The following is a 72,089-nucleotide window of genomic DNA, read 5'->3' as shown; positions in this document are numbered from 1 at the left end:
TGGCACTGCTAGATAGATATCATTTTTATATGGAAAGGGGAGGACGACCTACTTCAGATATAGGGGCCTATGCACTAAGTGCCGATAAAAAATATCACCAGGCTTTTTAAATTGCCATTTTTTACAGTGTTGCTATCACGGTATGCAGAAAGCCCAGAATACCAGTGATAGCAACATTTGCAAAAATGGTGAGTAGCCGGCGACGAGATGATTGACCCTCTAAAAAGGGTTCAGACGGCGAGTTCTTTCTGCTGAAGAGAGAGCCACCTCTACCTGTGCAAACCTCGCCCAATAACAATTTTTATTGTAAACAATTTTAAACAATTTTATTGTAGCAGGGGGTCTCCGGAGCAGAACCGCATTGATTTGAGGTCCGGGGACCCCATGCTTTCCAAGATACAGGCCCCCATAACAAGGGTTCGTCTCAGGAGACCCCCTGCTCACGCACACTATTAATAAAAATTGCATTAAAGCAGCTTTATTACTATAACAGGGGTGAGCAAACTTTTTATGCCGAGCCCCCCTTTTCATCCATGAAATTTCTCGGGCCCCCCCTGCCTGATGTAATCAAAATCACATGACGTCAGCACACGTGAGCTGGTTCAGCCAATGAGGGCGAACCAGCTTTGTAACGCCCCCGCCACGCGTCTACATTTCTGCTGTATTATTAATCTCTCTCTTCCCGCCACATTAGAACCTCTCAAGACCTCTCTCCCCTCTTCCAGTCTCTCCCTCTCCCTGTATTTCTCACTCCCCCTCCAGTCCCTCTCTATCCCTCCCCTCAGTGTCTCCCCCTCCCTCCCCCACTCTCTCTTTCCCTCCCCCCAGTGTGTCTCTTTCTCCCTCCACCTCGTGTCTCTCTCGCACTCTCCCTCCAGCCATTGTCTCTCCCTCCCCCTGGTGTCTTTCTCACACTCTCCCTCCAGCCATTGTGTGTCTCTTTCCCTCCTGCCAGTGTCTCCCTCCCCCCGTATCTCCCTCCCACCAGTGTCTCTCTCCTTCCCTCCAGTGTCTCTCTCATCCCCATGTCTCTCTTTAACCCCCTCCATGTAGCTCTTTCACCCCTCCACATGTAGCTCTTTCACACTCCCTCCCCATGTCCCGGTCTCACCCCCCCATGTCCTAGTCTCACTCTCACCCCCCTATGTCCCAGTCTCACACTCTCTCCCCATGTGCCAATCTCACACCCCCATGTCCCAGTCTCACACTCCCTCCCCATGTCCCAGTCTCACACTCACTCCCCCATGTCCCAGTCTCACCCCCCTCCCATGTTCCAGTCTCACCCCCCCCACCCATGTCCCAGTCTCACCCCCCCCCATGTCCCAGTCTCACCCCCCCATGTCCCAGTCTCACCCACCACCCCATGTCCCAGTATCAGTCACCCCCTCTCCCCATGTCACACACGCTGATGCAGAAAGCAAGAAGGAGAAGCTGCTGTGTAGCTGTTTAGCACAGCGCCACCTAATGGCCAAAAGAAAAATTGCAGCTACACACGGCTTTTTTTCTCTGCTCCTGGCAAAATCGCTGCTGTTTCCTGCGCCCCCCCTAAACAATCTTGCGCCCCCCCAGTTTGCACACCGCTGCTATAGCAGATAGCCGCTACGGTAACACAGAACCTCATTGATTTGAGGTCCAGGGACCCCCTGCTTCCTGAGATATAGGCTCCGATATGGGGTGTCTGTATCTCCTATGCATTTAAATGGCCGCGTCATGTGACCGTGGGAATAAAATGCATAGGAGATACCGGCACCCCATAACAGGGCCTGTATCTTTGGAAGCAGGGGGACCCCAGACCTCAAATCAATGAGGTTCTGCTCCGGAGACCCCTTGCTACAATATACTAGTATTACATTTTATATTAAAAATGTTTGATCTCTGGCGCGACTTGGGTAAGGAGAGGCGGCACTCTCTCTGCAGCAGAAATAAATCACCTGGTGAGCCCTTTTCAGAGAGGTGATCATCACGTCACCGGCTACTCGCCAGTTTTGAAAATGTTGCTATCAGAGGTATTCTGGGCTTTCTGCATACCGTGATAGCAACGCTATCAAAACTGGTGATTTTAACAGCAATTTTTCCAGTGCTTAGTGCATAGGCCCCTATATCTGTACATTAATTTTTAGATTATTTAAACCACATTGCTCTTAATCTAAATGTTGTTCCCACATTCAGTAAGAATTGCATCACTTTTTTTTTAGATTTGTGCATTTAAATTGAAAATAATAAGATTAAAAAAAAGCCATTTCAAATATATGGATTGCAGCACTTTTATTTTAAACACAAGCTGCCACCATAAAAGGTGGCTAACCAATATTCTGTATGGTCAGTTCAGGCGGATAAGAAGAAATTGTTCTGATTTAGATGAACACCATCGACAGGCAGAAACCCTGGAAAACAGATTTAAAGAAAAAAATTACGATCAAAGCATTATTAAATCAGAAAGAGAAAAGACAGAGGGGCATAATAGGGATACCAAATAAAAAAAGACCAAAACAGATTTTATTCCCTTTATAACACGTTTTAACAAAGAGTCCTGCAGCATGCAGCAGATTATCCGCAAGCACTGGCACTTATTGAAACGAGATCCAGTGTTGAAGGATTTTCTGCCCGAGATGGCACAAGTTGTTTTTACAAAAGTGTGTAATTTAAAAGACAGTCTGGCTCCAAATGCCTTAAAGAAAATAGACTCAATCTGTGAGATATCTTGGTTACCAGATAAACATAAAGGTTTTTTTTTAATGCGACCATTGTAAGGCCTGTAAATTTGGTTCAAATATAACAAATACATTCATTTCCAATGTAACCAGTAAAGTATCAAAAATTACTGAATTTATAAACTGCAAAAACACTTTTGTGATATATGTGCACACCTGCCCGTGCGGTTTGCATCATGTAGGCAGAATTACCCACCCATTAAGGGTGAGGATTTTGGAGCACCTGAGAAATATCACCTCAGGTTTGGAGTCACACAGCGTATCGCTACATTTCCAAAAAAATCACGACTCTAACCCATCAGGTCTTCAATATTTGGGACTAGGACAGGTCACTAATAATTGGAGGGGTGGTAACAGTAACAGGACAATACATTTGTCACAGCTAGAGTCCTTCTGGATATATCGCCTCAATACATTAAAACCCAAAGGCCTGAATGTGGATTTCGACATAAGTGCCTTCCTACGGTATTATAACTCTGCTATTACCAACAGTTTTATATATTATATATCCTTCTCCAAGCCAAATACTTCAATTTTGACTTTTTAATTATTTAATATCTTAGAAATTTCCATTCTATTAAGAATGTATAGCTTTATTATTAATTGTGTGGTGTATTAATAATTAATATCTTCGTAGTAGATAGATATAGATATACTCCTCCTCTTATCAATAAAATAAATAAATTATATCAATAAATTATGCATATAGATCCCCCACAATTCATTTGTAGTCACATTTAATCAGTGGAGCAGGAAATATTTTAGACCATTTTAATACACATTTCTATTATATATATTTCTACTCTTTTAAACTTTTTATAATAATTTTCAATAGTTATTTATTGTATGATATTAAAACTTAAGTGTTTAATGTCTATAATCTATTTTTTTTAATTTTACATATCCTCTATACATCAGGAACATTTGATCTATGTAACATTCATCTGTTTGTTTAGTAATAAGTACTGTATGTATGTGAAGTTTAAAGTTGTTTCCATATAATCATTGTCCGTATGTATATAATTCCTCTGTACCAGCACTATCTGTTATTTGCCTGATGTTTCAGTGACAACTCTGCCTTTACCTTTGCCTGCTTGGTCATTTCACACTGCGCAGAGCAATTCCTTGTTTATCCCCAATGCTACATGACGCGGGACGTTACGCACGTTGTGACATCCCGGACGTCATGCGTGATGACGTTGCACTTTCACCGAGACCGGCGGGAATTTCAAAAGAAGAGAGAGACACACAAAGACGCAGAGTTAACCCCTGAGGAAGCTCCATTCGAGTGAAACGCGTAGGGTGAACATACAGCCTGCTTGGAGACCCCCTAGATATGTGGTGGACTACTTTGAGGAGCCTGGGCCAGGATTTGGTTCTCATGTCCCTGAATCTGGACACCTTCCCCTGTGGATGGCCACTGCAAGAGGATCATCAGGAAAAGAAGTGCTGCAGTCTTCCTCTACAGTCTGGTTGGTCCCTATGCCTGTATTTACAGCACTTTTGTATGTGTATTATTTTTACTTTGCATTATTTATAAAACCTTCAACCCTATCTCTGTATCCTCTCTGTTCTTTACATATCCTACCCATCCTGTTCCTGAGGGACATCCTCTGAGAATATATGAAGAAAACATCTGAGAGTTGGTTCCTCAATACAAGGGGTGTGCAAACTGGGGGCGCACCCCCATGGGGGGGCATTGGCAGTTGCAGAGGCCCCACACTCTTCCCCAAGGCATTAAAATTAAATGCCGAGGGCTTCGCGTTAGGCCTCTGCAACATCAATTTACCGGGATTCAGCCGGCGTCTGGACACGTCTCCATGGCAGGGCTTCAAATGACGTCACGTGCGTGTTGCCATAGCCAAATTATGTCACAGGTCATGTGACGTGATGTCACATAACCCCACGCGTCATTTGATGGCGCACTAAGCGAAGGGGGGCGTAAGCACCGGGGGGCACAAGGCAGGGGGGCGCAGGAGAAAATGTCTGCGCACCTCTGCTCTATACAACCACACTGCCTGTAACACTCTCCACAATTCCAAGTGAAATACTTACGAACTTTCACCTTAAAACCCGTTTTCAAAAAAATATTGCACTATACTGTATGTTTTCTATTTTTCATTTACATAATCCTGGATGTATTTGCGCTCCTGATTTTTGGCTTCTGGTTACCTGTCTGGACTTGGATCTAATCCATTTCTGGAGCTGCACTACTTCCAGCTGTAATATAATTTTTTTTCCTTTATCACTAGTGTGTTCACTTGGTTTAATATTGAAATGGTATGTGCACTTGCACCCCCACCCCCCCCCCACCCCCCACACACACACACCTCTTTGCCTCTGTGGAAGCAGGTCATACCTGATATTAATTTCACATAACTTTTGTTTAATACACAAAAAATATAACCACTCATTACCAGCACAATGACCACTATTCATTAAGCAGCGATGCCGGTTATGACCACTATCCAGCGCTAACTGCCATTGACCTAACAACAGTAGCCTGGCAGCTTTTCTTATAGATGTAAGTCACAAGGTTATCAACCACGAGGGTGTTAGGTACACTTATAATGGTATAATCGCATTAGCGCTATAAAACACATCACTTTTCTTTCGCGCTAACTACAGTAGGAGTTACCACTGAATTGGGGGCTATATTCTCCATCACAGCTTCATGGAAACTGATCATTGTAGTTACAAAGGGGTAATAATTAATGTAGTTATCATGAAGGTCGTAAGTCAGAAAACTGATATAGTGCTAATTATTGCACAAGTGCACAGAAACTCCCGAGTGCAGATTGCAACAATTCTCTTTAAATAAAAAAAACCTTGACGTGTCTTTTAATGGATTCTTTAATAATCTAAACCATGTAAACATGATATCGACAATGTAATGCATATATACCTAAACAGTAAACATTTATTATTCATGGCCTACAGTAAAAGCACTTAGGTTAGAAGAGAACAATTCTGACTTCTTAGGCTAAGGCCCCGCTCCCTCAGTCAGCGCGCCCGCACTGCAGACAGGCGGGGTGCTGACAGACACAGACCGCGATATACAGTCTGTAGGGAGCGGGAGGGGGGCAGGAGTGGGAGGGTGGCAGGAGTGGGAGGGGGGCGTGGTTTGAGCGGAGGGACCCGCTACTCCCCACCTTCCCTCCACGGGCTCAGGCTGCAGGAGGGATCTGCTGCGAGCTGCTGTAAGGTAAGCAGCTCCCTCTCCCTTCTGACACACACACACACACACACACCCTACCTGATGACAACTCCCGCCCCCGCCGCTGATTGGCTCATCAGTGCACCACGTGACGCGTCAACGCTCAGGATCACAATTTTCTTGCATCTCCTGGCAGCTGACGCGTCACAGCGCGTAGTGAGCCAGCAGCGAGGGGGGACTGGGACCGGCACGGGAGGATTCCCCTGCTGGTGGGGAACGCTCACGCGGCCGCCCGTGCCGCCGGGCGCAGCGGGTCCCAGCCCTTATACTGACCTTTGCCTACATTATTTCAAACAGGACCATCATGTCGTGTCCATGCCCCTCCAGTGGCAGATTCACCAGGCACAACACTAGTTCTGGGGTCTCAGAGTCACTCAGAAGTGTTAGACGAGGAGGAAGAGTGTGATCCACGTATCACCTTGACCCTGGAGTCTAATGCAGCAGAATAAGAAGCTCCAGGTCTGCTCACAACTGACTGAATTTGAAGATGACGATGCACGGGAACTGCCTGAAAATTCACCCATCTCTAAACATTAACTGTGTGTGGCGCAGGGTCATTGCTATAGCCCGGGCAAAGCCATGGGGCCCATACTCTTGGGGGGCCCACTCAGGGTCGTCGACACATTTGGCCCAGGAGTCTATCCGATAACTGCAGAAATCAGTGCCCCCTTCCTCCTCCGGGCTCCTTAACAGCAAATTGCCAGCAAGATTGAGAGCTGCAACGGGGGGGTGGGGGGTTGCAGAGAGCAGGCAGCAGAGGCTTGGAGTGGAACTGAGGCAGAGAGCTGAAGAACTCTGTCTGCCCCTGCTCTCTGCGACATCAGGGGGCGGAGTTACTACTGCATGTGCTGCTGTGGGAAGGTGTGCTGTGTGTATTTGTGTCAATTTTCTGTGTGTATGTGTGTCAGTTGGTTGTGTGTCAATTTGCTGTGTGTTTCAGTCTGTCAGTGTGCTTCAGTGTGTCAGTATGGTGTGTTTGTGTGTAAATGTGTCAGTTACAGTTTGCTCTGTCAGTGTGCTATTTGTGCCTCAATGTTTGTCAGTGAGGTGTGTGTATCTCAGTGTCTACGTGTGCTGTGCCGTCTTAACGCATGGGCACGTCGGGCAGTTTTAGTGATTTGGGTTTAGTGATGATTGGGTGGGTGGGATTAGTGATTTTTTAGTGATTGGGTGGGGGTTTTAGTGATTGGGTGGGTGGGTTTAGTGATTGGGGGTTTTAGTGATTGGGGGTTTTAGTGATTGGGTCTGGGCTTAGTGATTGGGTGGGTGGGTTTAGTGATTGGGTGGGTGGGTTTAGTGATTGGGTGGGTGGGTTTTGTGATTTTTAGTGATTGGGTTTTAGTGATTTGGGTTTAGTGATTGTGTGGGTGGGTCAGTGGGTTAGTGATTGGGTTGGGTTGGTGGTTGGGTTGGGTGGTTGGGTTGGGTGGGTTGGTTTGGGTGGGTTAGTGATTTTAGTGATTGGGTGGATGGGTTAGTGATTTTTAGTGATTGGGTGGGTTAGCATCAGGATGATTCATTCCTGGATGTTTTTGATCAAACATTTGTGCTGGTATTTTCACCCCAAAAAAATTTCTCTCAAAAACCTGATTAGTCCTGTTTATATATCAACATGCATTAACCCTTTGATATCTATGGACTGCCATTTATGACCTTTGTACCCAGTACGGTATTAAGCATTAGGATGATTCATTCCTGGTTGCTTTTCATGAAACAATGCTGGTATTTTTACAATGCTGGGCAGTTGCCGGGGGGCCCCACGCACCCGGCCCATGCGTGCCCACCAATCCTCTCCCCCGCCCGGGAACCCTGGCTCCGCTCGCTCTCTCCCCCCGCCCAGCACCACGGCTCCTCTCGCTCTCCCCCCACCTGGCACATCGTCTCGCACTCCCCCCGCCCGGCACCCCGGCTCGCACTCCCCCCGTCCGGCACCCCGGCTCGCACTCCCCCCGCCCGGCACCCCGGCTCGCACTCCCCCCGTCCGGCATCAAAACTCTGCGCTCTCTCCACCTGCCCAGCACCACGGCTCCGCTCGCTCTCCCCCCGCCCGGCACCCCGGAAAGGATGGTTTCTCTTCACCAAAATAGAAAACATTTATATGGGTGCAACAACCCAAACGTTACCAATTTTACACTGGGGCAAACAAGTGATGTTATGTACCATTACACGAGAGGTAAAAAAATCAAAATGTATACAGTATGTGCACAGGAAAAAAAGCAACCTTTAATCGCTGAAAACAAATGTAATGTAGAAGGGACAGGCTAGTGCCTGCGGTCACCCTCAAAAATGACTTTTGTAACTTGCTTTTGCTATATTTTTTTCCCCTGCACATAGAAATTTGGCATTTTTGCAGCTCCTGTTTTGTGAAGTGCATCACTTACTCACCCTCCCCTACAAACAGAAAGACTGCCTTGCTTTCACTTTCAGGGGGTGCACGGTTGGGGAGTAACAGTTCCTCTGGTTTATAAAGGAGCAATAGGTGAATTGTGGGTTACCAAGTAATACCACACTGGCCATTCGGTGAATGATGAAGACAAGGTATTGTGGAGAAGAAAAAACACTAAACTATGCAAAGAAACGCAAAAGAAAAACAGAAGAGATTCATAGACTGAAAAATGAGAACAAAACAGAACAAAGGATTAAAAAAAGGGTTTTCGAAAGGTTTAGATAGGACGAGTTTAGTGGACTCTTAATATTAATGTCTCCCTACAGGCTCTGAAACTTTTCACCAGTACCTTTAGCAGTAAGTTTGACAGGTCATTGTGTATATGCCAAACAGCAAACGCCATAAAAATACACATGTGATCTTACATAAATGGGGCTCAACATATCTTTTTATTTGTACTATAAGTGTAGAGTTGAACGCAGTTCTTCATCCTGACGTCTTTATTTTCCCCTACAGGAAAATATCTGCAAAATGAAATATCCTTAAAAAAAAAAAAAATTCAGCATAATTTCTCTAACTTTAAAAACTGTCAAATTACAACGCATTGCCACTTCCCCTGCTATTTGCATAGTGGCAAGGCAGACCTGCACAGCTGAAACACTAGCACCATCTACTGTATGACTGAAACATTTCAGTATCAGTAAACATGCTACAGGTATATGGGCTGCCATCCTTAGTGCATGATATAGCACATTATCACTTGACCACGCTACTTTTTGGCAAGGACAAAAGGCCCAAAATCTGTTTTGATGCAACAGTTTGATTTATAATATATATATATATATATATATATATATATATATATATATATATATATATATATATCCCTTGCTGCAGTGGAACTGCTGTATGCTGGGTGATAATGGGGAAAGGCGGGGTTGCAGACCTGCCTAAGACATGCAGATGAGCATACAGTTATATTTGCATATTTGCTTTCCTGTGGAGGGTTTTTGTCACTTTATTTACTCACCATAACTTAACTCAGTATTATGGTTTAGCCTATCCCATAGCCTCTCTTGCATTCCCAGTAAAATCAACCCCACACTGATGAGACCCATCAAGGTCAAAACAGCTGTCTGTGGGTGGTTTTCTGGGTATGCACCTTAACCCTGGCTGTGCTCAAAGCTGTGACCATGCAGCAAGCTTAAGCCTATAGGGAACCATGTTAAAAATGGTTATTGAGGCACAAAGTGACACTGTGTGCTCATTTGTATGTCATTTCCCAGAATCCCTTGCTGCAGTGGAAGTGCTGTATGCTGGGTGATAATGGGGAAAGGCGGGGTTGCAGACCTGCCTAAGATATGCAGATGAGCATACAGTTGTATTTGCATATTTGCTTTCCTGTGGAGGGTTTTTGTCACTTTTTTTTACTCACCATAACTTAACTCAGTATTATGGTATAGCCTATCCCATAGCCTCTTTGCATACCCAGTTAAAATCAACCCCACACTGATGAGACCCATAAAGGTCGAAACGGCTGTCTGTGGGTGGTTTTCTGGTTATGCACCTTAACCCTGGCTGTGCTCAAAGCTGTGACCATGCAGCAAGCTTAAGCCTATAGGGAACCATGTTAAAAATGTTTTTTGAGGCAAAACGTGACACTGTGTGCTCATTTGCATGTCATTTCCCAGAATCCCTTGCTGCAGTGGAAGTGCTGTATGCTGGGTGATAATGGGCAGAGGCGGGGTTGCAGACCTGCCTAAGACATGCAGATGAGCATACAGTTGTATTTGCATATTTGCTTTCCTGTGGAGGGTTTTTGTCACTTTTTTTTACTCACCATAACTTAACTCAGTATTATGGTATAGCCTATCCCATAGCCTCTTTGCATACCCAGTTAAAATCAACCCCACACTGATGAGACCCATAAAGGTCGAAACGGCTGTCTGTGGGTGGTTTTCTGGGTATGCACCTTAACCCTGGCTGTGCTCAAAGCTGTGACCATGCAGCAAGCTTAAGCCTATAGGGAACCATGTTAAAAATGGTTTTTGAGGCAAAAAGTGACACTGTGTGCTCATTTGCATGTCATTTCCCAGAATCCCTTGCTGCAGTGGAAGTGCTGTATGCTGGGTGATAATGGGGAAAGGCGGGGTTGCAGACCTGCCTAAGATGAGCATACAGTTGTATTTGCATATATATATATATATATATATACAGTGTTCGACAAATCACCCAAAAATCTACTCGCCCAACCAAAAAATCTACTCGCCACCTAGTCCCGGGGGGGGGAGAGAGAGGGTGTGGGGGGGAGAGAGGGTGTGGGGTGTGGGGGTGGGAGAGAGGGTGTGGGGTGTGGGGGGGGGGGGAGAGAGAGGGTGTGGGGTGAGAGATAGGGTGTGGGGTGTGGGGGGGGAGAGAGAGGGTGTGGGGTGTGGGGGGGGAGAGAGAGGGTGTGGGGGGAGAGAGAGGGTGTGGGGGGGGAGAGAGAGGGTGTGGGGGGGGAGAGAGAGGGTGTGGGGGGGAGAGAGAGGGTATGGGGGGGAGAGAGAGGGTGTGGGGGGGGGAGAGAGAGGGTGTGGGGGGGAGAGAGGGTGTGGGGGGAGAGAGAGGGTGTGGGGGGGAGAGAGAGTGTGTGGTGGGGGAGAGAGAGGGTGTGGGGGGGGAGAGAAAGGGTGTGGGGGGAGAGAGAGGGTGTGGGGGGAGAGAGAGGGTGTGGGGGGGAGAGAGAGGGTGTGGGGGGGGAGAGAGAGGCTGTGGGGGGGAGAGAGAGAGGGTGTGGGGGGGAGAGATAGGGTGTGGTGGGGAGAGATAGGGTGTGGTGGGGAGAGAGAGGGTGTGGTGGGGAGAGAGAACATATTTTGTCCTCCCTTATGTAGGCAGTGCTACCAAACTTAATTCTTAAGTGCTCAAGGACTGCATCTCTGAGCCAGGTGTCTCTCTGGTCCTCGATCTCCTGCATGATAAGCTCTGGCACGTATGGAAACTCATAACCATGAGACTGCCGGTATCTCGCTGCTATGGCTCTATCTGCTCGACTTAACTTAGTGAGTTTCCGGTTCCATGCCTTTCCTGGCAGTACCCAGTAATTAGGCTCCTCAGGCACAATATCATCATACAAAATAGATGAGCCTTTGGGGGTGATTACTTTTTGCATAATTTCTCTCCACCTGTTATCTAACTCATCGGCAACCTCATGTGGAGAATAGGTGCCTGCGTCCCACTAGTGATCTACAATATCTTTCTTTATCAATACAAATCTGGTGCGGTCCATCCCCTCATCATACCCTGTGAATAACGGTGCCCACCATTTGTCTCGGTGCTCATATGAGGATGACACACTCATACCTCCCTCAGACTCAGCTCTCGAGGACGTACCAGGTGTCTCTGCCTCAGAAGAGTGCGAGCCTTTACGCCTTCCTCTAATGACATTCTTGTAGACCGTGGGATTCATCTTAGGTGGTTTGGGACTTACGGGACCTGTTTTTGCAGTAGACTGGGACCCTCGGGCCCTACCTCTAGGAACAGGATTAAACATAGTGGGTTTAGGTACATGTACAACACTTGACAATGGTATCTCCCCATCAGAACCCTCATCACTCAACACCCAATCCCACCAATCAGTTGAAAACTTGGGCGTCTTATCCAGCTTACTCTTACACTAGGGCCCGGTGGCACGACACGTGACGGGGCAGGGGCAGTGGCAGTGGCCGGGGCAATAGCACTAGGGGCGGTGACCATAGGATCGCCATAGTCCATTACAGTGTCTCTGAGTCGGGCGATGCCACGACCGGTAGGTACTCTCTTACAGTCTCTTGCGGCAGCGCTTCGGGCTCACCGCTTGGCTACTTGGGCCTTAAACTCCTCGAATTCTGCTTCGAGCCCAGCTCTCTTTATGGAAGCAATCAAAGCTTCCGGGCTTCTGCGCCAATCCGACCCGGAAGTGACGTCATCGCTGGTCGTCGTGGAAACTCCATCCGCTCCTTGGTCTCGCACCGGAAGTGCGTCGAGGACCGGAAGGGGCAGTGGTGGACCATCAGGGTCACGGACTGGCAGGTAGGCCTCAAGCCTCTCTCTCTCCACAGGTTCCTCCTTCACCTTGTGGGAATAAGGGGGTGGTGGTATCCTCTTACCACTCTGCTGCCTGGTGATGCTCGTTGGTTCTGCTGGAGCTGTCTCGGGTCCCTTCTCCGCCGCACTGGGAGTCGCCACGGCCGTGGGACTTCTATGCGGTTCAGGCCACACCAGCGCAAGCCGTCAGGGGGCTCTCCGGACTCGTCTGCTCCATCTCAGGGGTAAGTGGAACCTCTTCTTTACAGCTGAGGTGGTCCGCCGGCCAGCACATCACCACCGATGACATGCTGTCTCTCTCATCATCAGACGAGGACTACAACGGTTCCCCCGCTGGGGAATCACCTTGAGTCCTTGCGGCATCGCCAGTGGGTATGGGTACGAAACGGGCCCGCTCCGGTACCTCCACTGCAGTCACTCTCTCCTCCGTCGGGGTATCTCTTGGTGGCTGGGCCTGTGTCCCTACCGCAGGGGTGATATATGGGACCAGGGCAGCCTTCGCATCCGCCTCCTCCACTTCGATCAGCGTCGCTGGAGAAGCATCTCGCGGGGTCACTATTGTAGGGCATGGCTCGATAGGTCATAGGTAGAAAGTGCCACACTGTTGGCACCGTACGTGCCGTAGTACTTGGGGCCGGGCCGGGTGACCTGCATTGGACGCACAGGCACCGCAGATATTCTCGGCCATCAACCTCCACAACCAGGAGAAACAAAGTGATTCTGGTGCAGCAGCCTAAAACAAGGAGGCCTCCTGGAAGCTGATAAGTTGTTATGCTTAAGTCAGCCATCTTTTGCGCAGGGGTTTAGTCGCTCAGCTTACTGGTCTCACAATCAGTTCCTTCTCCTTCACCAGTCAAGCAGAAGTGAAGTTCCTCAGCCTCACTTCCTGTCCCTCCTTCCGCTGGGGAGGACTGATGGGATTGGTTCTCAGTGTGCCCCCTCCCTCTGGTGGAAAGTAGAGGAGGGGCACTCTCTCTCTTTGTGTGACGTGGCATCGTCCTTTGGCCAGTCACTGCACAGGTGGGTGAGGCTACAGATTTCGCGCCGCTCCCTTCTTTTAGCTGGGGTTCTGGTTTTGTCGCCAAACCCTTGCACATCTCTCGCCACATTTCTCGTGCAGCCTGCTTGCACGCAGCACGTGCATGATCTAGGCTTGGTGGGAGTCGCTATTTTGGATCGGCTGCAACCCGCGTTGCAGTGAATACTCCTCCCCATCTGAAGAAGCGAGTTGATCTCGTGAAACGTGCGTCGTGACGTAATCGGAGAGCGACACCAGCGCCTGACATCAGTGCCTGACAATACGGCTTGTATTATGGTGCTTTGAGTGTTCTGACCCGCCGAGGCAGATTTGTTTGACTGTTTTTATTGTTTAGAATAGCGTTCCTATCTATGCACTGAATAGACATATTGGATGCAAATGCAGAAGTCTATGTTTCGCAAGTGTCTTACATAGAATCTGAAAGTAGGGTCTGCTTAAGTGAACCAGGAATAACGCAATAACCTATTATGGTATTTCTTTGGCGATATTGAAATCAAGATGTTATTCACTGAGAATATTCACCATAGGCTTCTACCAGAATTGGAATGAGAGTGCATATATAGATCACTGAGAACCTATAGGAGAATAAGTGACGAATACATTGTTTTAAACAGCCACGGTTTTTTCTGACCCGCCGAAGCAGAATCAAAACTTTTTACTGTGAAGTTATAATATAATGTATGCGAACACTGTGATATGATGAGCTCTTAATACACTAAGAGACACAGATGAATACTGTACACATTTATGAAGATTAACAATGTTGTATCTCCTATAGGCAGGAAACGCTATTGATAACAAATAGGCTTATATGTATTAGATTTACTATCCTGACCTACTGAGGCAGAATCTTTGCATAATTTGTCGAGACACTGGGGATTTAGAGTCTCCTATTCAGACAAACTAAACACCAATTGGTTGTCTAAGAAAACGGAATTTTTGTGTCATAATTGAATATCTGACGGAATAGCTCTTTGTATTATAGAACTACAGACAAGGAGTCATATACCCAGAGTCTCTAACAGTTAAACAATACACCTATTTGGTAGATGTAATATGGGATGTCGCAGTAGAAATTGAAAAACTAATATGGTAAAAATATTCCTATACTAAAGAGAATTTCTACTACTCCGTTACAGGGATTTTTAAGAATTTAATTTTTTCTTTTTTCACAATGTCACATAATATTTTTTGGATGTAATAAAATTGTATTATTTTGTGATTTTAAAAACGGACCCTACTCTAGAGAAACCCTAAGCTGTCTGTTTAAGTCATTTATCAGTATTTTATCATAGAGTGCATCTTTGGAGGGTCTTTTTTGATCTCTTGGATCAATTTGTCAATATATGTATTTTACCTCTATTGCACCATGATTTCAAAATATTAATTGTATTAATAGGAGAGCAGAATAGAACACAAAATTGTTCTACCGCAGACAAGTCCCAGGGAAGTCAGGTCCCAGCAGGAAGGAGTGGCTCCTTCACAGGACTGGGCCAAGTGACCAACCCCTTGAGCGCAAGAGCCATACTCGGGGGCTCCCGAGATGGGCTCTTGTTTCTTCGTTACTTTTTTTCAATTTTGCATCTGTTTTTAATTTATTTTCTATATTAAGTTTTACTCCTTCCGTATTTTTTAATGTTTTGCCTTCCCTTCCCAATCTCCCCTTCCGCCCCCCCCCCCCCTCATCCCCCCGTGAGGAGGGATATCGGCCCTGGCGGGGCACGGGTGCTGCTGAGAGTGGACGTACCACGGGAACAGATCAACCAAGACCGAGAGAAGACGACTCTGGTGAGCTGAAAGATGTCAAGCTGCTACTCTATACACACACTAAAAGATGGCGTTAACGCTAATATCTCACAACGTAAAGGGCTTTAATAGCCCAATCAAAAGAAAGTTAGCTTTCTCCGATTATAAGAAAAAACAAGCGGACGTCTTACTATTGACGAGAGACATATTTTAGCAAGAGTAGCGCCCCTAAATTTTTAGATAAAGACTTCTCCCAGGTCTTCTTATCTTCAGCATCTGTTAAAAAAACGCAAAGTGGCCATTCTGTTCAGAAATAAAATTCCATTTGTTATTCAGTCAACCAAGCGTGATATAGACGGTCGTTTTATAAGTTTGGTAGGTACAATTCGTGGGCAGTGCATCACGCTGGCCTCTGTGTATGCCCCTTGTGAGCAAGACGCGGTCTTCTTTGATAATTTCTTCAGGACCTTGAACTCCACATGCAGGGGATATCAAAATGGTTATGCAACCACACCTTGATAGATCAGGGGGGGCGGGCTCGGACAACAAGAGAGTGGGAATCTCACTATGCAGGGGCCTCAAAGCCAACCAACTAACTGATATATGGAGAGAATTACACCCAGCAGATAGACTATACGTTCTACTCCCATCCACACGGCTCTTACAGCAGAATCGATTACTTTTTTGTCTCCTGTCAACTGGTTCCTATGGTTTCCCGAGCTGGGATCCATGATATTTCATGATCTGACCATGCACCGATAGAGCTAAGGTGCAATAATATTCGAACCGATAGACCAGAGGCGAACTGGAAACTTAATCAATTCTAAAAATCCCCGAGATCTGTGACGCTATTGGTAATGATATAGACCAGTTTTTTCATATAAATTACGGCTCTGTCGAATCCCAGTTAGTTCTATGGGAAGCACATAAAGCGACATTGCGGGGCACACTAATTAGTATCACAGCTAGAAGAAAAAGGGAGAGAGATGCCAAAATTGCCACGCTCCAAACTAAATTACATTCCCACTCCTCAAAACATAAAAGAAGCCCAGACTCTCAAACCCTACAAGAATTAAGACACCAAAATTGAGTTAAATATGCTATTAACCTCCAGGGCAGATAATTCACTGAGTTGGTCAAAGAGGAAGTTTTACGAAAAAGCAAACAGGCCGGATACAATGCTGGCCCGTATGCTACGAGACAGGCAAAGTATAACATCCAAGCTATACAGTAGCGACATACTTTATCGCACTAAATGCCGGCGGCATGCCGGGATCTACCCCAGCTGCCGCCAGTAATAACCGCGCACCGCCGCGTTTCCCCCACGCACCCCCCCTCCAACTCGCGCGCAATTTACTATGCTTCCGGACCCCGAGCCCGGCTTCTGCTCTGCCCCTCTGCTTCCCCGCACCCCCGCTTACCTTGATTTGATCTCCAGGGGTGTCGGGGAAGCCTGGGGAAGCCAGGGAAGACGGGGAAGCCGGGCGCGCTTGTGACTGTGACGTCACAGTGCGCCGCCACGCGCCGCGGCTACCCGCTTCCCAGCCACATACAGCCAGCGGCTTTTGCTCGAATAAGAGCTGCCGCTGCTGTATGCTTAAAATCCTGTACCCCCAAAGCCAACCCTAAGAAAATAGTAGAAGAATTCGGTTCATTCTATGAATCTCTGTATAATGGAGAGAAGGTGGTACACAATACTAAAACGAGCGGGGCGTTGAGAGATTTCCTAGCCAGCTCAAATCTGGAGAGATTGACGGAAACAGATAGAGAGGCCCTAGGCACAGACTTCTCTATCGAGGAGGTGTCATAGGCCATCAAAGAACTTAAACCATCAAAGGCCCCCAGGCCAGATGGCTTTTCGGGGCTATATTATAAGAAATTTGTTAAATCACTCACTCCGAGGTTGCTCCAAGGGTTCAATGCGATTTTAGCAGGAACTCCCATCCCCAGGGAAATACTGCGGGCATCTATATCTCTAATTCACAAGCCTGGTAAGGATCTGCTGGATTGCAAAAGTTACAGGCCAATATCTTTAATTAATGCCGATATTAAAATAAACGCCAAATTACTGGCCAATAGATTGTCTCATCCTACCCAGACTTATACACCCAGATCAGGTCGGATTTATTAGGGGGAGGCAGGCAGCGGATAATAACCGATGATTCATTGATCTGTTAGAATTGGCTAATACAAATAACACACAAAGTATGTTAAGTCTGGACGCAGAAAAGGCTTTTGATAGGATAGACCGCCCCTATTTAAAAGAGACGCTTGCGGCATTCAGCTTCGGAGATCAGATGATTGGGGCGATTCTCTCGCTGTTCTCAGGCCCTACCGCCAGGATCATACATCAGGGCTACCCTTTGATACCATTCCAAATAAAGAATGGCACGAGACAGGGGTGCCCGCTATCTCCTCTCCTCTTTGCCCTGTGTATCGAACCGCTGGCGGCGCAAATCAGAGGCAATCCGGACATCTCAGGGTTAAACGCATATTCCCAATCTCATAAAGCGGCCCTATACGCAGATGACATCCTCTTGATTGTTACAAAGCCCCTCACCTCCTTACCAAACTTATTTTATCTATTGAACAGATTCGAGGATCTCTGGGTTCAAAATAAACGAATCCAAATCTGAGGCCCTCAATATCAATCTCCCTAGATATACCGAGAAGTTACTAAAACTAAATTTCAAATTTAATTGGCAGCAGAAATAGATAAAATACTTGGGAGTCCACATCACCAAAGATGCCAAAGGCATATATAAAGCAAATTATCCCAACCTGATCCGGACTCTGAAAACCGATCTGCACAGGTGGGCATCCCAGAGGATATCCTGGATAGGTAGGATACATAGCGTCAAAATGACTTTACTCCCCCGTATCCTATACCTTTTCCAGATGTTACCAGTGCCACTCAGACTGAAGGATTTGCTCTCACTTCAGTCTGAAATCTCTAAATTTATATGGGGAGAAAGAAAACCGAGTTAACAAATTGAATATGAAAAGACCTGTATTGGCTGGTGGCGTAGCGGTGGCCTGCCTGTTATACTACAAAGCGGCGCAATTAAGTCATATTGTTCAATGCAATCCAACCCGCAATTAAAAAGATGGGTGGAGTTGGAAAGTGGTCTGTTCCCCATTAGAGCTCAGCAGCTTGATTTGGTTACCCAAAACAGCACGAAAGTACGCTGACATACCACTCTCCTCAATGACCAACTCACTATCGATCTGGGAGGCTTCTAGGGTAAGGCACTCCCTCACGACAAGACACTATGATGTCCCACTTATGGAGTAATCCCAAGTTCACACCAGGCCTATCAGGCAGTAATATCTCAATTTGGAAACAGAAAGGATACAAACTGATTAAAGATCTGGAGGGTTACAATAGAAAGGTCAAAACATTCGATCACATCAGGCTAGAAAAAGATATACCCCACTCAGAATTTTTTTTAGATACCTCCAGCTCAGAGCATTTTACAATAAATTTGCCCCATACCCCCCTTTGACATCTTTCGAAAAGCTCTGTCTGGCAGAGACGGACACGAAGGGACTCACATCACAGTTATACGGAGAAGTGATCGGGAACAACAGGTGCCCTCTTTCCGATCCCAATGAGAATTGGATTTAGGCGATACCCTGGAGGATGAGGAGTGGAACGCTATATTTTTAGCAACGGCAAAGAGCTCCATCTGCACCACTCTCAAAGAGAACACAAAGTCCTCATGAGATGGTACTTCACCCCTCTGAAATTATCTAGGTTCGTGCCGGGATCCTCCCCGCTGTGCCCTCAGCAGTGCGGGGGATCGGCAGACCTGTTACATATGCTGTGGTCCTGCCCGCGGATCACTCCAATATGGGAGAAAATCAGAAATTGGATCCAGAGGATTTTTGACCTCACAATACCCAGACCCATGGCTGTTCCTTCTGAACAGACCATTATCGTGCCTTACCAAAACAAATAAGTTACTTGCACATTTTGCAATAGCAACGCGGTGCGAGATTGCAGCATTATGGAAACGCCCCGATATCCCAAGCATCCCAAAGATTCGGAATCCCATGTGTTTTATATGCCAGATGGAAAAGTTGACGAGTTCAGTTAACGACACTGGCACCAATTTTCTAAAAGTCTGGACGCCCTGGTTGGCACAGACAGACAGCACTGGGGTCGAGAGTAACTCAATTTGGCTATAATAGATGTAGGTGCGTTCTCTGAAGTGAATGTTCATGTTATTTCATATAAACAGACCTCGGGACAGCAGTACTTCAGTCAACAGGTTTAGGATGAGGTGGGACCGTAGGAGATGGTTCTCGGCTGGATCGCGGGACGTGATGGAGGTAGCACCGATCTTTTCCCCCGCCTACCCACTCCACCCCCCTCCCCTTTTTTTTTTTTCTTCTCGGTCATTATATTATTATTTTTACTATATATTGGATTGTACTGTTGATTACTCAGTTCACCTTGAATCGCCTGGCCGAGAAGGGCTCGAAAAGCCACGCAATCTCACTTTGTCTGCTTCATTTGTTAAAATGTTTATCCTTTACACGATGAATTATAACACACACACACACACACACACACACACACACACACAGCTTTCAAAATAATTATTCATCCCACAAGCAGTACCAAGGACTCGGAGGGGCATCCCTTTAGGCCTGGGACATGGTAAAACAGACCCCGCTGAGCAGATGCATTTACCCCTTGCATCTGTAATCAGCGCGGCTTTAGGAGCCACTTCCGCATGTGTGCAGAGGCTCAGAAAATTTCAGGAGACAGGCAGGTTTAAATTTCCGCGCTGAGGGGAGCGGAGGAGCAGTCACGTGACTGCAAACATCCAATGGGAGCAAGGGACTAGCCCTGCCTCCCACCACGCCTCCAAAGCACGCTCACTGCCTCACCTGCCAAGACGCAAAAAAGCACCAGCTTGAGCAGGCGAGGCAGAGCAGGAACACGGCCTGAGGCACCATGCCCGTGGCCTTAGTTTGGAGGAAAGGAGATTTGACCAGCAACAAAAGGAAGTGTTCTTTAAAGCAAGGGCAGTTAAAATGTGGAATTCATTACCCATGAAGACTAATAGCAGATACAATATATTTGTTATAAAAAAAAAAAAAAATTGGACATCTTTAGAAAGGAAAGGTATACAGGGATATACAAATTAAGTAAAGGTATACAGGGATGTACAAATTAAGTATTCATGGGAAGAACGTTAATCCAGGGATTAACCAGATTGCCAATTCTTTGAGTCAGGAAGGAATTTATTTTTCCCGTTATAAGAAATCATTGGATGATTTAACACTGGGGTTTTTTGTTTGTCTTCCTCTGGATCAATAAGTATAGACATAGGATAAAGTATCTGTTGTCTAAATTTAGCATAGGTTGAACCTCATATGAAACTAAACTAAGAAACCAAACTATGAAAACAAGTAACCAAACTATATACATATGTATGTTAAGTGACAAAAACCCTCCACAGTAAAGCATATAGCAAATGGAAATATTACTGTATGCTCATTTGCATATCTGCAACCCTGCCTTTCACCATTATCACACAATGCAGCAAGAGATTCTGGGAAATGACATGCAAATGAGCACACAGTGCCACCTTTTGCTTCAAAACCATGTAACATGGTCCCCTGTAAGCCAATGCTTGCTGCATATCACAGCTTTTGAACGTTAGCATTAATAAGCATTAGCTTACAGGGGACCAGGTCATGGTTTAGAAGCAAAAGGTGGCACTGTGTGCTCATTTGCATGTCATTTCCCAGAATCCCTTGCTGCAGTGGAAGCATTGTGTGATAATGGTGAAAGGCAGGGTTGCAGACCTGTCAGACATGCGAATGAGCATACAGTAATATTTCCATTTTATCTCACATTTTCTAAATACTGCCCGATTTTGTGATACAGAAATGGCAGAGAAAAAACAGGAGTTACCGCTACAGACATACTGTAGGGCCACTGCAGAGAAATGGTGATGCATTAGTTGGGCAATATGACACTTCTAACTATTCATGGGGTACTCAACATGATCAGTGCTCCACCAGGAGTTAAGGATATCCCCATTTCAGCATAGGGGGTCACCTGTGCTAAAGCAGCAACATCCTTAAAAGACTACTTGTAGGTGGCCGTGACGGACACAAGCACTGCTGAACTATACTGAATGGGCAAGACTCAACAGGCATAACAAATAATGGAGTTACTGCTGTAGCCTTGCAATGCTGAAGATATACAAATAAGCTAAAATACTGCCCAAAAAAACACTGTACACGTAATTGTTTGGAGGAAAAAAAAAAAAAAAAAAAAAACTACATTTCAAAATTTTATTTCCACATTAAATGCTTATTTTATTTCAGGCTTTATCGATTAGCACCTTCAACGTCAGCAATTGCCATTTCTACTTCAATTACTCAATAGAAAAAAAGAAAAGAATACATGAATCACATTAGGCTTTTTTGTAATTTTTTTTTTTATTATTATTTCTGCCCAAATTACAAGGATTCATGTGACTTCTGTCTAGAGCAAGGTTCAGATACCTTTATATCAGGAACCAAAGATACTGTATGCTCCTAGTGACTGAAAAATGCATCTTAAGCTTCATTATCTTGCTTGTAACAGTCTGCTGTCCCCATCTTAAATGTACTTTAATTCAGAGGATTAAGAATACTAATATAAAGGCTATTTGGGCTTCTGCAACATTATCACAATACATATTAGCATCTACTATGTGGTCCCTACAAGGAACTTCGGAAGTTGGACGCATAAACTGTATTTTACTTCTACAAAATACAATAATCAGCATGATGGGCACAAAGCATTAGCATATAGAAATAACAGCTGTAGTAAGTCATGCAGGGGTTGTCCAACGCTGGTTTCCTTCTGTTCAATGGAGACATTACTCATCATCGCCTCCACAGAGAAGGAGGAGTGTGCTACTGTAGTCACCAGATGTATCGCTCTATAAAGAAGGAATAACTGTTAGTCACAAGACACCCTGACCAACAGGGGCGGGTGGGCAAAGCATGTGGGTTTTACACGAATGGCAACATTCTTCTAAAGGGAATCATTGTGCTGCTGTGCTCAGGACAAATTAAAAATACAAAGAAAGGGAGAAGGGAAAAAAAAATAATAATAAAGTTTATGCTGAAACAATAACTTTTCCCTGTACTACAGATAGGACTACATGTCTTCAGTGCTTTTTAAGCTTCTTAATGGTTTCAGGAGTTTGCTATACACTAATATTTTGCTTGTGACTAAAACCAGTATATTTTAGATTTTCAGGTTGTTGAATCCTAGCCACCTTTGACTGCTTTAACCCCTTCAATGTTAAGGGGGGGGAAAAAAAGTTGCATTGTGCCGTCTCCTCCAGCTCAAAGAGTTCGAGGCATTTACACAATGGTCTTATTAAATCAAGTCAAGCTTGGGTTTCTTAAACAGGATAGGTCCACTTATTTTAATGACCATTTTAAAGAGCATAGACCAGAAATCAAGTCTGTATTCTGTTTAGAGAAACAATTGAAAATACATTTTACTGTGCAGTACGGGCAATGGCATTAACATGTTGCCTCAGGATTATGGCATGTAGTACTTCAGTAAATCATGACATGTTAATTTTTCCACACTTTACCTTAATCATTTGAAGCAGAGATTTCCCAAAATTCTGACGGAACTCGCGCCTTATGTCAAGCAAGTCAATTTCACTCCTGGAAACCATAACTCTTATCAGGGTACAGTCATTAGTGCCAGCGCCCTGTGGGGAAAAAAAAGCAAGGCAGAAAACAGAATTACATGTTGGCTTTCAATGTACAGAAGTGTTGGATCTGGCCGCCAACCAGCTACCAATAAGGTAGTGTGACTAGACATTGCACAAGTTAGCAAGCCTTGCAAATTTCACCTTTCAGTTTGGCAAAAAAGGCTTGCATCAATGCAAAAAAAGTGCAAATTCACTGAATAAAAAAACAAAAAAAAAAAAAAACAATAAAAGGAGAAATTGGCACAGCACTTTAAAATTTCAAAAGTAATGCAAAATAATTGAAAGTGCTGTGCCAATTTCTTTTTTTTTTGCACCAAAAAGTCTACTGAAAACGGCCAAATTGTTAAATTATTATGTCGTTAAAGTGGCAAGAGCAGCTTGACTTTTGTTTTGTTTTTTGCCAAGTTTCAATTATTTTGCATTACTTTTGAAATTTTAAACTTGGCAAAAAAAAAAAAGTAAAGCTGCTCTTGCCACTTTGACATAGTAATTTAACAATTTGGCAGTTTTTAGTAGACTTTTGTTGCAAAAAATAAATAAATAAATAAAAAAGCGCGAATCTTTGCTTGTTCGCATGTCTGTGACCTCTGAACAACTCACGTAAAAGCCACCGTGCCGTGACCGGTTTCTGCTACGGATATGTCCTTTAGGACAGTGTTTCCCAACTCCAGCACTGGTGGCGCAGTCAAAGTGACTGAGCCACTGATTGACCCACCTGTGCTGGAGCAGGGATATCCTTAAGACCTGACCGGTTAGTGTTTCCCAACTCCAGTCCTCAGGGAACCCCAACAGGTCAGGTCTTAAGGATATCCCTGCTCCAGCACAGGTGGGTCAATCAGTGGCTCAGTCATTTTGACTGAGCCACCAGTGCTGGAGTTGGGAAACACTGTTTTAGTATAAACCACAGTGAGATCCTTTGATGAGTCGTCTCTGGTAAAGATCCACCTCAAAATATTTTTTTTTTTTTAAATAAAAAAAAGTTAAGAAAAGGTGTTGAGAGCTTCCTACTGTGAAGCGCTATGTACATTAATGGCGCTATATAAATAAAGACATACATTACAATGACACTTGTGAAGCCGTTAGTAGCTTAATTATATTCCTTGAACTATAGAATGTACTTGTGCCATCAGTCTCCCATAGCATTCAGATTGTGCATGTTTTGTGTTTAGCCTGGTGGTACAATCACTTGTTTGTTGTACAGTACATACTGTTGAACTGAGTGCATTCAGCATTACATACAGAATTTGGCTAGCCTAAAAGAGCTTACAATCTTTTTTGTGCCCAGGATACATGCAGAGAACCACAAGACCCGGTTATTGAGTTCCATAAGAGATTTCCATCTTAAAGTGAATAGTCCATGCACCATTTACTGTATATCCTTTTATTAGGTATGATCTATTTTCTGTACTTGCCCATAAACACAGCTTTGACAAGCAGATTGAACATGGTAATTAAAATTAACCATAGCCTGGCTATGATCAGGTCAACCATTATGCAAATCTGAATTATTCAAAACAGATTTTGTTTAATTATAAATATATATATAAAAAAAATTCAATATGATATAAATGTACAGAAAAAGAAAGTTATGTTTCCCTTTACTAGTACAGCTGGAGATGTGAGGTCTTAAATGCGCACGTACATCTAAATCTTTAAAGTTGGTCGATAAACCGTATCACGATCCACACCAGACCTACTCTTCTTCTGGACCCAATTTTTTTTTTTTTATTATTTTTTTTTTTTACTAGGACTCATTACAAAGGAGAATACAATCCCACATCTCCAGAAGTATGCCCGCTTACCTTCATAGCATCATAAAGAGTTTCTGCAAAGTATCCAGGAACACTGCGGGCACTCTTCACTGCAAAATAAACAAAATAATGGCTACTGGTAAAATAGGTAATTGAAAACACTATGCACTTAAATTTAGATGTCAGTGGAGGCATTTAAAATGACCCCACAAAAATGAAGTGATTGCACTGCATATGAATATACCACAGAGTGCTGTGGTTAAAAGAGAAGTCCCTACTATGATCAAAATTAACCAATTGCAGCAACATTGTTTAACGCGGTAAAATGCAAGTTATTGACACCTTACAAGATGCCCAAGTATTCCAAGCTATTATTCTCAAGTTCCTAAACAGAGACATTGGTTTCCTCTTGCTACTCATGTGATATGTCTATATGATGAACAGAAATGTGTCAAGGTAAAGACCCCAATCTCTCCCGCTTCCTTGTTTTGAACGACCCTTTGGGGTGGGCTTAAATTGACAAGCCCACCCCAATGAAGAGGCATAGACGCAAGAGGACAAATCTTAATTTCCAGATATTCAAAGAGCCAAATGTTTGCTTCATGTATAAAATCTCAGCTGTTTAAGGAAGACCATTATATTTTGAACAGCTTGAATCATATTTTGATCAAAAAGATACAACCACATGACTCCTTTATTACACACTTTGGTTCTGAATGTAAAAATGTCACTAGTATATATAGTTTAGCCCAATTAGTAAGAGAACAGGAATTGTTCGGGTTTTTTTTTTACTAAATCTTTACGATTTATTCAATATGGTTTGTTTTGTTTCAAACTTGGATTCTACTTTTAAATTAATTTACTCTGAAAAAGACCTTTATTAATCTTCCCTTTAGGGAGAAAATATGGGAGTGTATATTGATGGGTTCACAGTTTCCTATATATGTGGGGGGGGTGGGGGGAGGGACAGGGTTCTTCCACTTTAAGTGCATTAAATAACCTAGTTACAGCATGGTCTTATTAAATCAAATCATCTTTGTTCTCCATCAGTATCACAGATTAAATATATACGTATTAAATATATACGTATGTGTCCTACCAACAGCAAGAAGCAGCTTCTCCAGATGGCCAGATGTTTCTCGGTCAATGCTTTCTTCAATCTGAAACCCGGAGATGGTCATGTACTTGTCAAACACTGAAAAACAAATAAATTGACACATTTGAGAGGTTTCAGGGGCAGACGAGAAGACCCGTTTCAAAGCAACTAACCCCTTGGAGATAAAAGGGATCCACCAACAAGATGTGAGCAGGCACACAAGGACACTCAGCTGGAATGCATCTCAGTGCAGTGACGTTATTTATCTATGGCATTCTAGCAGCAGTCTTTCCTGCTCCAGTATCCATCTTAATACTGAAATATTAGTGGACAAAGATCTACATCACATAGCAATTTATGAACAAATGATAAAGTTACCTGGGGAAAGGGGAAACCTATCTCACTTTGTGCACTCATTTCTATTCATAATATATGGCTTGGGAAATTCAGATCTTCATAATAGAAGCTTAAAGACCAAAACAATGAAACACTAGCACAGATTTTTGCAATATTGGGTAGTTGAACAGTATCCTGTGCTGTGAGTGAAGGGCAGGGGTCGTGTTTTAGGTGCAGGTTTGAAATAAGTACACAGAGGATATTATGTTTTGCCCAAACAGTAATGTGTTCAATTAAATATTAAACACATTTTGAAAAAGCTTCAGTTACTTAAACTGACTGTACAGATACTCTGATACAGTATCCTGTCAGTGATACATTCAAACAGCTTGAAATATTAGAATCAATGTTACTTTGCTATGGACAGCCAACATTGTCATGTTCTTATACTATAAAGAAAGCCAAAAATATATAAACGATAGCCCATTCATATTATTGAACTACAGTACTGTTGGGGTTAATTATTTTTTTTAAAAAGTGGTCTTGTATTGCAGTGTTACTATAACAGCCGTTTCCCACTAGAATTGAAACCTCATCTCTGAAACATTTTAATCCTGTCCATATGTGAAACTAAGGTTTTCCAAGCTAGGCAAAACTGCTGGACCTCTCCCTCAAACACAGCGCAAAGCACTTCAGGTCGCACAGAAAATTGTAATAAGCCTTCCCAACATAAACAGAAGCCCAAAGTGTAGCATATAGGATATGATTGTTACGATTGAGATCTGCTTTGCCTTTTCCACTGAATTGTTTTAAAGGACGTGACGGTTTGAGACCGATAATAGAAATCCAACTTGGTTTATATGAGTCAGCTTTAGAGTATTCGCTTTCTAAACATAGAATGCACAAGAGCTCAGCTGTGAGACTGTTAGAATGACTCAAAGCAGTTGGGTGGTTGAGTGAATCAGCAATAAGAATCCACCCTATAAATTTGTCAATTCCATCAAAGGTCTTAACATTTTGCCACACTAGTTTACTTCGTTACAGCAGATACTTTTAAAACAAAACTTCACAGCATTATTACATAAAATGTATTGATTGCCATTTATCATCTCATTTGTATAGGACAATCTGCATGTGGCAGTAATAACAGAAGAACTCTTCATGGTTTGGAATTAGTAAGGGTAGGTACCTATAGAAAAAAGGCCTGGAGGGCTGGCAATGCTTTAACAGCAGTTCTACATTTTTATCAATTACATTTTTTGATGTTGCTGCAATTGCATAGAAATAAGACTGTATGCAGTTCGCATCCTCGCTCTGTCAAACGGGGCAGCAACTCACTACAGAATTGGACAATTATGAAAGTTGTGCGCTGTCTTATCTTTCAACTTGACACCATAAAATTGTAAATATGTGACATTTAAAAAGTGATTATATGCACGTACAGAAATTCCAATCATTAAAACAGGGTATGTTTGGGGTACATGTTACCACTGCAGCATTTAACTGGCCTCAATTCCGCAACCCGTCGTCATTCTAGTCCCAGCTAGGTAAGTGAGGACGTCCGTGTGTCGGGACGCTTCGGTGCCCAAAAGATCACTCCCTTGGCTGTATCCACTTGCACAGCGAATGCGACTTCCCCAACAAGAATCCAGGAAGCTCGGTGCAATAAATTAACAATAATCCCTCACTGCTGGCTATGGGGCTCAGAACCCACCATGTTAGCCGTTCACTCTCTGCGCCCTAATGCAGAACCACTGACGCCATCACAATTTAGCAACCTACTAGCGCCGACTGAGGCTTAACACAGGTGCCATTCAAGCTGAAGCAGTGAAATGAGAAAAATAGCAATTGCTGCTCAATACAATAAGTAATTCCTACGAGTTTCATAGATAAAGGAACCTGAAGTAGAATTGATCTATGAAATGCATAAGAGTCACTTATTGTATTGAGCAATTTTTCCCATTTCACTGCTTCAGCTTGAACAGCGCCTGCGGTAAGCCTCCAAGTCAGCACTAGTAGGTTGCTCAAGGGTGGCACGGTCTAGTTGCATCAGTGGTTCCGCATTAGGGCTCAGAGTGTGAATGGCCAACATTGTGGGTACTGGGCCCATAGCCAACAGTGAGGGATTGTTCATTTATTGCACAGAGCTTCCTGGATTCTTGTTGCCTTCGCTGTGCAAGTGGATACAGCCAAGGGAGTGATCTTTTGGACACCAAAGCGTCCCGACACAAGGACGTCCTCACTTACCTGGCTGGGACTAGAACGACAGCAACTCGCGGAATTGAGACCAGTTGAATGCTGCAGTGGTAACATGTACCCAAAATATACCCTGTTTTAAAGACTGGAATTTATGTACAGTATGTGCATATACCACTTTTTAATGTCACATTATATTTACAATATTACGCTCAGTTGTGCGCTGTCTTTTTTCTTTTCATGTTATCCAAGATGTTGAGCCATCTTTTATGATCAACAGCAGACCCTTACATTGTGTAACAGATATAAAATAATGTCATACCAGTGTCACTGATTTGTAATTTATTTAACCTTGAGTGCACTATTTTTGCGAGTAACTATTACTATTGTTAGTCTCTTCAAGACTATTATTTATCTGTCACAACTCAACAATTTGGTGCAATATATATATATATATATATATATATATATATATATATATATATATATATATATATATATATTTCTCAATTGAGTGTGTCAAGTGAATGCATTAGTTGGAGAGCTGAATAATAAACAAAGGACATTTAGAATTTGTCACTTCAAATGAACAAAATGCAAATCCTAAGGAAGCAAAATCAAAACAGAACTGGAGGTTGGGTTGTGATTCAACCAACTGACTCCAGCAAGATATGAGGAAGGTTATTTTCTTTGTTATTACTGGCCTAAAAAAGTTGTATTTTCAGGCTTCTGTAGTCTTCCCGCATGTAAATTTGTATAGTTAACTTACCTTTCCTTAAATGGGTCACGCTGCGAGTCCCCAAAATGGTGATAAACTTTTCTTCGTCTGTGCCCCATTTCTCCTCCCCAGCTTTAAATAAATCCTGTCAAGAGATTCCAAGCACAAATGAACATTAACTTTCTCACTAAAGAACAATTTTAACAAAAAACCTACCTGGTCCTAGGTGGACAATTGAAGGTATTTTAAACAATGTCAATCAAAAAACAAAGTTTAATTAAATCTTTCTACTAAAGTGATGCATTATGGTACTTTAGGATTTCAGCTGTTATCCGAGACCTTTTTTTATCATTATAAGGCTAATTCCAATGAAAGACACACACCTGGGCATCTTGTTCAATAGAGGAATCCATCACTTTCCCTTCAGAGTCCCGATTAGCCTAGAGGAAACAATACATGTTCAAAGTTATTTTACAGATTACTAGTAATGCTACTAAATAAACACCATTGGTGAAGCCTCAGCTTGAATGGGAAAAGACAGCTACACCTAGTTTTGATATCAGGATTCGACAATCCAGTTGAGCACGTGTGTAGCAAGTGGAGCAATCATTTCACAAAAGTTTTTTATTTTTTTTTTTTTTTAGACTTTACACACTAAAGTGTCTACTAACCTAACTTTTTTTTTTTTTTTAATATGAAGACTGGAGGGGGGGGGGGAAGGGAGCGAAAAACATGGGGTTGTCAGGGTGCAAACATGACTCAATATTCTGCATATCATGCAGACTCCCATGGGAATGTTACATCAGGTCTAGAATACATTGCATCACTGGGGTCTCTCTTCCCAGGGATGTTGGGTAAAGTCTCATCACCCGAGGGATGGGTTGAAAACTTTATTTAGCAGAGAAGCAAATATTAGGACTTCACAGGAAAAAAAAAAAAAAACACAACAACTGTACTGTGCATATGAACACCCATTTCCTATTGTATTAAACAAAAAAGTTAATTACATCCCAAAGTTTTATAAAGTGGTTACCACCAGTTGCAAATAAAGTCTAAGTGTGCATGCAAGATACAGTTCAAGTACTGTAGTCCAGTCCAACCAGAGTTAATCTCAAAAGGACAATGTTTCTGAAAGTTTTGCAATTTTAATATTCCAATCTAGTTTATAGCAGCAATCCACACGGCTTGACCAAATATTTCTCTTTTAGTACCATTTTAAATTGCTCTTTAATCCTGTTCTTGGTGTTTCCATGTCATTTCATTACTAGAAAAATCAATCTTCCCCCCCTCCCCCCCAAAAAAACAAACATACAGGATTACACAAAATAATGCAGATTTCACCAATAGGTATCAATCTAGGTTCCTAAGACTTGTTGCCCCAGCAATTGCCAAACCAATTGCTTCCATAGTCAACTCTATCCTGTCTGCTGGCCATATCCCTAAGACCTGGAAAGCTGCCAGAGTTGTCCCAATCTTCAAAAGTGGTGACAAAAACACTGTCTCAAACTACAGACCAATCTCCCTTCTCCCAATCCTATCCAAAGTCATGGAAAAATGTGTCTACTCCCAATTAAGCGATTACTATAACAAAACAAATTTTCCTAGCCAATTCCAATCTGGCTTTCGCCCCAAATACTCCACCGTAACTACCCTGCTAAAAGTTTGCAATGAAATCCAGTGTGGAATGGAACGGGGTCAACTCACTGGTGCAGTATTCCTAGATTTTGCAAAGGCTTTTGATACTGTGGATCATGCTATCTTGCTCAACAAACTGCAGAGCTCTGGAATAGGTAAGCATGCTTTAAACTGGTTTCAGTCCTACCTATCAGGTAGATCCCAACATGTGTCTCTCTGGCGCCAACTCTAACCCACTGGCTATCACCTGTGGCATCCCGCAAGGCCCTGTTCTGGGGCTCCTACTCTTCTCAGTGTTCATCAATGATCTTCCCACAGCTTGTCAGGAAGCCTCAATACACATGTATGCAGATAACACAATCCTACATGCACACAGCCATAGCCTCTCTGACCTTCAACACATACTTCAGTCTGACTTTTTCAGACTCGAAAACTGGATTTCCCAAAACAAACTGTTTTTAAACACTGACAAGACTAACAATGGTGTTTGGGACCAAGACTAAATTTTTAAAGCTTCCAGCGACTGAGCTCCAGATTACAACCAACATTAACACCACCCTAACTCCTGTTACTAGTTTTAAATACCTGGGCATATGGTTTGACTCCCACTTAACATTCGGGATGCACATTGATACCTTGACAACCAAGACCTATGCCAAACTAGGGGTACTTTACAGGAACAAATCCTCCCTAAGTCTCCTGGTCAGAAAACGTATCGCACAGCAGATGCTAATGCCAATTATTGACTATGGAGACATAGTATATGGCTCGGCACCTCAAACCCACCTTAGCAAACTTGACACCCTCTACAATTCAATTTGTCGTTTTGTTCTGCAACTACAACACACATCACTGCGAAATGCTCAAAGAACTAGATTGGTCATCACTCGAGTCTAGGCGCAAAGTTCACCTTTCCTGTCTTGCCTTCAAATTCTTCATGGGCAAGCTACCCAGCTACCTGAACAAGCTCCTCACCCCTACCACATGCAGCACCTATCACCTGAGATAGGACTCCAAAAGACTGTTCATGGTCCCAAGGCTCAACAAAGTATCCGGCCTTTCCTCCTCTTACCGTGCACCCCAAAACTGGAACAACCTACCGGAGACTCTTACATCCACCACCAGTCTAAGTTCTTTCAAATCTAAGGCTGTCACACATTTTAATGTGGTCTGTAATTGTTTCATACGCCCATAATACAAATTATCTTTAACTGTGCATGCAATGTCTTGTATATAATGTACCCTGCTCATTATGTAACTGTATTTGTAACCATGTATTATTTTTCTTAACTCTGTGCCCAGGACATACTTGAAAACGAGAGGTAACTCGCAATGTATTACTTCCTGGTAAAACATTTTATAAATAAATAATTAAGCAAAATCAAAGAAAGACATTTAACTTCTTGATTCACATTGTGAATTTAGCACTAGATGCATTTGACATAAAATAAAAAAGTTCCAAGTTGATCTATATATAAATCTCATAGATTAAAAAGCAATAGACAGGTATGTTTTGAATATCAACATTTTACTGCATCTTAAATCAGCACTGTAGACAGATGTGTGTTCTTCTATACCAACTATGGCAAAGTTAATCTATTGTTGTCTTCAGGAATACAAACACAATACAGAAGTAGCAGATGTGCCAGCAGCGCAGCAACATCAGTTGCATCTGTAGGTGAATACTGGGGATACAACTATATAACGAATTGCAACAGTGGGAATGCAAAACGGTTGGCACCAGTCATGGGTATAAAGCAAACAATGGCTGCCAACGCAAATCCCTAACGCCAGTAAAATGAAAAGTATAAAAGGACACAGGTGCTCAGTACATCAAATTAAATTTACTAAGGGGATTGTGGGTTTAAGGGCTGATGATCCACCTCTAATATTTAACCAGGAAACCATACATTGAGAGCTACCGCTCATTATCAATTAGGTCTTGGGTAGAAAGTTGATAACATTACAAGTTACAATTACAAATAGCCAAAGGTTTGAAAGAACTTAGAATGCGGTTTTGAGACCCCAGTAAATGGTTCCAGAAATTGGGTGTTTAGCAAGAAAAGAGCAACCCACATTTACTGAACCTGAGGCGGATCTATGTAACAAGATGGATATAAAATCACCTGGACGAGGACAACCAACATCCTCTGAAAGAATCCAGAGGTATCTCCGGTGATGCTGTCTTCCAGCTCACATCCATATTCTGCAACAAGACACAGCAAACAGCACTTTGAAAAATATGTCCAGAACCAATAGGTCATCTTAATACAATAAACATACGTATACCCTATGCAGCAACAAATTTTCCTCATTTGTGCTTCTACAATATTCAATATAGCAAATTTCATGATTTAAAAAATAAAAAAAAACCACACCACACTTAATGGCAGGGGGTAGGAATGTTTATTGAAATGAAACTTTTGCCGGCAGGGGGGGGGGGGAATTTCCATCGTTGGAGACGGAAGTAAGGTTGCAGAAGTGACGTCATGTTGGCAAAAGAGGCAGTCGTTGCGGTGTGGGTAAAGAGGCTGTTGCATGTGTAGCAGCATGTGTAGCAGCATGTGTAGCAGCCTTCGGCGTGACACGGATGCGCAGTTGTGCGGTAGCATAGAAACCGGCTCATGTGCAGGTACAACACGGGGGGGGGGAAGGAGGGACCTCCACATTTTTGCGCTTCAATTCATTCTTAATATACCGTACTTTAAATGTGATTTTATTATATTTAAATGATTTGCAATATACATTCAGTTTATTTTACTTCACAACAATACCTACACCCTCTCCCCCCATCCCATCCAGATATTCCATGCTTCTTTATGCTTTTCCATTTAGGAGAGACTGGTGTAAAATATGTTTAAAGACCTTTAAAGTAGCCAATATTTTTTGTTTTTCAGATATACTTCACAACTTGACACCAAGAACAAAAACCTCAGTATTGCTATGGAACCTAAATCATAATTTACTCTAATTTGGTTTAAACTTTGAAATATACGCGCGACTATGAAATAGTTCAAAATAGTATTGTCACCGTTTCACACTGCGGAGCGTTCACCTTTTTTTAATTCCCATGGATGCTGCCAAGAACACCTTTATTAGGTGAATATGCCAAAATATTTGCGCCCACATTTTAAAAATAAATATTTGATTACTGAAGAGGTAAATCTTAATTTGAAATAAACCCTTCACCGTCAGAAGTGCATACTGTAGTAGTGTATTGCTGTTCCCTTTAGTAGAAAATTATCTTCAACAAAAGATAATCCACTGGGATCTTCAGATATGAAAAAGAAGTTATAACCACATGAAGCCTTACAATGTGTAGTAAAAACTAGACCTAAAGAACGTTCAACTATTTAAAGTTGTCATGTTCATCTAGAAAGCCAGCTCATCTAGGGCTGGAAACCAGATGCAGTAGGTTAAAATACATTTAAGGCATTCTGCCGTGGCCTTTTTTTTTTTTTTTTTGCTGTTCCACCATCATTATTTAATTTGATACGTTAAAAAAAAAAAAAAAAACCCCTATGTAATGTCAACTTTCATCAGAAGCGCAAGATCTTCTGTTTGTGATAATTTGTCCTGTTTGTGATAATTTGTCGCCAATATTCCCAGCAGTTTGAGCTGCAAACTACCAAGTAATGTTACTTTAGTGTAACTCAGCAACTACAATGTATCCATATATTACTAACCGAAGTCAGAATCAGGATGATTTTTACACATTTATAACAGGAGAATCAAACGATTGTTAATTTAGGCAAGAATGTAAAAAAATTAAAAAAAAATAAAAACCACACTGTAGAGACTGATGGTACAGTACAAAAACAAACATGGCAGGTTTATGTATGCCAGAGGTGCCCTTCCTTCCCCTTTGAAGATGTGCTGCTCTGTAGGACAGGGAACATGCCATATTCCAGGATGCAAAGAAAAACAAGTCAGTTCTCTTCTACATGCCAGACAGAAGTCGAATGCAACACAATTCAACACCGAGGCAGCTTGAACTTACTGTTAACACCAAAACACAATGTTTTTGCCTTTTCCATATTCATAAACCTTGTTTCACGTACCTTGTTTGTAAATCTGTTTGATATTACCCAGCTCAGCTGTATTTCTAGAAGCGAGAATTTCAATGAGCACATTTTCACAAGTACCGGCTCCCTGGGAAATAAGTGGTTGATGCAGGTTAAAAATCGATTTTAAAGGATATGTTTACTGCAGTAAATAGTAGTCTACAACACTTATAACTAAAGATAAAATTATTCAGTGGAGGTAAATAAATAGCTATGATGGGAAATTGAGGCGCAGAACTCTGATGAAAAAGAAAACCTGTGAGCTTTAAATTATAGTGTACAGGTCTTTTCAATCCAAGAACTCATGTTGGTCTCTTACAAAATTGTCACAGCCTAAAAGAGAAACTAAATTTCTTCAGGAACAATGCATGAGCTACTAGAACGTTATACTTCACAACAGATGGAAATCCAAGTACTGTACCAGCAATGGCAGATTTCAGGAATCTTGTGCTTTACCAACTCTGACAACACGGAATGAGTTTGAATTGGTAGTTAATGGTTAACATATTGCCTATTGGAGATTTGAAGACTCTCCCAAAAGTTTTGAATAGCAAGTTATGGTCAATCTTACCAAATCTCCAGCCAAAAGTTATGCACAAATGCACAAATAAAAATGCACAGCAAAGCTATGAAAAATAAGGTGTAGGTTCATTTTATAATGTTAAAAAGGCGGCATATATTTTGCCAACATACTCCGTGCCTAATCTGACTTTCAATCTCTGGTCACACAAAACGTTATGACTAGGTTTCTTGTGCAACTTTGCATTGCAGAATGAAAAAGTTAAGCAAAACTCATTTCATATAATGGAGGACTAGATTTGATTTAAAAATTGTGTGTAATTTTCAGTCTCAGGCATGCTACTCTGTATGAAGCTTATTAGTGTCTGCCAGAGACACTTTGAATAGGTTTCCAAATTCTGCATATGATGCTGGGTGGCTGCAGCCTTAAGCAAACAGTCTGAAAAAATATTTGGAATGCAAACTGCTGGCCACGAGTTTAATCAAGCAAACCATTTCTAATGACAAAATGTACAGAGAGGATTTGCTTAGGCAACGCCCTAGTAAGACTAGCCGTGAATGAAAGAAATTCAAGAAATTCATGTTAGTGGAGTGTTTCCATAGATTTCTAGAACCAGAGAGAAAGGAGAAAATTTAAACAACTTACCGTAATTTTCTTTTCCTGGAACCATGGCAGTGGGCACATAGGCATTAGACATACATAGGGAGGGTAACTATGTGCCCACTGCCATGGTTCCAGGAAAAGAAAATTACGGTAAGTTGTTTAAATTTTCTCCTTTCCTGATCACCCTGGCAGTGGGCACCATTGGGACATACCCAAGCAGTGCAATTTTTAGGGAGGGATACATCAGAATAGACAACACCAGTTTAATGTCTTATCAGTTCAACCTTTATTAATACACTTTACACTTTATTTCACTACAGTTTCTAAGACTCTACGCCCAAAGCTTGTGTCAGCTGATGATTGTACGTCTAGTCTGTAGTATTTCAAAAATGTATTGAATGAGGACCATACTGCTGCTTTGCATATGTGCCCTGGTGTGGCCTGGGCTTTGAATGCCCATGAAGTAGCCATGGCCCTTGTAGAATGGGCCTTTACGTTCAAAGGTTTATCTTGTCCTTTGGTTTCATAAGCTCTTTTGATACAAGACACAATCCACTGTGCAATTGTAGTCTTCGATGCTGCTTGTCCTTTCTTTGGTCCCTCTGGAATGACAAATAATTTGTCCGACTTTCTGATATCTCTCATCCTTTCTAGGTACACCTTAAGACATCTTACCACGTCCAATTTGTGTAACCTTTCCTCTTTCTTATTTTTTGGTTCTGGACAAAATGACGGGATCACAATCTCCTGATTCATGTGGAACTGTGACACCACCTTCGGCAGGAATTGATGTATCGGTCTAAGAACTGCCTTGTCTTGATGTATAATTAGGAATGGTTCCTTAGCAGATAGCGCCTGTAGTTCTCCCACTCTCCTTGCCGAGGTGATTGCTATCAGAAACGCCATTTTCCATGACAACCATTTTAGGCCTATGTCCTGTATTGGTTCAAACGGAGCTGCTGTTAATACATCCAAGACTAAAGACAAGTCCCATGTAGGTACTCTGTTCTTAATTTGAGGTTTTAACCTTTTAACTGCTTGAAAGAACCTGATTATCAATCTTTCCATTGCCAGATTTCTTTCCAACAAAGCTGATAGTGCCGACACTTGTACCTTTAATGAGCTGAGACTGAGACCTTTCTCAAATCCTTTATGCAGGAACTCCACTATAGAAACAATTCTTGGTGAAAGGAAATTTTCTCTCTCTTTCTCACACCAATCACAAAAGCAAAGCCAGATTCTATGGTATACTCTTGATGTGGAACTTTTCCTTGCTTGTAACAGGGTTTGAATTGTTTTCTCTGAACAACCCTTCAGTCTCAATGTCTCCCGCTCAATCGCCATGCTGTCAAAGCCCATTGTTTGGTATTCGGATGACATATTGGCCCCTGTTGCATCAGGTCTTTTTGATCTGGTATGTGCCATGGTGTATCCACTGCCATATTTACCAGGTGTGTAAACCAAAGCCTTCTTGGCCAGTATGGTGCTATGAATATCACCTCTGCTCTCTCTTCTCTGATTTTCCTGATTGTTTTTGGAATCAGAGGAATTGGAGGGAACAGGTATCCCAATTTGAAGTCCCATTTGAGACTGAGAGCATCTGTAGCTTGTGCGCTTGGGTGAAATTGTCTGGAACAATAGTTCCTTACTTTGCGATTCTGGTGTGTCGCCATCAGATCGATGTCTGGTTGACCCCATCGCTCTACCAGTTCTTGAAATACTCCTGGATTTAACGCCCATTCTCCTGGGTGAATAATATTGCGACTTAGAAAGTCTGCTGTGACATTTTCTAGTCCTGGGATATGTATGGCTGTGATATCCGACAAGTGGCACTCTGCCCAACCGAGTATTTCTGCTGTGAGCTTCATCAGCTTTCTGCTCCTGGTTCCTCCTTGTTTGGCTATATATTTGACCACAGAGCTGTTGTCTGATTCTATCTTTATACAGCCACCTCTTATTTCGTCCTGGAAAACCTCTAGGGCTTTTTGTACTGCCTTTAATTCCAGTAGATTTGATGGTAAGTGGTTTACCTGATTTCCCCAGGTTCCTTGCACCACTTTTTCTCCCATCTGAGCCCCCCAACCTGTCTTGCTCGCATCTGTTGTAATTTTTAACCAGTGCACAGGTTGTAGCATTTTCCCTTTGACCAGGTTCTGGGTATCTTCCCACCATTTTAACTCTTGTTTTGTTTGTGGGTATAACAAGATTCTTTGTCTTGTGTCTTTGTGATTCCCGTTCCATTGCTGTAGAAAATTGTTTTGCAGAGGTCTCATGTGCAACGCTGCCCACTTTGTGACGCTTAATGTTGAAGCGAATTTACCCAGGAGTCTCATGCATTCTTCTGCAGAAGTCCTGGTAGCTTTTCTGAGCCTCCTTGTTCGCATGGCTATGTCTAGCCTCTTTGCCTCTGGTAATCTCACTTCTCCTTTCTCTGTATCGAATTCTACTCCCAGGAATTTTAAGAGCTGAGTGGGTACCAATTGGCTCTTGTCTCTGTTTATTAACCAACCGTGATCTTCTAGGAAGGTTATAACCATCTTCTGGTCCTGTTGGAGTTTCTCCCGATCCCTTGATTTTACCAGGATGTCGTCCAGGTAAGGGTATATCTCTACCCCCCTTTCTCTCATTTCTGCCACTAACGGGGCTAGGACCTTTGTAAATGACCTTGGGGAAGTTGCCAGACCAAATGGTAGTGCTGTGTATTGATAATGCTCCTGATTTACTGCAAACCTTAGGAATCTTTGATGTCCTTTTGCTATCGGTACATGTAAATAAGCGTCTTTTAAGTCTATCGCGACCATCCAGTCTCCTGGTTGTACCTCTTGTATAATCAGATTTACAGACACCATCTTGAACTTTCTTATCTTCAAGAATGTATTTACCCTTCTTAGGTCTAGGATTGCTCTGTAATCCCCTGTAGGTTTCCTTACCAAAAATATTCTGGAATAAATTCCGCTTCCTCTGCTTTCCTGAGGTACCCTTTCTATTACTTCTGCCTGTAGTAATTTCCTTAAAGCTATCTTCATCTGCTTTTTCTTTTCTTTGGAGTGTATCCATGTTATTACTCCCATATTTCTTTTTGGTACCTCCCTGAATTCCATACTGTATCCTTGACAAATGGTTTGTAACACCCACTCGTCCTGTATTGTTTGGGCCCATGCTGTGTAAAACATTCTCAGCCGTCCTCCTACGGACAACTGCTGGGCCCTCTGACCTTCATGTGGATTTATTCTTTGTGAATGATCCTCTTCCTCTAGAGCCACGAAAAAGCCGGTTCTGGCCACCTCTCCATGTTGTCTGCCTTGGAGCAGCCCTACCAGGTTTGTATGCCTTTGCTTCTCTATATTGATTTTTATTCATCTGTTGAAGATTGAATCTCCTGGCTCTGTATTCCTGTGGCAAAAAAATACTCTTTCCCCCTGATGCCTTTGTTATTATTGCATCAAGTTTGCTGCCGAATAAGAATTCACCTTCAAATGGCAATGTACATAAAGTGTTCTTTGATGGTGTGTCAGCCATCCACTGTCTGAGCCATAAAGCTCTTCTTGCAGATACCGCCAGTGCCATAGACTTGGCTGCTATTTTTACTGCATCCAATGAGGCTTCTGCAATGTAATCAGTTGCCCATTTCGCCTCTGACAATGCCTTAAGAATAGTACTTCTTTTTACACCTTTGTCTATTGCCTCTTCAATATTGGCAATCCACACTCGCATAGCCCTAGCAGTTGATGTAATTGCTATAGCTGGCTTGTAGGCTGTTCCTGCCGTAACATATGCTTTCTTTAATGCATAATCCACCCTTTTATCCATAGGATCTTTTAATGACGCTGCCTCTTCTAAGGGGATTGTGGTCTTTTTTACTATTCTGGAAATAGCAATATCCACCTTTGGGCTAACCTCCCAATTTCTCATTTCCTTTTGTGGGAATGGATACATTTTCCCCAATCTTTTAGGCGCAAATATTTTGGCATCTGGTCGGGACAATTCCACCTGAATAAGATCTTTAATTACTTGATGGATGGGGAACTCTCTATCCTTTCTTTGTCTTGCCCCAAAAAGTTTATCTCTCTTATGGGTTAACTCCTCAGAGTCTTCTAATTCCAATGCCAGCCTCATGGCTTTAATCAGTGGATCCACAACTTCTATATCAAATTCAGATTCCTCTTCCTGAATCTCTAGTTCTGATGAATCCCTTTCTGCCTCTGATACTTGGAAACAATCAATCTCAGACTCATCTGACGAAAAACCTTTCCCTTTATCCAGACTGGTTTGGGATCTAGATCTTTTTTGCGTAGGGTTAACAGCTTGCTGGACTGCTTCATCCACACTCTGTTTAACAGCCTCCTTCATTAACACAAGGAAAGTGCTCATCTGTTCACTGGTATCACCTGCTGCAGTTTTAATACATTCTTTGCATAATTTCTTTCCTATAACAGCTGGATTCTCACATGCTGCACACCACTTCGTTTTTTTAGTAACTTTTCCTTTACTTTTATGTTGCAGGGATTCCCCAGCCCCCTTAGAAGATTCCGCTTCTGGGAGGGTAACCAACGCACGAAATTATAAAAACAAAATAAATGCTAAACATACACCCTAATGCATATATATACCATCTCTTTTTTCCCCTTGTAGAACTAAACTAAGGACTCACCCAGACTTGGGAACTGATGTTTTGGGTGTTTCCAGTTTTGCATCCATATCCAGCACTTGGCTTCTCCCTGCTGAGCGTTCCATGCTGCAGCTTCACTCACACATCCTCGTGTGGCCGTCGCATCCGTGACGTCATCCAGTGCTTGTGCTCGTGCACCCGCACGGCTCGCGTGCACTGCAACGCACTTGCCGGCCTGCACGCGCGCGCTCCCGAGCGGCTACGTGCCTTGTACCCTTCCCCGCAGTATCCTGCGGTCCTCTGAACCTCCTCGGTTTCCCGCAGCTTCCTGGGGTAGTACCGCCGCGTTGCCACGCTGTTGCAGTCTCAGAGCTCCTCCGCTCGCAGCTGTTGCTGCTCCCCCTTCCGCTGTGGCGGGCAGCCGGGTACTTTACCGCAGCGTACTGGCGCTTATGCGGTGAGTCTGGGCCTCCATGGGTCCCTGCTGCAGCTATTGTGCGCCTCGTGTCTTGGGCATTGCACTAAGTTCCTCCTGCTGCAGCCGTTTCCCCCCACCCAACAGGGGCACCCCCGACTCTAAGGGGTCTCCGACTTGCCCCCCGCAGGGCGCACCGCGGAGCTTCAGGGGAGAGAAGTTGAGACCCTGGTTCTCTGCACAAAGTGCAGTAGGTGAGCCCTGATTAAAAAATAACAAATCCTACACCTAGCTGTGAGGACAGGAAAAAGACTAGTGTGCAGGTAGAGGGAGGGGCCTTATATGGTCTACCTGCAAAAGTCTACTTCCTGTCCTACCTAAAGTGAGAAGGGATTAACCCAATGGTGCCCACTGCCAGGGTGATCAGGAAAGTCTCATTTTCCTTTCAAACAACTAAATGTGCTACAACTGCAAATAAGTAAAATTAATCTCTTGTAGAGACTTACTATGAACAGTGCAGCACATAGATCACTACCTTCTACTATTGCAAATGACTAAAAAGGTAATCTCCATAAAGGATGCTTGCCCTTGTATAGAGCTAGCCACTTTCATGTCACAAAATGGGGAAACAATTGAGAACAAGGCTATCTACATGTTTATGCAGAAAGAAGCAGCAATCTTTAGCAAGTGAGCAGACATGGAAAAAAAGAGAAACTTAAATGCAACATCTAGGACAGCGGTGTGTAAACAGGGGGGGGGCGTGCGCAGTTACAGAGGCCCCGCGCCAAGAGCGTCTACATTTACTTACTGTTTTTTGTCCACACGTCGTCAAATGACACCAGTTACCATGGAGACATGAAATGACGCCGCAGGTCACGTGATGTGACCCGCAGCGTCATTTGACACTCCATTGAAGGTAAGGGAGCAATCGTGAGAGCAGGCAGGGGGCGCAGCGCAGGAAGTTTGCACACACCTGATCTAGGCAATACATCTGAAGAATTAAATGATAGTGATGAGATGATCACATTACAGCACCTGCCATATTTTATTTTTGTAAAAAGATAGTGCTAAAGTTGTGTTGCATGTAATTGTGGTATTAAGAGAGAAATGCTGGGAAACAGATACTATAAATGTTTTACCTAGTTAACTTATAGCTTCTGTAAAGTTATTTTAATATTCTCAGGGTTAGCTACGTTTAACCTTAGACAGAATTAAGTTCAGATGATATAGATATATAAAAAAAAAAAATTAAAAACCACACAAGTCATGGTTGCCCCTTCACATGGTAAAACTAGCAAGTATACAAATTACTCACCTTCATGGCGTGTCTCAGTTCATAAGCATCATACAAACACGCTGGGGTCATCAGCGCCACAATCACTTTTTCAAACTTGCCAGAGAGTTCAGATTTCAAGTCATTTACAAGATCCTGCCCCAAAGACATACAGTTATTAGCTAAATTAGGCCTTTCAGGATTACTAGAAAACCAACATAAAATTGTAAGGACAATGCTAGCGTTTATAAACAAACCTGCCCCAGTTGGAACCCGGAAGTCTGGTTGAGACACTCAACTGGGACAGTACAGAAATACCAAATAAGCTTATCTGCATGTAGTGGTTAAACGTCAAACTGTTACTGTATTGTAGTTATCAAGGGACATGCATCATCTCAGTCACTCTCGTTAGGCTGGTGCGCATTGCAAAAGGACATTGTCTTTTATATCAGCTGGGTGGCTGAAATTTGAACCACTGCCTGTTTGTTTTCCTAAACTCCACAGTAAGAATCAATGTAGTTTGTGAATTCCTAATTATACAGTACAATTAATGCAGACCCACAAACTAGATCCAGTTTATTTGGAAACATTGCATCACGTGCTGCATAGTGACATCCCAAGTTGCTTTCTGTTTTTAATAATGCAATAGGGGGGGGGGGGGGGGGAACCACACACATTCTAGTTAGACCTGGTTTCCGATCTTTGTTAATGTAATGTCACATCGGCTGCTAGATAACCCCTTGCAGTTTCTACTGTATTTTTTATAACATTTCTTGTTTTGCTTTCAAGTGCAAAGCTATACAGCTTATAATGCATGGAAATATGCTAAAATGGACAGAGCCGGCGTTCCATGGCTCAGGGGTTTTTGTGCATAATTGGTACTTTTTTACAAGGGAATGCCAAGGGGAGAAAAAAAAAAATGTGTCCTTTACTTCGGTTATGCAGATATTCATATTCTACAAACCAATCTGTTTGGCTAATAGCATCAAAATTACTTTAAAAAAAAAAAAAAAAAAAAATTACCAGTAGATACAAGGAAAAAAAAATAAACTCCCCAAACCATTCATTTACTATGGATTACAATATAGGAATTATCTTTAAAAAGTACTTTTACTTGGCACGGCCATTAATACAGGTATGCGACGAGAAAATGCTCCTTAAATTAGCAGTCCCTTTATTTAAAAAATAAATAAATTAAAAAAAAAAAAAACAAATGCCCCACACCCCACCCGCCAAATAGGTGGCATTATACCAAGTTCCCATCATGATACCAAACATACTGCCGTTGGGATTGCATGAAAATCAAGAAAGGTTTAGCATTATTGTACCGGTGGCCATAGTTACACCCTCAAAATTAGTTTACTTACAAGATTATGCAAAACAGAAAAATGCTATTGCAACAGGTGGCAGTGAGGGGCAACATGCTGAAAGATTGTCCATGAAATTGCAACTTTAGCCTTACCCTGCCAAACAAGGTCTTGAAGGCAACAGCAATTTCCTGTCGCTGGGCATTGCTTCTAGATGTAATGAGTTTCACGATAGGGACCTCATCAGTACCTGCCATATTAAAAAAATTTTAAAAAAAAACAAGTAGAAAGAGGTCAGAGAATAAAGATGTAACCTTTAGAGGGGTGGGGGGAGAAAAAAAAACAAATAACTAAATTCTATTTAATTCATTTATATTAAAATTAATATTGTAATGGTCAACCAGTCTTTGTATATTTTTTCCTCAACCTCTGTCAAGGTTCAAAATACCCTTGTAGATGTTAGAGCTACAACCCGTGCTGCTTGTTTATATTTGAAACAAGGTGTCTCCAAAGGAACTGGACTGCAGTACTCCAGGCTATGGGGGGTCCCCAGGTTCCCGAGATAAATTCCCTTACAACAGTTCTAGTCCGGGAGAAACATGGTCACTGGGGCCAGCCCCACTCTGGCGGCCAAAATAAACCTGTGTGAGTTGGTGCACAATCTTTCTCGAGGGATCCATATGAGGGACACAGGAACCAACTACTATAGGTGTGTGTGTTAGGACGGTGCTGTACAACGTCTTCCTGTATGAAAAAGTACCTGTTCATGCATCAAGCGGACTGTGTGGCATCTACTTACTGAATAAGATTTCCTAGTCATTTTATAAATCGATTCAAGTTTTAGTAACCAGCATTTAGGTTGAACGAAGCATGGGTACAGTTTATTTTTTTTAAACAAAAAAGTACCTTAAATATAAACTTTGATTAACGTAATTCTCACATGATATTGATGCCCAAATTTAGATCATACACAAATATTTTATAGGATAACATAGCAGCCAATCCAAATGTATAGTAAAAAGAACAGCGCTACTAACGGAAAGCTTACCCAAGCCCTTCATTGCCTTGCGAAGAGCTTCTGCATCTTCATTTGCCTTGAAACCAGGGAAATCCTTCACTGTACCTCTTGTGGACTATTGGAAAGAATAAAATAATGTATTAGGAACAGACAATGCTCAAAGCTATAAATTAATCCAAGAGTGTTATAGTGCACAGAAGGGCTTTAGTTCCCTCCCTCTACCCGGTCTCCAATCGTGATGAATGGAGTCTTGAAGCAATCCCGTGCTGAACAAGTGTGCTCGAGAAATCGCTCAGCCCACTGTAGCAACACATTTATTGAAGTAGTATCCCCCAATGCACAAGTAAAAAAAACTTAAAAAATAAAAATAAAAAACAATTTCCACATACCAGTCAGAAAGACTGTTGATATACTGTCGCAGAATAGCAAACATGTTGGGGGAAACCTTAGTCTGCACCAGTATGTTAGAATGTGTATTTTATATGATGGAGGTACTTCAATAACAGTGTAATCACAAACCTATTATCCTTAGACATTTTACCATCATTACCTAGTAATAAATACAAAAAGCCATTTGAGGGTTCATAAAAAAAAACACTCTTCATATCAAGGTCAGTCAGGATGGCCAATATGGTTCTGTCACATTCAGTATCTTATTGCTTAAAAAGGCCAACAGAAAATATGTTAGCAGTTAATGACATCTCAGCAGACAATGTAAAATTGTGTAAAAGCTAGAGAAATTCTAGCCCTGCTAAATGTCGCTCACTTGTGAAATGATGCAATAGAAGTAGCCCAAAATAAAAAAAAGTTTGAGATAAGTGGGCACACCAACTATCCATGCCAATAAAAGTGTATGTAGCCCTGGTAAGAAATGGGGCTATGGTTCTATCCTCTGGGTATAATCCCTGGTAAGGGCAGGTTGCCAGGAGTTATCATGGGTTTCCCCCACTTCAAGCACTTGCCCTGAATGGTGGAGGTAGGTCACCTGACCCTGTGTCCAATCAAGAGACACAGGGGCGGGAGGCGCATGCGCGACGGAACGGAGTATGGTTGCATAGGATACTAGCTCCGTCCCGTGCGATCATAAAATACCGAATAACACTACCTAAAAATTAAATTTGGGGGTTCAAACTTCTAACCGGAGCACTATCAATATACCAGGATGGCGCCAAAGAAGTCGGGAGGGCAAAAAAAACAAAAGCTGGCAGATGTAAGGACATATTTTGGTGGAGCAGCAGAAAGTGCCCCAGCCAGAGAAATGGCCGACACAGACACTGAGATAGAAGGAGACGATGAAGATATTAATACTCAATCTCAACTCCCAGTCAGACGCTGTGATTTTGAGCGTTTATATACAGACCTGAAAAAACTGCTGCAAGCTGACATTAAAGAACTCAAACGTGAACACACAAAACTGGGGACGCGCACAGATGAACTAGAAACTAAGGTAGATCTCACAATTAAAGCAGGGAGAAAAACTGACAGAAAAGTGGCTGACCTACAACAACAGATGGAAGACATAAAAGACAGACAAGAAGACGCGGAAAACCGCGACAGAAGGAACAACATTAGGATCCGCGGAGTCCCTGAAGAGATAGGAGACTGCGAGGCCTATACAGAAAGATGGCTGGAGTCCATCATGCCGGACAGCCCAAAAGACAAACTACTCATGGACCGCTGCCACCGGGCCCTACGATCACGTCCGGCGCAGAAGGAGCAGCCGAGAGATATAATTCTCAGACTGCACTATTACTCCACCCGGGAAGCACTACTGCGAGTAACAAGAGGATTGCCAGAAATAGTGTTTGAGACCAATAAAATACAGATATTTCAGGATCTGTCTCCCCTTACCTTAGCGAGGCGTCGCACCCTGTTCCCGGTAACCAAAGTGCTCCGGGACTCAAACACACGCTATCGCTGGCTATTTCCGTTCGGACTCCAAGTCACCCAAAACGGAAGATCCCTTATACTAAAAACCATCGGAGACGGCCCAGGATTTCTGAAAGCTCTTGGCCTACACAGCCCCCCGATGGGAGCAGCAGAGGAAGAACCAGCCCTGGAACCGGAATGGTCCGGTGGCCCATCCACCCCAAAACCAAAGCGCACAAAATGAGGCCAGCAATAAAATGCAATAGTTTGTTACACAGAACACGTTGTTTTGAGTTCTCCCAAGTTTATCGTTAAAAACCACGTTGTGCCAAGGCGGGTACCGACTAGAAATAGTCCTACACCCACACAGTGATGGCAGCCCCATGCCGTCTATCAGTAACAAACCCCTGGAAAAAGGGGGAAAAAAAATCCAAGCCTTCTCGTCACGTCCGCCCAAGAAAGAACCAAGGTCTACGGAAAAAACCTACGAAACTCACTTTTGGGGATCCGCCATGCGGGCTGAATAAGATGGCTGACATGCTGGAGCTTCTTGCACCTCACAGTGAAGCGCACGGTGAAGAAATGGCCGACGCGCGGGAGCAGCAAACAGCACATCCTACTCGGACTATCCACAGAGCCAAAATGGCCGCCGCCGGAAACCGGAAGCGGATGTCTCCACACAGCGGAAGAGACACCCACGCCATCTTGGAGGTGGCAGAGCAACCCAGCACATCCACAAGCCGCGAAAGCCCCCGCAGGCAGTGGAAGACATCTAAGAGACACCGGCTGGCATATCTGACGAAAGTCAGAGTCCGGGCAAGTCTCATGCTGAGACACGGAACACGACGTAGAGGAGGACACGGACGTCCAATAACGTCATCAACACCATGTTAACACCCATATTGTTAACATTGAGGGGGCAGAAAGAGAGGGCTCCCAATCAGAGGCAGATAGTCACTTTAGTGATACCGCCCGCAGCATGGGTCATGAGAGAGGAGTAGAGAGAAGAGAACTAAGGGAGAGTTACAGAAATAACTACGAGAAAAGTAAATAAGACATCAAGGGGTTGCAACATCAGTTGAAGGAGAGAGGAAGGCACAACACAAGTTACAGTCAGAGGTTATGCTCCAGACACACATAAGACCCTATACACTTATATCGGTCTATGTACATGTACAGGCTGACTGTGCCTACAGTTACATAAGAGTTAAAGTTGGTATCTAGATATACCTTTCAATGGTAGTAGACAAAAGAGCGCGGGCCGGAGGGTATGAGGGAGCTCTAAACCCCGAGGTAGGCATGTGCCTTAGACAGGATTCGGGAGGGTCCCCCAGAATCTTGTCAAAGTCCTATGGGGAGGGAATGCGGGAAGAGGCCCTAGGGGAATGGGGCCACACCCCCCTAAGGCGCTGGACTCTATATCAGGACTGGGGAGTCTTGATGGGGAGCCCATACTGTTTGAAAATGTTCATTTAAACAGTCTTTCGTGTGTTATGTCATGTCTGTACCTACCCTCTCGTGTCCTACCTTCCTTCCCCCCCCCACCTCCCATCCCAGCGACTGAGGTCGGCAATGAAGCAGAAGAAGCCCCAGCAGACCGAAAAAGGAGCAGGACGTCGCAACAGGCACCCAACCAGAGGTTATCAGCTACCATACAGCTACCACCAGACGCAGATCCAAATGGGTAGAGAGATATGTTGCCTTTCCCATAATGTAAAGGGACTGAATCACCCAGCTAAACGTAAGTTAGCCTTTAAAGACTATAAGAGATACAGAGCTGACATCCTCTTCCTTCAAGAGACACACTTCTCCAAAAAGAGTTACCCTAAATATATAGACAAGGAATATCCCACAATCTATCTTGCCTCCGCCTCATTGAAAAAGAGAGGGGTGGCAATTATATTCCACAAGAACCTACTGTTCGAACTAGAAAAGAAAGTTATAGATCCTGAGGGCAGATACATTATCTTAATAGGTTCCATTCAGGGTCAAGCTATAACATTAGTCTCGCTGTACGCCCCTTGCGAACAAGCAACAGAATTCTTTACTCTTTTTTTTTAGGCGCCTACAGAGGGAAGCGAAGGGCCAAATCATATTAGCAGGCGACCTGAACAGAGCGTTAAACTCAAAGCTAGATAGATGTACAGCCCCTAACCAGTCCAATAAACGAGACATACTAACAATCTCCCATGGACTTCGGGACTGTCAGCTAGTAGACATCTGGAGGGAGCAACATCCACAGACCAAGGACTATACTTTTTACTCCCACCCCCATGACAGATATAGCCGGATAGATTACTTCCTTGTATCCAACAGACTGGTCCCAATGGTCTCCCACACGGGCATACACGACATTTCGTGGTCAGACCATGCACCGATAGAGCTGCGGTGCGAGCTACAGTTGCGGGATAGACCGGGAGCGAATTGGAGAATAAATGAACTACTGCTAAAAATACCTAAATTTGATCTCGAAATCGCAGACAAAATCAGAGAATACTTTGAAGAGAACGAGGGAAGTGTATCCTCACCTGCCACTTTGTGGGAGGCCCATAAGGCTACCCTCCGCGGTTCTCTCATGTGCCTAGCTGCTAGACGCAAGAGAGAACAAGAGAGTCAGATTAAGGACCTGAAGGGGAAATTGACCTCCCTGACAGCAATACATAAAACCTCAAAAAATGAGGCAATCTTGACCCAGATCCAAGATACCAAAAAGCAATTAAATCTAAAACTGACATCTCACGCTGAAAAAGAGATGAGCTGGACGAAACGCAGATTCGAGAAAGCAAACAAGCCAGACACGCTTTTAGCAACTAAACTTAGAAATAAACAACCAAATTACCAAATACAATCAATTCGAACGCAGGGAGGAGAACTTACCTCCAACCCTACGCGAATCGTGGAGGAATTTAAGCACTACTACGAGTCGCTGTACGATGGGGGTAAGGTTATCCACAACCAAAAAACAAATAAAAATCTCCAAGAATTCATGAAGGAGGCAAATTTGCCCAAATTGAGTAGAGTGGAAAGAGAGGCACTACAGGTAGACTTCTCTGTAGAAGAGTTGACGGTTGTCGTGAAGTCTCTTAAGCCAGCCAAGGCGCCAGGTCCAGATGGGTACTCCAACCTCTATTATAAAAAATACATAAAACTCCTAGCCCCATACCTATTGAAACTTTTTAACTCAGTACTGCAGGGAGCTTCCTTCCCGGCGCAGATGCTCCAAGCGTCCATTTCACTGATCTATAAAGCTGGAAAGGACCCGGCAGACTGTAAGAGCTACCGGCCCATCTCTCTAATCAATACAGACATTAAAATTTTCTCAAAACTCATAGCTAATAGAGTGGGTATCGTCCTTCCCAAGCTGATACATCCAGATCCGGTAGGGTTCATTAGTGGCAGACAGGCGGCAGACAACACCAGACGAATAATTGACATTATTGATCTGGCCCAAAAGCAAAATATCCCTTCGATGGTGCTCAGTCTGGACGCCGAAAAAGCGTTTGACCGGATTGATTGGCCGTACCTGAAAAAGACGCTTGGGGCGTTTGGCTTCGGAGGAGGCTTATTGGAGGCCATTATGGCACTGTATGAGGGGCCAACAGCTAGGGTGAGGCATCAGGGTTTCCCTTCAGAGCTTTTTCAGATTCATAGTGGCACGAGACAGGGATGCCCGTTGTCCCCCTTGCTGTTCGCCCTATGCATAGAACCCTTGGCGGCACATATTAGGAACAGCCCGGATGTCAAGGGTATAACTCTTAAAGAGCAATCACATAAGGTTGCCCTGTACGCAGATGATGTGATCCTGACATTATCGCAGCCCCTTACCTCTCTGCCCAATGTGTTCTCAATCCTGGGGAGATTTCATCAAATTTCAGGGTTCAAAATTAATCAGGCCAAATCAGAAGCTCTCAATCTCAATCTACCTAAATCAACCGAAATCAACCGAAAAACTAATTGGACTCAACTTTAATTTTAAATGGCAGCCCTCTACGATTAAATATTTAGGGGTTAACCTCACCAAAGACTATAAAACCTTATATAAGGCAAATTACCCACAGTTATTTAAGACACTAAAGGAGGACCTACGGAGATGGGCAGAATATAACATCTCGTGGATAGGCAAGATACAAAGCGTAAAAATGAATCTTCTCCCACGAGTGCTGTATCTCTTTCAGACCCTCCCGATTCCCCTGCCAAGAGAAGAGATCCTCTCTTTACAGTCCGCAATAACAAAATTCATTTGGAATACAAAAAGGCCCAGAATTAAACAAGATATCTTGAGGAGGCCAACCTCAAGAGGGGGGCTGGGCGTGCCGTGCTTGTTGGCCTACTACGAAGCAGCTCAATTAACGCAGATTCTGCAGTGGCACACAGACCCGAGTCTTAGGAGATGGGTGGCACTGGAGAGGGGGTGCTGCGCCCCGGTGGAACTAAAGAACCTGATATGGTTACCCAAGAGTAGCCATGTACGGATGTCTACACCACTGCAGGCCATGACAAATTCCCTGAAAGTATGGGAGGCCACTAAATTTAGATGTTCTCTTACATCACAGTGGTCATTGATGACCCCCATATGGGGCAATCCAGATTTCGCTCCTGGCCTAGACAGCGCTCAGTTCAAAAAGTGGTTCCTAGCAGGCTATCTCCGACTCTATGATCTTGGCAGCAAGGGTATAGTTAAATCCTTCGCTCATGTAAAAGAGGAAAAAAACATTCCGAATACTGAATTATTTAGATACTTACAGATCAGGGCCTTCTATACCAGGACCCCAGTTCGGCCACGGAGAACAAATTTTGAGCAGCTGTGTGCCAGACAAACGGACACACGGGGACTAACCTCTCGAATGTACAGGGAAGTGATTTGTCCGGAGACAGCTGACACACCCAGACTTAAATATATGAGGCAATGGGAAGCTGACTTAGGGGACACACTAGAGGACGAAGACTGGGATAGGATCCTACAGGCGGCAGCGAAGAGCTCTATCTGTACCACGCTAAAGGAGAACGCCTATAAAGTCCTCATGCGTTGGTACTACACCCCAACAAAACTCTCGAAATTTGTCAGTGGCTACTCCCCGCTCTGCCCCAAACAGTGCGGGGAGAGAGCAGACTTGCTACACATGCTGTGGTCGTGCGCAAAAGTGGCCCCAATTTGGGAGGAAGTACAGATGTGGCTACAGCGGCTACTGGAGGTCGAGGTCCCCTTGGACCCGTGGCTGTTCCTGTTGGGCCGGCGGGTTCAGGGGTTCTCGAACGCAACACACAGACTAGTGGCGCACTTTGCCACTGCCACCAGATGCGAGATCGCAGCACTGTGGAAGCAACCACAAATTCCAATTATCCCCAAAATCAGAAATCGAATTTGGTTCGTCTGCCGGATGGAACAGTTGACAAGTCTGGTCAACGACACCGGCACAAATTTTCTAAAAGTGTGGTCTCCCTGGCTGACTCAGACAGACATCCCTGGGGTTGATCTTACCAACATATTGCAATGATATTTAGCAAAGGCGTTCTCCAGTGGCGAAAGGGATCCTTGACATTAGGCTTGGGGATAGGCGACGTCAATAGGGAGAATTGGCTAAAGGATATTACGAACTAAAAGAGGATAGTAAGCTTATAACTACATAAAAAGCTGCGGTCCCGGACCTAATTAGGTACACCTAAATTGGCACAAACCAAATACCACCAGTGTCGCTCACCACCCCCCCCCCACCCCCCTTTCTTCCCCCCCTCCCCTATCCCTGGTTCCTTTGTTCGTCCGGTATGTCATGTCCTGTTTTGAATGTTGAGTGGAGGAGATGCACGGAAATAAGGTGACGCTTTATAAGCTAATGGATTGTGTTAACATGTCTGTATTGCCTCACCTAATAAAATGAAAGTTATAAAAAAAAAAAAAGAGACACAGGGGCGGTGCCTGCTAAAGTCATAAAGAGCAGTGCACTTCCTATTTAGTTGAGAGTTGTCTGAGTGACTTAGTGTTAGGAGTGAGCAGCTCATGATTAGAGCTGCTATAGCTATAGTTAGTGAGGTGGACCAAGTACCTCTCATCCTGCCTAGGGGGTGAGGGAAGAGTAAGACAAACAAACGATTCCCTCATGAATGCACTCAGACCTGGTAGAAGTGATGTAGTCTATTATAATCAATTTATTCAGTGATAAAATAATAGTTGTACAGAGGGGTGTGGTAAAGAAATCCAGGGCCACCCCCTAATTACATACCAAAGGAACTTCCACATTTGAGTAAATGGGGAAGAAAACTGTGAGAAACACTACACAAAATCACCCGGTATAATGGCTACAGTCTGTATGGATCAATATCTGCAGAAAAAAAAAAAAAAAAAAAAAAAAAACGTACTAGCATAGGTATATCCCCTATATAGATTTGAATATTTGGAACAGAGTGATACATGTGGTAATTAAATTGTTGTGTACAATGCTATATTTTTACAAATGCTACCCCTTCACCATCCCCCCTTTTATCTGTTATATGTTTTGTTAATTATTATTTTGTATGTAAAAAAATGCTCAATAAAAATTTAATAAAAAAAAAAAAATAAGTACTAGCATGAAGTAAGGCAGTACTATTATCTAAAAAAACGTCAGTCTATAATATTGTAAGGCCGCCGATACTAAATCTGGAGGAAGAGAATGCCAAATAACAAAAAATAGAATACCAACAAGCTGGCAAAGGTAAACTGCCAGACTAATCTGGTGTGATAGTGTAGGTAAATAATCAGCGTGTAGTCACAATACAAAACACACTAAAATCAATCTGTATGATCAGCATGATACAATGAGAGGTTAAACTAGCAGAAGTATAAAATCCTAAATAGGGCTAGCACAAAATATGCACACGTATAGCCCAGAGGCACGATTCACTGACCGTATCCAGTTATAGCCTCTTAACCCATAAACCTCATAAACCCTCACTATAATATGAAAGCAAGTGTATTCCTGATGGTATGGTAGGATCACTACATATGTAAATCAATGCTAGTATCGGTTATAACATCGTAATCCTCACAATAAAACACTAGGTGAATATATAGTAGAAGTGCACATGCTGATAATATACAGAGTAATATGCTCAAATAACACTCATAGTAAGTTTAAACAGAACACATATTGCAGTGGACTTAGTAAACAACAACTGCCTGTGTACACACGGAGACACGTGGAGTCCCCGAACAATCCCTGAGAGCACATACTGGCATGATGTTACCAGAGAAGGGCTACAAAGTGATACACTTAGCTTAGTTTGTAGTCTTCAAGTGTTGAATCGTGCAGCCCATAGAGAGGAGGGGAACAGGAGCCCGAACAGCCGTGTAACTGGCGCGTGTGTCTGTGTGATCTGTGCAGAGTGACGTCACGCCGTATGATCACCTGAGGGAAGAGCTAGCCCCACTCTGGATGCCTTTGGTCCAGAGTGGCGGCAGGGACCATCACAAGGGAGAGCAGTAGTGGACTGTGCATCACTGTACCTGTCGGCTGCTGCTGCCCAAGAGAATAAAGAGACTGCTGCTTTTAAAGATAATCCTCGTGTGAGACTGGAATCTCTCATCCCTGGGAGGGGGGTTTCTGTGGTAGGGATTCCACCCCGCATTCCTGGAGCTTACTACACATGGAGGCGCTGCACCATTGAACGAGACCGAAGGCATTCACCCCAGTAACCTGTTCCTGTTGTCCCCCATGTCATCGCAGGAGACTCAGGCCCTCCTGTTGCCAGCAGGTATGCACCACACAGACATATAGCCAGACCCCAGAACACCTTAGGGGACCATGATCTGCGATAAGGGTTTGGGGGAAAGGGTAGAGTATGGGCTATATGTAATTGAAAAAAATCCTACAATACTAAATTTATGAAATATTAGATTATAAACATTTGAATTGCTTACATCGAATACATAACTTACATCCATTGGTAACATTTAACCACCATAAACAAAATATAGAACAATTAAACAATACAGCTGTAGCAAGTTACTGCTCCACTTGGAGCATTATGGTTGGATATTCTGTGTAATCAGTGCCACTGAATCCTATGGAAACTGCCAATAGCACATGGATACCACAAACAGCCCCAACGAATCCTCAGCATGATCAGGCTCATTAGCCATGTGTCCTTTCTAGACGAAATGTCAGGCAGTACATTTAAGCTTCCTACAAGTTCGTTGAACAAATTAAAGTGCATAACTAATGCTCCTCTTCCCTTGACTGGTGCAAGGGCAGAGAAACAATATTGGTCAATATTCCTCCAACGCTGCGTTAAATCAGGGTTTATAACGCAAGATTACCCAACAGGAACGGACATTAGTCTGAGGCAATGTGGCATCTTCAAAAATAATTCTATGCAAAAACACCAACCACATTAGCAGTCTTAACATCACGTTATTGCAGCATAACAGGACGTTAAGTGTCTCAGCTCAAGTTGAGGAGACACAAAATTGACACTGGGAAATAGTGCAAATTTAGTTAAAAACATGCTTAACGTTGGTGTAACACCCATAAAGACACTAAAATCCCTATTTCAGGGTCTGGATAGGAGCAACCACCAAGTTTGGGTATGACCCAACTAGCATAATGTTAGGGACTCATGCTGACCTCAGACTTCTTACATAGATGAGGCTGACAAATGTCCATCAAATTAAACCTTTGCTACTACATTTAGATCAGATACTTATCCAAGATTTGTAATTACAGTATTTTGATCGAGAGGGAGGGGAAAAAAAAAAAACCACCAGTGAATCAAATGATGTCTCAAGGGGAACAATAAATTCCTTCCCGACTCCAAATAAATGCAGATGTCTCCCTGGAACTGCCTTCCCATGTTAACTTGTTTGTTATATCCCTGTATACCGGTTTAAAAAGATGTTAAACCTTTTTTTGAATATATTTATTGTATCTGCATCAGTCTCCATGGGTAATTAGTTCCACATTTTAACTGCCCTTATTATAAAAAACATTTTTTGTTGCTGTGAAAATAGCCTTTCCGCCTACCTTAAAAAGGGATGACCTAATGTAGTTTGTACTGCCCTTGGTATGAATAGTTTTTGAAAGCTCCTTGTATTGCCACCAAATATATATTTGTATATATCTAATATAAACGAATCTAAATGTTCTAGCCTCTCCTTACGTCAGATTTTCCTTCCCCTTTATTAATTTGGTGGCCCTTTAGTTCCATAATTAAATTTTTGTATTGAGTGGTGTCCAAAATGACTATAGTCAAGGTGTGGCTTTACTAATGCTTTAGAAGTAGATAATTATGTTTACTTCCCTTCCATCCAGTTTAATGAAATATGTGATCTTGTTTACCTTTGCAGCTACTGCATGACATTGGGCACTATTGCCAAGCCTGCTGTCTACAAGCACTCCTAAATCCTTCTCCATCAAGGATTGACCCAATTTCGCCCTATTTCATTTGCAAGCTGTCTGTTTATTCTGGTTTCCCAAATGCATTACTTTTTATTCATCTATATTAAACCTCATCTGCCATTTACCTGCCCAAGTTTCCAGTCAATCCAATTCCTTCTGGAGAGAAATTACATCCTGCTCCGATTTTACTACTTTACACAATTTAGCATTATCAGCAAAGGTGGAGACTTTGCCCTCGATGCCAACCTCAAGGTCATTCATGAACAAGTTAAAAAGCAAGGGTCTCAGTACCGATCCTTGGAGGTACGCCACTCACCAGTTTAGCCCAAACTGAAAAAGTTAAATTTATGACAACTCTTGACTAGCCCTTAACCAGTTTTTAATCCAGGTGCATATATTTACCTAGTCAAATTTGCTTTATTTTGTACACTAACCTCATGTGCCACCAATAATATATATTGTCCTGGTCTGAATTCCTACTTTAATCCTCAAAAGAAATTAATAAGGTTAGTTTGGCATGATCTATCCTTCATAAATCCATGCTGACTATTACCAATGCAGTACTTTTTTGTGTCAGGTGCTTTTACTTATCAAATCACCTATGCCCTCAGTTTACCAATTGTTCTATAATAGAGGTTGTGGCTTTCACGTGGCTATTTTTCCCTGGTACATAGAGGCAAATAACTTATTTAATACCTCTGCTTTTTCCTAATCCCCAATAATTTGCCTGCCCATCTCACACTGAAAGGGTCCTATATTTTCTTTTCTAATCTTTGTTATCAAGGTAAAGAACTTCAGGGTTGTACTTTGTTGCAATCCTTTTCATTTTTGCCAATTTGATTGCCCTTTTGCAACTTGTGTTGCATTGATTGTTCCTTCTGAATTGAAAATCAGAATTATAGAGGCATGACTAAACACCTTCCTTTCCATTTCCTTCCCTGACCCGTTTAGCCACTTTGATTTATACGTCTTATATTACCCAGGGGTATACAATAACTGCTTTTCTAACAATGTTTTAGTGACCATTTACAGTCCACAATTTTTCCTGCAAAACACTAAAATCATAATCCTGAAGTATTCCTTATAGATTCCTCAATTTATTAAAATCTGCCATTTTAAACACACACTTAAAACACACACTTAAACACCATTGCCCCAGTCTATGTCTGGATAATTAAAAATCACCCATTGTGCAAACATGACAGTTTTGCTGCCTTCTCCATTTTCCTTCCTCAATCTCAGGTGATATTTGGTGGTTTACAACATATCTACAAACGCCTTTTGTACGTTTACCTCCACAAAAAGGTCTATACATTAAACCGGATATAAAACTATTAGAAGGGAATTAAGATGTAAACATACATCTCAATTAAAAAAAAAAAAAAACCCTCTATATTATAACTGCACAGTCATGAGTGTCATCCCACCATGTTTCAGTAATGCCTTTAACATCATACTGCTCCCTTGCAGCTATTAATTCAGGCTCCCCCATTTGAGCTGTCAGGCATCTCACATTAGCAAGCATTTAAGGTTTACTCTGTTCTGCTGTTATCGATTTCTGCGCTATGGTTAGCCATTTCTGCCTTGCTACTCCAATTGGATTTATTCTTAAAAAGTTTACTAGTATCTGTATTAAATATGGGCGTCTCCCTGCTTGTCAAACTCACTTCTCCTCCCCCCCCCCTCCATTAACCGTGATGACCCCATTCCCATCCATTCTGTCTAGCTCATCAACTCTTGCTTGTCCCACCCCCTCCTTACTGATTTAAAATCTCCAACTTCTTATTTTTATTTAAACATGCACCCCATAGCACAGAAGATCCTTCTTCATGGCGGTGCAATCCATCTCTACCATAAAAAAGGTAGCACCTTTTGAGAGGTGCGCTAAAAGCCCCAACGCACACATACGATAGTACCTCATTTGCATGCCTATCACTAATGTCCATTATAGTTTGCACTATGCTCCTTACAGGAGAAATGTGGTTTGACCTTAGGTTAAACGATAAATCTTCAAAGTACAATAACCCAACTAAGTGTCATGTTAAGACTAACATGTTAAGTGACTTAATGAAGCTTTGTCGATCTGGGCCAAAAAGACACCATCAGCAAATCCCTTAAACTAGATGAATGTCTCGCCATCAAAAGTCAGTCCAAAACAGGAGTGAACATTTGAAGAGACAATATTTCAGGGAATTCGATGCCATCTTTAAAATGACAACATATTAGTAAGATCTCCAAGAAGGTAGAGTCATTCCTATACTTTACTTCCGAATAGCTTCAAACCCCGATGAAACAGAAAAAACACAAATATACAAGGATTTTTAGAAACAAATTTAAATATATATATATATATATATATATATATATATATATATATATATATATATATATATATATATATATATATATATATATATATATATATATATATATATATATATATATATATATATATATATATATATATATATATATATTTTCTTTATATCAAGTATATTAAGACTTCAACCAACATTGTTTGAAGGAAGCCACGTGCCCTTGGTTTTTATGCATCAGCTGAAGTGAAAGCAGAGACTTTGTATATACAATGTGCGACGCTTTAATTTGGCACTACTTTGTGTCTATACAAATAGACATTACATATGTATTTTTTAGTTTCCTAATCTGGCCCTTTGCTCCTGAAATCCCATTTTTACCTTTATCACCATATTTTTCCCCCTTCTCTGGGGACCCGATTCCATAGGAGGGTCCAGGTGTCACAGAACAGAAGTTAAAAATGCTGGAGTGAAGCAGCCTGAAGTAATGGTCGTGTTTTCACTAATGAACAGTTGAAAGAATTACAATCTTATAGTTACAACAGGTCAGACTGTGGGTTGATCCTTAAAATGTATAATCAAATAGTTAAACGAGAAATCCTGACTGCTCAATTTTGTGTTATATTGTTTGAAAAGGTTGGACTAGAGCCATATAGGAAATATTCAGCATCAATGAAACAGTATTATCACGAGTTGAAAATGATCAGAAGAAAGTACTGTTAAGTCAACCAGTTACTGGGACAGAGGCAATAAGCTCCCAAACAGCCAAATAGATCAGTGTCATCTTGTAAAAAAATAACTGTTCTGGAACTAGGAAGTGTCCAGGTGTATGACTGAAGTCCTATAGTAGCAGATCAACTGGTTACATAGTAGAGGAGGGTGAAAGACAAACGTCAATCAAATTCACCCTATGCTAAACTTAGATACTTTAGCGCAGCGGTGTGCAAACTGGGGGGCATGACCCCCAGGGGGAGAGAGATTGCCTGCAGGGGGCGTAGGGTTTATAGAGGCCCCGCACGCTTCCCGAAGGCACTTAAATTAAGTGCTGGGGGAGCTGCAGGGCCTCTAAACCTTTACTTATCTTGGCTCCACACGCGTCACCATGGCAAATGACACTGCGAGTTCATGTGACGTCACGACGCTGGAGCAGAGGTAAGTGGGGGGCGCGGGGGTGAGGTGACCGCCAGCAGGGGAAAGAAAAATAAATAAAATTTGCGCCCCCTGCTTTAGCCTATATTTGTACTTGCAGTATATTGATCCAGAGGAAGGCAAACAAAAAACCCCAGTAACACATCTATGATCTCATAAGGGGAAAAATAAAATTCCTTCCCGAAGCCAAATGTCTCCCTGGATCAGCATCCTTCATTTGTTTACTTATTTGGTATATCCCTTTCCAAAAAGGATTTCCAACTTTTTTTTGAAGATATCTATTGTATCTGCCATCAGTCGCTATGGGTAATGAATTCCACATTTTAACTGCCATTACTGTAAAGAACCATTTCATTTGTTGCTGGTGAAATCTCCATTCCTCTAAACCTCTCCCCCCCCCCAAAAGGAGGGGCAGTGGAGAGGATTGCCACTATAAATGGGTTCCACTTTAAGGTTTCTACCTATAAAAGCTCAGCATTCAATAGTCCAATTACTACTGTAGCGCCAATTAAAAATAAAACTTCCCTTGGGCTACAAACACATTCGTTATTTAACAAACAAGTTAAATGAAGGGAAGCATACAAACTTCAGATTCAACATAAATGCGGCCTGATCACTCAACTTTGTTCAGAACGCCGTCTTAAGCTTTTTGTTCAAGGTATTTAAAAAAAATTAAAAAAAAAAATAAAAAAAAAAAATTACCAAGGAAATGCATATTTTAATCAGTTCATGCATTTCATAATACAATACTTAATAAAGACCTTACTTTAACATTTTGAGAATAGAAAACATTGGGTAGGGATTTTTGTTGCGTCATTTTTAATTACTCTTTGATCATTCATTATTTGTCCATACATATTTCACTTCTACTTTCTACTAAAAATACAAAACGTGTCTGTTACATGACACACAACTCAATATTTAGGGGCTATGTACAGCTGTACAAGACTTTGCACTGGGGACAGCAAGGACTAACAAGCAAAAGTCTGCGGCGCTGCGGAGAGTACTGCATTGGGGGATGGGGGAGAAATGGAAACAATGCCACAATGGGAACCCCCCAGCGATAATCTTTTGGTTTTGCTACAAGCAGATGTGGCACCAAGGACATTACGTCTTGCTACATCTGTGTCAATCTGACTCCTATATTAGACAAATCCTATTGCTTCATACAACCCCTGCGCAGGTTGCTCACGGACACAGAATTAGCTTATTGTAGTAATGCAATTAGATACAAAAAGTCACCATCATTTGCAAATTCTGGGCAAAGCTGACTTTTGGGGGGGCTTAACAGAGCCTACCAAGTCACAGAACTAAAATAGTGCAGTTCTTGCAGCCCAACTCTAGTAGCAAGGTTTGAATGTAGAAATAAAATACAAAATAATATATATCCCACACGAGTGTATGTAGTGAAAAAACTCATTACACAATACTCCAGCAAGGAGAATTCTCATGGGTGGGACCCGAATATGTCACTTTAAAAAGAAACATTACGTGTGTCAGTTTAGTGAATGTAGCTGAAGCTTACGAGTGGGTCACACCTCAAACTGAGTGAAATCTTAAACACATGCATACTGTAGGATAATACCGATCTGAAATCCTAAATTGCTAGTAATCATGTAATATGAGCAGCTTTTTAGCAAAAATTGTAAAACATTATGCATAATTTTTTCAGCCGTTAAAGGAAGCCTCCACGGCAATGTGGTTTGTTCATTGCTCATTAAGATATTATTGCAGAATAATTAGCACAGTAAACCGTTATTCTCGAATTACCTTTCCTAAAGCCAGCAATTACATTTGTACTACAAGTAGAACTGAGTGCTAGAGCATATATACCAATTATCTGTTGGTTGTGGAAACCCAATAACCACATTCTCAATCAGAAGAAAGCCTCAGCACTTGCACATGCATGGGAGGGACAAATTCCAGGCGACTAGTCAGCGAACAGCATTAGGAATGGACAAAAATAGCCATTGACTTGGATGGCAGTGTTCAGCCGATTGTATCCTCCGGTAGCAGTTGATCATACTGCAGAGTCCATGAATGAAGGCAAGCAGGTTCGGGTCAAAGCAGATCTTCATTGTAGTATACATACAGGATGTGTTCATTAATACTCACATGTAGCCCCCTTTTCCTGTAACTAAGCGATCAATACTACTGTTACCTTTTTGGCCTGAGCCTCCGCGAGCCTGTGGTGTCACTTGGTCGCCTTGGGGCAGCGCCTCCACCTGTGAGGGATCCCAGCATAGTGGGAGGGGCCCCTCACAGGAACCAATAGTAAACACACGGGTATATAACAGTATTTATGGACATCAGCACAGGAACAAGGCCCTGCAAGGCCACACCCACACAGTAACACCTCCCTGGTGAAACCCCCAAAGTACTGGAGTGCCTGGGCCCTTAACCCATTAGTGTCCAATCAAACAAACATAAGTGGTGACCGCCTCCGAGCACCGGAGCCCTGCCGCACCACCACCCGCCATAGCCTCCCTGCACGCCGCAACCCCCACCAGAGTCGTCCCTGCAGCCCGAAGGTAAGAGGGGGACCTGGCTACATCCACATAGAAAGATCGAAATTCAGCTCAGTCTCTTCATGCTCATAAATAAAATAGTTTCCCCCCCACTTGGTCACCATAACATTAACAGCTGAATTACATCCAAGTTGTGATTTGTCCAACTACAGCCCTCTGAAAATCCTTTGAGGCAATCTTCAGCATATTTACAAGACACTGATATAGCTGCACTGAGGCCCTGCTCAGTGTCAAAAAACAAGCTAAATATAAAAATCAAACATCCTCACTAGGTGACCCATGCTTGTTCATGTTAATCCAAAACTTGCATAGTCTTTTATTTCCAAACAGCAATCCTAACCAACCATTTTTTTGTACTGCCATTTTTTTCCCTAACACTTCCTGAATTACAAGCAGACCATTTTTGGTGTGATTCAGCCCTATAAAATTGTGATGTGTCTTGTTTAATGCAAAAACCGTGCTCCAAAAAAATTCAATTAAACTAGGCCTAGAAACACTGTGCGAGTGGGAAAGTAATCACAAGGTGGGCCCATTAGCTGTTGTAAAAAAAAGGAGTAATTGCAGTATTCTGCAATTCCCTTGAACTGTAAAGCTATTAGAGAATGGATGCCGAGGAATATTATTCACCCCAACCACAGGAAACATTTGCTAACTCCTAACGCCCGTCCCAAGAATAAGTAGCTAATTTCATGAATTCCACAATGCACTCAGATGGCCGCATATATAAAAAAGGCAGAAAGAAAATCCTATTAAGCACAATTAGGGACACAGGAGTTTAAAATCAATTAAACAAAAACAATTACATTGTGAGCGGGGGCAATGTAACAAAAAAGCCGATTAAGGCAGCGCTTATACAGGCGGCAACGCGACCAATGACATCACCCGTCGCCATTACAAAAGTTGTATTTCAGATTCTAGAGACGTTGCTGGCTGTAAGGCCAGTGACGTCAGCAAGGGGGAAGGCAGACAGGCGGAGAAGCTCCCCGATTGGCTATAAGCCAGTCACGTGTGGAGACCATCTCTCCAAAAATCAAATTACACCGACTACCAGAATTTTTGGTAGCGCTGTCGCTCCATCGCGTCCACTATAAGCGCCGGCGGCAATGCATTTGTTTTGATGCAATGTCGCGTCGCCAGCCCTATAAGCGCAGCCTAATTCATTATGAGCTTTTCAGGTGAATGTATTTAGCCATTGTAACAACTGTTTGCACAATGCCTTCTTTTACAAGATGATAATCTACATAAGTCTTTGTTCAACATTTCCTTTAACAGAATAGCTGAGCAGTAAATTAACTGACAACCCTCTAAATATACAGTGTTTAGACAGCAGCAGTGTATTTGATCAGAATGCCAGGTTTATGGATATCCTTTGAAAATGACTGTTCAATGCATGCTGTATTTTGTATGATTATACATTCAGACCTATAACACTTCCACAACAACCTATTGGCTCCTCACGCTGTACCAACAAATAGAGCCCCTGGTAGGGCAATAACATTGTACAGACAGTTTAACAAGAATACAAAAAATTATAATTATAACCAGTGTAGTCGAGTCCCCCGCCTTACCGTTAGTGAGAGGGGAACAGCTCCAGTGTCTGGCCGGGCTCCAGAGCTCCGTGCGATCAGTAGTGTGGGGGTAGCCATTGAGTACTTGCGCATGCAGCGAAGCAAGCATGCGCAGTGGGAGGTGGCAGCCATCTTAGGACGGCTCCGCAGACGCAGCGTGGGACTACAAGTCACAGGATCCTGTGGGGGGGGGGGGGAGAACCATCATGGGGCAATGCCAGCCAATAGGGCTTGGAAAAGAAGAGGCACAGTATATTCTCCACGCGCGGAAAGCCTGCGCTCGAGTCCGGAGGGAGCCAGCAAGGAGGACGGACGTGTCCAGGGAGAAAGTAAGCCCCTGAACTAGGCCCCTTAAGAAAGAAAGCCCACTGCATGCAGCAGGGGCCAGCAGAGACCAAGGCCGGACAGTGAAGAGGGAAGCAGGCAGAGGCTACTACAGAGAGAGATTAGGGAGCCTCTGCTGGAATTACATCAGGTTGGAGTGGGCTAGCCAACCCACAAAGGATGTAAACAGCAGTTATATTGCCACAGTTTGATCTTTGTGAAGCACCAGGCCTGCAACACAGTTTATGAGCTCCAACAATTGTGCTAGCACACCAGGATCTACAGGCCAGTACCCCATGATTGGGAGGCAGGACAGAGATAAAAGTTATTTGTTTGCGCAGCGTTTACACTTGGTAAAGTTTGTTAAAGTATGTGTATGGAGAGATTCGGAGATTAAGAATCACCATACTGATTCATATGAGATATGCAGCACAACAAATTATAGCTATTAGGAGTATATCAAGCTTGTTATAATTCATTACCACTGTGTTGTGTCCAGTCACTACAGTCTCACACACTAAGAATTAAACAGTAACCCATAGGCTCAGGCTCCCACCTCAGTGATAGGTCATATAAACTGAGGTAAAATAAAGAGGGGTTACAGCTGCATTTAAAGTGTCATGTGACCCAGCGGCACTCTGTAGTAAACCAAATACCAGCACATTATCTGGGAAAAGTAATGCATAATGAATTGCCAATGGTTGGGCAAACACCTGCGAACGTTGACTACGTTGCAACATTTTTTGCGAGTGATTCTAATTCAATTGTTGCAAACCTGTGTGAAAGTTCTGCACATCTAGTTCTCAGGTACGAATTCTATTAAGGTAAAAAGCATGGATGTCAACTTGGAAATATATATTTTTTTGTTTGTTTTTTTAAATCAGTGAGTGTAGCACCAACAAGACTTGATGCATTGTAGCAACGTCTTAGGGCTGCGTGAGGTGTTAGATTAAAATCAGGGATGCGCAAACTTGTCAGTCTGCGCCCCACTGCCCCATCCCCCCTTACCTTGTCTCCGGCGTCAAATGAGGCCGCGTGGTCGTGATGCGTTGCCATGTCATCCGAAGACAGACAAGGGAAGTTAGAGGCCTCGCGCAGTCCAGCATTTAATTTAAATGCTTTGGGGCAGGAGAGGGGGAGGGGGGGAAAGAGGGGGCCTCTCTAACTGCTCTGCCCCCTGTTTGCACGCCACCATATTAATACAAAAAAGTCAAATTAAACATCAAGGAACAATATTTTGAAACCTTTCTAAAAATACAGCAGCAAGATCGATCAGGACTACAAGGACCAGCATGCATTTCAAATAAAGAACCAGACAGAGCAGGACTAATGTAGGGAAGAGGGGCAGAGCAGACCCATCCTCACCACAGTGAGATTCTGGTATTAGGTGTAACTCCAGAGCCCCCACCATTCAGAATGGTGGAAAAACCTCAAGGGAATTTCCATTCCTCCAGGAAGTATCCCACAGGGAGGCTGGACCGCCGGGGGCTCGTGACACGGTGGCAGGTCTGGGCCAGAAGAATGTGAAAGTTGGGGTGAGTGGGGTTTGGCTGCTTGGTGCGACCTCTCCTTTAAGAGTGGGTTATGCCAACGCCAGCCAGGAAGGTCCAGGTCAGCCAGAGAAGTAACCTGAAGAGCCGCTCAGTCCAGGTTGCCGACGCCTTCCTGTGTTATTGCACCCATCTCCAAGAGCTCCCCGCCTGTCACAGATCAAACCTGTCAAAACTCACAGGTCTGCAAAAGGAGTTACAAATTCGCAGAAAGTCACAGATGTGTAGACCTATCCAGAAAACTCCCTTTGCACAGAGTTTCTGGCAATAATCCAAGTAACAATTAATGCAATCTATAATGAAACTTAAATGATAAATTAGTGCACTAAAAAGCAGTCACGTGGAGCTCGTTTTCACAAACTTTTCTTTACAATTCTGCTGGTTAATCAGAATCCGTTAAAAACAAAAAAACAAAAATCACATACCTTGGATTTTAAGTCTATCCACCAGTGATTGAAGAGGGATGGCATGAAGAGGGGAGGTAAAGAGTGCCACTACTTTTTATTGACAAATCTTATTCTTTTTTTCTGGTCATGAAGTAAAATGGATTCATTTTTATAAAGCCCACTAGGCCTTTCTGCTGTACAGCATAATGATATAAATCTTTGCAAAATATAGTAATAGTAGCATTAAACAATATTAAATACACGTAGAATGTTGTGTAGTCACACACAGAATCACTACTTTAAGCCCCGGCTATCCAATAAAGTATCCGAGTTTGAAAAAGAACAGAGTATCATTTTGCGAGTCCATGAAGTTCTTTCTCCCATGAGCTGCTTAATCAGTTATAAAAATGTATCCAGTACAAAAAGTGTTAGCCAAGGGGTATACAATAGCTTTCATTTACACAGATACAGCATCTACGTTGGCTTAGTTACTATGCCTAGGAATAATTTTCCTGCTTTTTTTTTTTTTTAGTTAGTTAGCATTTTAAAAAAAATAAAACAAAAAAAAATAGGGTATGTACAGGAACTGAACAATGTAATTGTAGAACAAAACAAATGACAATGTTTGTTGATACTTAATACTGTACATATAAGTACTTATTGCCTTACTGTTTAACCTCCATGTGTTTTCAATACCGTGCCAATTTAAAAAAAAAAAAAACTGTTCTGCAATATTTATTAGCGAATCATTGTACTACAGTGACTTCTCATTAAACAGCCCTTTTTTTTTTTTTTTCTTCTGTTTCAAAGAGAAAGTACACCGGGAAAAATTATATTTCCACAAAAAGACACTTGCCCCTTTAATACTTCTAGTGCTAGGACGGGCCTGAAACAGAATATGGCAATGAGGATTATTGGTAAAAAGGAAAGGAAGCCTTAAAAACTGTAGGCTGTTTCCCGTCTCGTATAACTACTGTACGCACTAGCAGTGTGCTACTTAGCTCAGCCTCGCTTTGGTTTTGGGTGGGTTCATTACAGGAAGAAGAAAAAAAAATCCTCTTGCTCAAAAGAGGAAAGAAAATGAAGTGTACACGTCAATAGTACCTTTTGCTCTAGGATAACTCCCTTTTAAAAAGGATGCAGTGTAATTTTCATAATACACACAAATATAAGAGGCATACACGCAACAAATTAGTAACAGTAATTAGAAGATCAAAATAGAAAAAAAGAAATGCAAAGCACCCTGCAATAGTCAATTAAGACAAGTTGTGTTTTAACTTAATACCGGCAGATCTGTCAATTAAAGAAAGCCGACTGAAAACGGTTAATGAACAGATGCTACAAATATCGCAGCACACCAGACGAACAGATAATACAAATCAAAATGTACAGTATTCGTTCTTAATGCATCGGATTAAAGGGCATAATCCCCTATAAAACCCCAATTCTTAGAACAGAATAAAACCAGAGATCATTTAACATTACAATGTATGTTTATGTCTCTGCAGCACTGATGTAGTTAAGACAGATGTCAATTTTCTTTTAACTCACCTTTCCTTTGTTTGCCATTTTAGCGCTGGTGAAAATAAGAAGTTTTTTGGGGCTGCAAAAGAAAATACATAGCTCAGGTTACAAAACGCACATACAATTGTTTTAAGTAGGATGTGTCGGAACTGGCCGGAAAACATTCAGTCAGTGGGACCTATTGTTTAGAGCAGGATTCAACTGGCAGCCCGCAAAGGGCTTTAATGTGGCCCTGGACTCCGCTGCCCAAGCAACTAGTATGAAGTTAAGAGCAAAGAGCAATTTTTTCACACAAAAATAAATTAAAAAAAAAAAAAAAAAAAAAAAAAAAAACACACACCATCCCCCCTTACTTGTAAGTAAAAGGATATAGATAATTATCTGGTACAGATACTATATATGCTTGCAGAATGTTGACATACCGTACTAGAATTTAAAAGTACTAAAAATCATTAGAATAAGTGGGCGGCCCCTCCGATCTGGCCCCTGCAGAGAACCGGTTGAAGAGTCGTGGTCTAGAACAGAAGAATAAGGGTTCACTCCCTTATCTCTTCCAGCACAGAAGCTTGCAGGACACGAGTTTGGTTGGCAACGTTGCTGCTATTGTATTGTATGTCTTTATATAGCACCAAAAGTGTACTCAGCGCTTCACAAAGAATACAATACAGGGAATTATAATACAATAAGTGCAGCAAAATCAGACAATAGGAAAGGAAATTCCTGCCCCAAAGAGCTTACAATCTACTGAACAAAAAAAGTTCATGCCAGGAGTCAGCGAGAAGCAGAGGAGCTTCCCAGGTTTGTACCTACAGTATACGTGCATCAGCAAGTAGCTCCTTATTCAGGAGTAGTGTCTTACTGTCAGGTACCAGCTGCTCCACACGGTAATATTGCACAGCTCTTGAATACCTGATTGGTTTAATGTTCAAGTGTAACATGATCATGCAGGTGAGCTTCAATGCCATAGCACACTGAGATAACTCAGGGACTCGTCAGAATGAGGTTATGGTGTAATATGTTATACATAATACAGCCATCATTGAAAAAAAAAAAATAAGGCCTTCAACAGCAATTGTACTTTTACATACATGGGATAAATATTTTTAAAGGGTACTGCTGATCTTAAAAAAAAAAAAAAAAAAGTTGAATACCACTCACTGCCTTACTACAAGGCCAAATCTATCATCTTACAGACTTCATGATGCCAAAAGTAAATAACGAAGTCACAAATACTGATCAAACATTAAAAAATACAAGAGTTCAAATGAAAGCCACCCCCTTAACAAATGTAATCAGGAAATGCCCCGGTCTGTGCATGTGGAGCACACCTAGTTGTTGCAAATACTTACATTGCCTGTAAATTAGACGGTAAAGTCCTTGACAAGCACAGAGATGCTGCTGCTGATCACCTCGGGCTGCAGAAAGTAATGGAGAAGTGTAGATCCACCCCAGTGAATGGAAAGTCAGAGTCCCTCCCTCTGTGGCCTGACACACCCGGGATCTGTGCTGCCTGCAGCTTTCTATCCACCTCACTACTCAGGGCAGACGGATGTTTCCTCCTCTTTTAATCATGTGCAGAATTGCCTGCCCAGCTTAACCCTTTCAGTGCCGGGGATGGACGCAAATGCAGCACAAAAGTAGCCTGCTCTTCTCTTAACTGTACGCTGCAGTGTAACCCCAAGGAAGAAGCCTGGTGAGGGCTGAGTTATGTGCATTAAAAAGGCAAAACTGTAGTTATTAAATTTGTCTAAGAGATCCGGTGCATCTAAGTCAGTGGTGAGCAACATGATGTTCATAAGGGCCACATGTAAAACATTGCCATATAACCGCTCCATATAACTCCTATTGCTCCGTATAACTCCTCCTATTGCTCCATATAACTCCTCCTATTTCTCCATATGTATGTCTTTATTTATATAGCGCCATTAGTGTACATAGCGCTTCACAGTAGTAATATACGTGACAATCATATAAATAGCAAAATATACAAATAACAGATCATGGGAAGAAGTGCTTCAGACGTAAAAGTAGCATTTAGGAAGAGGAGTCCCGGCTCGCTCCGAAGAGCTTACAATCTAATTGTACATTGTTCCTACCTACCAGAGACAGCAGGAGGACATTCTGGTAAGTGCGTCTGCAATGGGCCAAGCTTTATGTATCATGTGTATAGTATTAGCCACAGTGCTACTCATGCTTCATTAAGCAGGTGTGTTTTAAGGTGGGTCTTAAAGGTGGATAGAGAGGGTGCTAGTCGGGTATTGAGGCAAAGGGCATTACTGAGGTGTGGGGCAGTCAGTGAGAAAGGTTTAAGGCGGGAGAGGGCTTTAGATACAAAGGGGGTAGCGAGAAGGCATCCTTGAGCAGAACGCAAGAGTCGGGATGTTACAGTACATAGCGAGAAATTAGGGCTGAGATGTAGGGAGGGGCAGAAGAGTGTGTAGCACCTTTACCTCCACCCTCTGTGAGATTGGGTCGCTACCTGCATGTTCCATGGTGCTTGCATACCTGTGAGGCAACAGGGGGGCTGAGTTGCTCCGCGATGGTGTGGGGAGAATCAGGACAGGCTTTTAGGATACTTGATTCTTTGGCAGCACCTCCAGTCAGCATGGATCCTGGGACTTGTGCAGGATAGACCATGTTGACACTATGTTCTTTCCAGGCAGTAAACCACACCTTGGTATAGTTCAACCAGTATTTATTGTATTTCAAATATTCAGTTACATCCTCTTTGCTTCCCCTTGAAGGTTACTTTAAGGCTTGAGACCCATCTAAGTTTCCTTCTGGTGCTCCTCCTGTATCCCCTTGTGGGATACAGGGTAGATGTTGTCCACTCCACAGGGGGAGGGAAGAGACAAGAGGCACACTAATTTCTGGCAGAATGCAAGTATATATATCCTGGGATTGGGCTTGTAACCCTGCCCCATAACAGGGCAGGTCTGATCCTGATAGGCATCATACATTTACATATGACACAACCAGAATCCTCCCCCAGGCTGACACTCTCAGGCTGTTGCTAGGCCCGCCCCTGGATACAGTAAGTGTATCTAAGGCAGCAATAGCAAACAGGGCTTACATGATGAATTAACCCCTCCAGTGCCTGACCCTAGCAGACTTATACTGTTAACGTCCAGAGGAAGAGGTAGTGGCCAGAGGCTATGCTACAAGTGTATCGCTTTAAAAGTGAGGAGGAGAATTGAGTGTGAGATGTGGGATTTGATAGGAATCCAGGAGAGTGAATTCAGCAGAGAAGATGCTGAGACAGATCTAGGAAAGAGTAGAGTGATTCTGGCAGCAGCGTTTAGGATAGATTGTAGGGGAGACGGGAGAGAGGCAGGAAGGCCGGATAACAGGAGGTTACAGTAATCGAGAAGGGAGAGAATGAGGGCCTGAGTCAGAGCAGTCGAGCAACAGAGGAAAGGGCGTATCTTTGTGATATCTATACCATATCTACAGTATACAGGGGAAAAAAGATGTTACCCTGTATACGTTTCTTTTCCAAACAGGAAATCTTGCGCTGTTTGGGTGAGATATTAACCCCTTCAGGATCTGCACTTCATGCCTGAATGACCAGAGTGGCTACTAAGGGGTTAAACAAACCAATGTCTTTGTTTTTAGGAGTTGAATCACTTACTGCAGCCTGGCCTTTCAAGTGCTTGGATAGCTATAGTGACTGCAGGGGTTATATTGATAGCCATGTTGGCCATAACTAGCCTGGGTAGTCAGAATACGAATCTGCAGATATATTGCCCTCTTGCAGCCCTGCTGTGACTGGATTTCACATTTTATTGAACAATGTGAAAAAAGTTGTTTGGTAAGAAAAAAAAAAAATTTAAAAAAAAGTAACTCCTTTATATTCTAATTTGCATTTTACTCTCTTGCTTGGTCAATGCACATCGTTGTATGACATTTTTTAGTCAAATATTTGTTCAATATGTTAACCCCAACACTGCCAACTAACAGCAGACCACTGCAGTCAGCTAAGAGGTTCAAAATCTTTTGGGTGAAAAAAATGCTTTTTCTTCCAGCTTTAAAGCTAATTAAATATGATCCTTTGAAAGACAGGTGGAGAATATTACATTCAATGTGGACTTCCTTTTTCTTTGTAAGAAACCCATAATTATTCGTGCAATAAAACACTAAACTGATGGCAGCATAATTTGTAGTAACTTAATAGGTCATAAATGCTATGATACCACCTAATTTGTGCCATTTAGCTGGCAAATTTGACTATCCCTCAATATTTATAACCTTGTCCACGCATTATTTCACCCTGCTCAGGATGCTGCAATAAAGCCATATGCACCTTTCCTGATTCTCTCCATTGTCGCCTAAGACTGTGGCCCCGCTGGCGCTTACCGCACCCATGCTTGAGAGCGGTGACGTCACCAGCTCTCCAAGCATGAGCGCCGGGTGTCCTAGCTATTTCGCAAGCGCGCGCGGGGGGGGGCGTTGCAGGCAAGCTGAGCACGCTTCAGTCTGTTTTTTTTATTTATCTAAGCGCCAAGCATGGATGAGCGTGTGTGCCCGCGCACCGCGTGAGCGGGGACGGGACAATTTCATTTGCCGAAATTAAACAAGCAGGCACCGCGCGGTCAGCACACTCAGCGCTAGCGTGGCCGCAGCATAAATGGTCACTCCAGCATTGAAGGCACTTTCTTCTTAAATATTGTTTCCTAAAAATGGAATCTAGAAGGAGGTCAGAGGCAAATACTGCAACCATAAAACAATGTGTTTTTGTGGGGCAAGTGTGCTCAGCCTCGAGCAGGCAGTGGTAACGTTCAACACTTTACTCTGCTTCAGCAATATGATGCAATGGCAACTAAATACAGACAAAATCTGACTAACAGGAACCAACAAGTAAACATAGTTTGCAGGAATCTATGGTTTGCAAACTAACTTTGTTCCAGGGGATAGGATTGCCACCTAGCAACAGCTGGTGGAAACGCAAGTCTCCCGAAGAATTCTGCTTAGGGTTTAAAAAGCCAAACCTGACATGTAAGGCCGCGCTTATAGTTCTGTCGATACGACGTTGCGTCAAAACAAATGTAT

The 72,089-nt window shown here is 42.8% G+C and overlaps 1 protein-coding gene across 1 annotated transcript; it reads right to left on the bottom strand.

Moving 5' to 3' along the window:
- Positions 1-21,483: 21,483 nt before the first annotated feature.
- ANXA5 (annexin A5) lies at positions 21,484-68,575 on the bottom strand. The gene is made up of 13 exons (XM_075616076.1): positions 68,390-68,575; positions 67,068-67,119; positions 44,487-44,571; positions 43,594-43,688; positions 42,174-42,287; positions 34,709-34,799; positions 32,774-32,853; positions 29,396-29,452; positions 29,064-29,157; positions 25,766-25,861; positions 24,718-24,776; positions 22,790-22,912; positions 21,484-22,120 (listed from the first exon to the last, which is right to left on the bottom strand). Exons 2-13 carry the CDS (start codon positions 67,083-67,085, stop codon positions 22,058-22,060), a joined length of 975 nt encoding a protein of 324 aa, XP_075472191.1. The 5' UTR covers positions 67,086-67,119; positions 68,390-68,575; the 3' UTR covers positions 21,484-22,057.
- Positions 68,576-72,089: the final 3,514 nt, after the last annotated feature.

Source organism: Ascaphus truei, chromosome 1 (assembly GCF_040206685.1).
Source record: "Ascaphus truei isolate aAscTru1 chromosome 1, aAscTru1.hap1, whole genome shotgun sequence".
Lineage (NCBI taxonomy): Eukaryota > Metazoa > Chordata > Amphibia > Anura > Ascaphidae > Ascaphus > Ascaphus truei.
Note: the sequence above shows the minus strand (reverse complement) of the source record. Positions and strands in the feature narration are given on the sequence as shown.

Coding starts and splice junctions, on each gene's coding strand:
- ANXA5 (XM_075616076.1), bottom strand. Junction 29,158..29,395: donor CTATTGAACAAGATGCCCAG/GTGTGTGTCTTT, acceptor ATCTCTTGACAG/GATTTATTTAAAGCTGGGGA. Junction 22,121..22,789: donor CTCTGCTTCAAATGATTAAG/GTAAAGTGTGGA, acceptor CCTTCTTTATAG/AGCGATACATCTGGTGACTA.